The following is a 72,089-nucleotide window of genomic DNA, read 5'->3' on the forward strand; positions in this document are numbered from 1 at the left end:
TTGGAGGTTTTGTTGAGAAAGTTACTGCCTGTGCCAATATGTTGTAGTGTTGAACCTATGCTCTCCTCTACTAACTTCACAGTCTCAGGTCTAATTTCTACGTTTTTGATCCATCTTGAGTTGATTCCTGTGCTTGGTGAGATATAGGGGTTTAGATTCATCTTTTTACAAATTAGTCAGTTCTCCCAGCACCATTTGTTGAAAAGGCTGTCTTTTCTCCAGCATATGGGTTTGGCCCCTTTGTCAAAGATTAATTGACTAAAGATGTGTGGATTTGTTTCTGTATCTTCTATTCTAATCCATTGGTCAGTATATCTGTTATTGTGCCAGTACCATGCTGTTTTTACTACTATTGCTCTATAGTATAGTTTGAAGTCTGGGATTGTAATGCCTCCTGCATGTTTCTTAAGGAGGTTTAGAGCATTGGCTTTAAGCAAAAGCATGGGGGAACATTGTATATAAAGGGCATATTTATAAACACTGAAATGGATGTTCAAAGAATATCTCTTAATCACCTTATTATGGTGCCTCCAAGAGATCTCTGTTGAAGTGCATAGAAGTACCAGAATAAAAACCTGGACTCCTAACATTTAGCATGTTCATGTGAATTTATTTGTAGGATTTCTTTCTCCTAAAAAAGTTATTGGCATTGGAGATAACTTCAGGACAAAGAAACAAATAGGCCCAGAGCCAGTGGTATGTTGATAAAAATGTAGCAACTGGCTCTCTGTGAGGATGTTTTTATTTCTAGTTTAACCAAAACACTTCCACCCTGACTGATTTCAGCTATCAACCTGATGGCACTGAATATGGACATGGGGAGAGATGTTGAGGAACACACTGTGCCATAACATACCCATCATACAGATACGGTGGACCCAAATAATATCAAGAGAATGTATAGCATTAAAATAGTACAATCATAGCTGGATGTGGTGGCACAAATTTGTAATCCTACCGTTTGGAAGGCTGAGACAGGAGGATCTGCGTTCGCAGTCAGACTCAGCTACTTAGTGTGACCCTTTACAACTCAATGAGACCCTGTTTCAAAATAAAGAATAAACAATAGGGCTTGGGTATAGCTTGGAAATAGAATGCTCCTGGGCTCCATCCCCAGTACCGCAAAACAAAACAAAATAAATAAAAAATGTTTTTAAGTTTATTTAAAAATATTTTTAAAAATATATTATAAAGAAGTTTTTATGATTTATTTTAAAAATAATGGCTGTGTTTAAGAACTTACTTGCAAAATTCCCCTCCCTCCCTCCCTCCCTTCCTTCCTTTCTTCCTCCCTCCCTTTCTCCTTCCCTATCTCCCTCTCACCTCACCCTCTCTTCCTCCCTCCCTTTGTGTCTCTCTCTTCTTTATCTTTCTTTTTTTTCATGGTGCTGGGGATTTAACCAAAGGGCATTCTACCTCCAAACTACACTTATAGCCCTTTTTATTTTGAAACAAGTTTCGCTTGCTGGTGTCCAAACTGATCCTCCTGTCTCATCCCCTCAAATACTGAAATTACAGGCATGTGCTGACACATCCAAGTACAAACTTTCTGAAATATTAACAACTGCCTCTCATAAGGCAGTGGGAGCCATCTCTATCACATGGATGCCAGAGCCCTTGTTTGTATTTGATTGATCTAGGTGGGGAGATTCATCTGGGTTATTATCACAAAGCCTCCAGATTGTACCTATTACAACCCTATTCCAGTCATGCCAACTCATTTTTTCCCTTCCTCCTTATCCAGTACCTCCATTTCTGGACAATCCAATCATTCTTCAGAAAGTGTCCACATCCCCAGTACTCTACAAAACTTTCCATACCCCCAGTCCTTGTTTTTCCTCCTCTCGTCCAATCCCTGAGGGTCCAGCAGCTGGAATCAGGCTATGCCAAGAGGACTCCCATGGTGGTTACCCATGACTGAACTAGGGAGTGGGGCTCTCATTCAGAGACTGCACAGACCTCCCTGGAGACAGCTGGTGGTTTTGATCAGAATAAGACAGAAGTATGAGAGACCTGGCCTGCTTCCCTGTCAGGAAGTTTCATGTCTTAAATCCTGTGTTCCTCTAGGCTAGACTGCTTATGACATTCCACATGGTGGTCAGTATTCTTCCTACAGAATTGCAGACTCTCTGTGTGTGGTTCCTTCTGGCAGGATGTTCTTCTACCTCTGTCTAATCTTTTATCTGTAAAACATGTTATTCTTCAGGATTCAGCTCAAGCATCACGTCCTCCTCAAAGCCTTCTCTGATCACCTTCCCAAGCAAGGCTAGGCACTTTTCCTCTAAATTGCCACCATATTCTGTGGGGTAAATTAATGGGTGTTTTCTTCCCTAGGCTTTGACCCTGACTAGGGTAGGGACAATAATGAATTATTTTTCAGTGTCCCAATGTCTAGCCTATGGCATATGTCTTGTAAACACATATTCCATTATTAATTGTGTATGAGCCAGGAGTGGTGGCACACACTTGTAATCCCAGCATTTGAGATGCTGAGACAGGAGGTTTGTGGTTTGAAGATAGCCTCAGCTAGTGAGGTCCTTTGCAAACCAGTGAAAGCCTTTTTCAAAAAATAAAGAATAAAAAATAGGGTCGGGGGTGTAGCTCAGAGGTAGAATGCCCCTGGGTTCTATCCCCAGTACCAAAAAAAAGTGTGTATGGTGGCACATACCTGAAATCCCAGTACCTGGGATGCTGAGACAGGAGGATCTCAGGTTCAAGGCCAGACTCAGTAACTTAGTGAGGCTCTGAGCAACTTAGTGAGACAATAATTAATAATAATAATAATAATAATAATAATAATAATAATAAAATAGGGCTGGGGGTGTAGCTCAGAGGTAAAATGTCCCTGAGTGTAATCCCCAGTACTATTAATTATGAGTAGTACTAAATAATAATAGTAATAATAATAATAATAGAAGAAGAAGAAAAAGAAAAAGGAAGGAGGAGGAGAAGGAGAGGGAGGAAGAGGAGGAGGAGAAGGAGAAGGAGGAGGAGGAGGAGAAAATGCCTTAGGAGTGTTAATGCCTTTGTAGAGCCTGGATTAGGGGTTTACTGTGATTGAGCCCCTAGTTTCTCAGTAGTTCCTGTAAGTGAAAAGAGCTCTGGTGGATATCCTCACATTTGAACCTTGATGTAGGCATGCACATTGGAATTCCCTTTCCCACCTTAAGAATGCCTTTATCTGTGGGTTTATAACCCTGTAGATCTGATGACTTACAAAACCTCTTCTTTTTAAGCATCTGACACCAAGACAGAAGAACTGAGTGAGCAACATTTTCTTTATGATGTTATTCTATTATGGGGCTTGAAATTTTATTTATTTATTTATTTATTTATTTATTTATTTATTTATTTATTTATTTTGGTAGTACTGGAGGTGGAACCCAGAGGCTTTCTACCTCCGGGCTATACTCCCAGACCCATTTTTTTAATATTTTATTTGGAAACAGGGTCTCACTAAGTTGCTGAGAGCATTACTAAGTAGCTGAGGCTGGCTTCAAACCTGTGAGATCCTCCTATCTCAGCCTCCCAAGTGCGGGGATTACAAGCGTGTGCCACCACGCCTGGCTAGGGCTTGAAAAATTTGACAAACATAGAAAGAGACCAGAATCTTGATGGTATCATTGGACCTTTGATCTAGTCTTGAAATCTCATTGCTGTTACTGCTGCTACTTCTTAATTTCTTTTTTCTTTTCTTTTCTTTCTTTCTTTTCTTTTTCTTCTTTTTATTTTTGCTTTTGGTACAGGGAATTAAACCTAAGGCATAATACCTCTGAGCTATACCCCCAGCCCCATTTTATTTTATTTTTGAAACAAGGTCTGCAATAAGTTGCTGAATGTCTCACTAAATTGATGAGGCTGGCTTCAAACCTGAGAGTCTTCTCTCTTAACCTCCCAAGACTATTAAAGGCATGTGCCACCACACCAGGGGCTCTGGCTTCTTTATTTTTATTAAATGAGATATTGCATATCTATCACTATGTTGTATAATTATAATGTACCAATTAAAGTTTACAAAATAGTGCATGTCTACTTAGGGGGATTATAGGTAATATTTTGATGCTGTAACATTTGAAAGGCAAGGCTGAATATGTTTCAATGACCTGCCAGAGAGGGCAACATTTGTTTATTTTTATTTTTATTTTTATTTTTTATTTTTGGTGGTACTGTGGATGGAACCCTTCTACCTCCGGGCTACACTCCCAGATCTATTTTTATATTTTTTTTTATTTGGAAACAGGGTCTCTTAAGTCAGCATGGCTGGCTTTGAACCTGTGCGATCCTCCTGTCTCTGCCTCCCAAGCACGGGGATTATAAGCGTGCGCCACCACGCCTGGCTAGAGGGCCACATTTGGACAAACTAAAGTGAGGAGAGGAAGCTTGGGATCTTCTCTGTGATTATTGAGTATGGCTAGTCTGGCACTGGCTAAGTGCTCCCTGTGAGACAGAGCTTGGTAAGCCCAGTCTCATTTAATCTGTGCAACAACCCTATGAGGTAAGTACTATTTTTTTATTATTTTATAGATGTGAAAACTGAGACAAAGAGATGCTTAATAATTTAAGTCACATAGATGGCAAGGGGGAGAGTATGACCCAAACAATCTGACTGTAGAATCTCTGTCTTATACTGATACACTTTACTGGATGATATTTGATGGATAAATTAATGAATTGGTGTAGCTGAAGCACTGTGGGTTGCTGTGCTGTCCATGCTGAATCACGATCCCAAATCCAATTTTATTCCTTCCTGGGATGCTGAGCCCATCTTCTTTTGTGGTCACCTGAATGAATAGGGGCACAAGGGTATCTGAACTGGCTGAGAGCCCCTTGTCCAGCTAAATCAGACTGCCTCAGGCTTATCAAAACTGAACTTCTACCATATGTGGCAGTATACACCTGTTGTGTTAGTACTTGGGAAGCTGAGACAGGAAGATTGCAGGTTTGAGGCCAGCCTGAGAAACTTAGCAAGACCCTGTTTCAAAATAAACAATAAAAAGGGCTGGAGGTGAAGCTTAGAGGTAGAATGCCCCTGGATTCAATCACTCGTAACCCCCTCCCACACAAACTAGCCACAGAAGTATATAGGAAAAAGAGAAGCTTGAAAAACTGTGTTGACCATTGTGAAGCTGTGAATATGTAGTCATCTGGGAGAAAGGCCCTCATGGAGAAAGTCAGAAGAGGAGATAAATCGTTGGGGAGTGAGAATTAGAAAAACAGGCAAGGGATCAAAATCTGAGAAGTGAGGAGCATGCCAGCCTTCACAAGAGGCAGCCGAACTCGTCGTCAAAACAATGGTTATGGGTTCAGACAGCCTGGATTCCAAGTTAACCTCCCTGCTTCCTATCTACAACCTCTAAAAGTCACTTTATTTTTCTAAAGTACAGTGTCTTTTTTGGGAAAACATGGGTAATAATAACTAGCACCTTTCTTGAGACTAAACAAGATAATACTTAGCACAGTGCACAGCACATAATTAAATGTAATAAATGGTTGCTCTTGTTCTGCTGTTATCATTACTGGAAGTTTTCCATCAGGTATATATGAGCCCAATTGTTTTCCTGGGTCTGTAACACTGCAAGATGGGTAGCTCGTTTGGAGGGGTTACTGGGGGTTAAATCCAGGGGTCTTCTACCTCTGATCTACTATCCTAGGCCGTTTTACTCTTTAAATTTTGAGAGTCTCCCTAAGTTGCCGAGGCTGGCCTCAAACCTGTGATCCTCCTGTCTTAGCCTTGAAGTCAGTTTCAGCAACTTAGCAAGATCATGTTAAAAAATAAAAACCAAAAAGGGCTAGAAGTATAGCTTAGAGGTAGAATGCACCTGTGTTCAATCCCTAGTAAAAACAACAAAATAAGAGTTTGGGCTCTAGAATCTATGTGTAATTTGACCCAGGTTTTTTTTTAAAGCATATTGAAGATGGAGCCCAGGGCCTCAGACATACTAGGAAAGCACTCTACAATAAGCTACATCTCTATCCTGGCCCAAATTTTAATTGGTACAACCATAGGCAAGTAACATAGCCACCCTGTGCCATGGTTCATTCACTTTTAGCATGACAGTAGAGATCAACTTCACAGATTATAGCAAGGGTCTAATGGGAATCTAAAGGCAAAAATATCTAGAAAAAAGCCTTGCATGTAGTGAACATTGGCTTAGCCTTTGCCTGTGTGACCAGTCCAATAAGGGTACTCTGTCCCTTCTTAATTTTTTTGAAACAGGGTCCTGCTAATTTGCCGAGGGTCTAAGTTGCTTAGGTAAGCTTTGAACCTGTGGTCCTTGTATCTCAGCCTTCAAAGTACTGGATTACCGGCATGCACCATTGTACCCAGACACTGTCTGTTTTTTCAGAGATCAGCCTAAGGGTGCAATAACATGATTCATATCCTGATAACATGACTGTAGTTTTGGTTTGGTCACAAGTGGCATGCATCCTCAAGGGGGATGGAAGATCAGTCCACAATCTGAGAAGAAAATATATGAAGTTCTGCCCATTAGATGGAGAGGAACCCACTTTAGTTATCCAAATTAGCCATTTATGTTTCTCCTTTCCTTCCCTCCCTCCATCTGTCTCTCCCTCTGACGGATATCATCACTGTAGACTATCTAGGCAGAACTGTGTAAGTCAGTTTATAGACGTAATGCTCTCCTATTCGTAACCACTGTTCCTTTTCTGAAAATGCTCACTTGGGCTTACAGAAGAACACATGGTCATGTGCTTTGCCTGGTACAAGTGCCAATAAATATCCTCATGGAACAAATGTGCACTGATCTCTCCTGTTCCTGTGACTGTATTTAATATCTCCACAATGTACCTCTACAATCCAGAAAAGCAAGCTATTTATAGCCAAACTGGATTTAGGGCAAGTGGATTATTTTGGGACTTAATTTTGCTGCACTTGTAATATACTGAAATTGTTGATATTGACTTCCTGGAAGGTAGATATCGTTCTGCAAAGATGTATAATTAATTTAGAGTCTGCACATCAATTAAATGGAAAAAATATTTTTCAGGCCTCTCTAATACACCAATGACATTTGATAATGTATGGGTATAAGTGGACAAGAAACAAGGATGGCCAGTCAATATGAGCATAGATTGAAACTGGAACATCAGTTTTAAAATAAAAAAGAGCTGGCAAGGCTGGAAGCAGAGGCTCAGTGATATCCAGGCAGGGCTCCATGACTAGGGCACAGCTCTACACTGAGCTGACCACAGACAAGTCTAGCTGTGAATCTTTTGTATTACTCAGACGAAATCAATAAGGAGAATATCAACCCCAGTCCCTCCCCATCCTACCTCAGCCCCTCCATGGAGTGAAGAAATTATTAAGCATAAGAAGGGAAAGTTTGGGGAGTCTGTAGGCTTAGAGTATTCACTCTCTCCTACATTTGCTCTAATCTCATTTTGAGACTGGGAGTACCTTCTAGAGAGGCATTTTTGGCTTTGGAGAACTCAAAGATGCCAGAATGGATCCCAGAGGAGAGGAAGCAGAAAGCTTAGGCTTTAGTTTTACTCCAGGCGTAGGGAATGAGTACAAATAGGACCTTTTTACATGGTCCAATCCAGTTCTTAAGAAAAGTCATATAGACATTATAGGTAGAAGGACTGTCTTTATTATTATAATTATAATAATAATTATTATTAGTGGTACTGAGGGTGGAACTCAGGGGCTTTTCTACCTCTGCGCTATACTTCCAGACCTATTTTATACTTTATTTGGAAACAGGGTCACACTAAGTTGCTGAGAGCCTCACTAAGTAGCTGAGGCTGGCTTCGAATCTGTGTGATCCTCCTATCTCAGCCTCCCAAGCGCTGGGATTACAAGTGTGTGCCATCATGCCCAGCAGAAGGACTGTCTTTAAAGATAACTGGTGCCTTTGGTTTGAGTGTGTTCCATCTTTTGAGAACCAGAGTGTGACAGCCTGGGCACTGAAGTGCACAGTCCTTAAGATCCAAGCATGCCTCTGGGGCTTAGTTGATCAGAAGCGCTGGTTTTCCTTAATAACCCCTATGACCCTGTTGTACTAAACAAGTTCCTATCCAAATAAATATTTAAAATAATTCTTTATTGTTTTTGAGATAAGATCTGGATAAATTTCTCAGGCTGGCCACGAACTTGAGATCCTCCTGTCTCAGCCTCCCCAGTAGCTGGGATTACAGATGAGGAATGCTATACCTGGGTTATTATTTCATTTTTTATTTGTCTCTTTCTCATGTCTTTGTTCTTCAATGGAAAAAGCAATCGTTGCCATGTGACAAAAATCAGCAGGGTAGAGAAAATGAATGGTGCTGAGGCTTTTTTGCTGGGGTCAGCTTGGTCAATGTTGCTCATTGTCCTAATTTTACCAATTTTGCTGTGAAAAAGTTCATGCTAAGCTGAGTATGGTAGCAGACATCTGTTATCCCAGTATTTGGAAGGCTGAGATACGGGATCATCATTTCAAGGTCAGCTTCAGCAACTTAGGAAGGCCCTTAACAACTTAGTGAGACCCTCTTTCAAAATAAAAAATAACTTTGTCAGCATTCCCTTCCCTAACCCCCCTCAGTCATTTCCCTGAAACAATGCTATGGAAATTACCAGTTTCAATCTCAAACACATGTGGGGTGGGCATGGTGGAGAGAGCACTGAGAGTTATGTGCAAGTATTTTTCTGACACTCTGTATCCCATTATGATAAAAAAAAACTACAATGCAGCAAATAATAATATAAAATAAAATAAAATAGGTCTGGGGGCATAGCTCAGAAGCAGAATGCTCCTGGGTTCCATACCCAACAACACACACAAAAATTCATGCTGTGCTGGGAGTGCAGCTCAGTTGTAGAGCCCCTGCCTACCATGCATGAGGGGCTGAGCCCCATCCTCAGCAAATGGAGGGGGACAACACTTGGTTTTAAGGCTATTGTTTATAAATCCTTTGATTAAAACAAAACCATATAGCTTGCTTTCCAGAGCATTTTATAATGCTAAAGCAAACAGTAGTTGGGTATACTCTGCTTTAAGCATACACAATATTGGAATATTTGGATTTATAAGTTGACTGGGGACAGATTATTGAAAAAATGATAATTCTTTAAATAAGCTTTTCTGGTGTGTTTAAGAATAATTTATTGGCCAATCTGTTCATATATGACTCACTGCCACATATATAAGAGCTTATTCTCTGAGTGCAGGTCTTGTCCTTTGTGTGTATATGCGTGTATTGGGGGGGGTACTGGGACTTGAACCCAGGGGCATTCTACCTCTGAGCTGTACCCTCAGCCTTATTTTTTATTCTGAAACAGGGTCTAACAAAGTTGCAGAGGATCTCATATTGCTAAGGCTGGTCATGAACCTGTGATTCTCTTCTCTCAGCCTCCCAAATACTTGGATTAAAGGTGTGCACCACCATGCCCAGTTTAGGTCTCATCTTTTAAAGAGGTGTGTGTGTGTGTGTGTGTGTGTGTGTGTGTGTACACGTGCACATGCGCGCACGTGCACATGCATGCATACAAGCACTATGCTGGGCCTCATATGTGCTAGGCACTACTTTACCACTGAGCCATACCCTCAGATCCTTAAAGGATCTTTCTGTTGAATGTATTACAACCAATAGTTACAAGAACAAAACAGATGCTCCCATAGCTTTCCTCCCTGTTCAGCTTCCAAACGAACAACACTGAAACCAGTTGGGTAATTGTTTTCTTAAGTTCGGAGCACAGTTGTGTGGGATACAAAGTAAGACAATAGGAAACCTTTTTTTAATGAATAAACAACTTTCACAGAGGCCATCTGCATCACATCGCTATTACAACACAAATGAGCAGAAACTACTGTACAGAGTTTGAAGAAGGGAACTCTTAAAAAGAAGTCAAGCATATAGAGGTAGTTGAATAGCAATATGGGTGGGGAGAGCATTATCTCAGTTTCCCTTCAAAATTCATTACAGTGCAAGAGGAAAATGGCTGCTTAACACAAACACATAGAAAACAAACACATATTCCTCTGGTTAAGCGGCTTGCTTAATTTTAATCCTGGCATTACCGGGAACTGTATACAATGGTAGAACTGGATTATCTAAAATAAACCAATGGTGCCACATTGAATTTTTTGCTCTCCTTTTATTTTGTTGTGGTTTATTGTCATTGCAACAATAGATGAATGTTAATAGACTCTTCAAATGATGCATAAGCTACAGTGTTGCTTTGTAAACTTCTGTTCATCACATTTGCTGCAGAAAATGGCTAGAGTCATGAAGCAAAAGCTTTAAAGTGACACCAGGAATAGGTTACAGGCACTTCTCTCAGTAGGTTAACTTAGCTTGTTTGTAAGAAGCAGGATCTATTGATTCTAAAATCAATTGAATATGTGCATTTCACATAGCTCCTTTCCTAACTCCTCTCTGCATTAAGAAAGGGGCACAGAGGGAAGCCCAGGTAGCCAGATGCTTATCACATTTGTCTTCAATCATGAGTCAGGCCCAAGAAGGGGCTGAGAACCCACCCATTTCCAGGACTTGGGCTGCCTCTGCATCTTTGCCTCATACCTCTGTTAGGATTCTGCCTCAGTGAGTAAAAATGGATGCAAAGTCAAAATCAACAAGTCGGGGACTCGAGGAAGGAGTTCCAGAATAAGATTCTCATCTTGGATATGGGTTTGGGTTGGGGAACATGGTCCCCACTGGGTTGCAGTCCATCAACAGTATGGGTCTGTTGACAGAAAAAGACCTCTGGGTGCTATGAACCAGCCTCAGGAGCCGGCAGCTCTGATGGCCAGTCACAGGGGGTTATCTGAGCCCAGGTCAGCTCCCCAGGCAGAGCTGGAAGTGCTGCATGCAGTGACTCCACTTGGCCCTGCTGTAGAGGCACACAAGCTGAGAAGCAGTCAGCCTCCAGAAAAGGCAAGCCTTTAAAATATTCAGTTCTCTGCCCTTCCAGGTCAGGGGCAAGCACATTTTTCTCCAAGTTCTCTACCAAACATTAGTTCTTCATTTTTCGTTTTTCTATATTTTGCTGGTTATTGACTAGCAGCAGAAGTATGGTTATAAAGCAGAAAGACATGATGTCTGCTTACTACCTAGCTTATACACAGAAAGTCAGACAGACAAAAAATAATCTACTAGGAAAAGACTGGGTCAGTTACAATAGACAGGAAAACTAACCCAACAAGTGGCACTATCTACCAAGGGGGATATCTTGTCCTTCTGGCCTAGGTTTAGTTTTATGTTCTCTATAAACTTTTCATTTTCAACCTGGTCAGCAAAACCAATTTGAAAAGTGATAAAAAATGGTCAAGTGTGCTGATTGTTCTGGTCATGTACATCTCAAAAAAGCTAAGGCTTAGTCCTGCAACCTGTCTCTAGGCATAACTGAAACATAAGCTCACTGTAAAACTCCCCAAACGTGTTTCTAGGCTACCGAGAGGAAAGTGCAAGCCTACCAATCTGAGGCCTGCGTTTGTTGGAGCTGGGTCCTTCCTCTCTTCGAGGTGCAGTCTATAGTATGGAATTTTGTAAAGAAATCAGACTTCTTTTTTGACTCAGATGAAGCAGAGATGTATTGGGTGACTTTATTTTACATCATCTATGACTTTCTATTTCACAATGAGTGTTCATGTGATGTGCCTAACATGTCTGCTAAATAAAACTATATGTAACACAATTATATCAAATGTTAAAAGTCTGCTAAGTATAAGAGTTCAGACTTGAACTTGGCCACTCACTGAATGAAGTTACCTGGGCAAAGAATCGAACATTGCTGAGCTTGCGTTCCCTCATCTATAATATTAAGACAGTAATTCCTCTCTGAGAAATAAGTGATTTGGTGAGTTCTGGTATGTAAGAGCACCTGTCTTAGTACCGTATATGATGGGTTCTCAATGCATGTTTGGTCAATCTGTTATTTGGGGCAGTATTAGGAAATACCATGAACTAAGCAAAAAAGTTATAAACTGTGAAATCTAATCATCCCAGCATGGGTGAGATAATTAGTACATTTATAGAAATAGAGAATGATGTCTTCATTATCCTCTGGAGCTAGAACTTAAGGCTATCATCTCATCAGAAATCCTAGAACTCCAAGGTATTGAAATCATAGAACTACAGTAATATATGCATAGCCATGTTCATAGCAGCACAATTCACAATAGCCAAACTATGGAACCTACCCAGGTGTCGAAAAATAGATGAATGGATTACAAAATTATGGGAAATACACAGTGGAATTCTATGCAGCAATAAAAAACAAATTATGTCATTTGAAAAAAGATGGGAGGACCTGGAGAACATTATGTTAAGTGAGATTAGCCACACACAGAAAGTGAAGGGTCATACATTTTCTCTGGTACGCTTGAGCTAGTGAGTATTTTGGATACCAGAAGGACTCCAGAGAATAGAGAACCTCAGTGAAGCCAGGGAGGAAGGATAGGGGAGGAGAAAGACTGAGGTTCATTAATGGAAATACTACCATCTGTATACATATGAATATAACATTGTCAATCTGGTTAGTTGGTATTGGGAGGGAGGAAAATGGGGAGGTGGGGGCGGCACCAAGTACTGTGTGCATGTATGTCATTGTCAACATGGTTTATATTATGACATGAGACTATAATGCACTAAAAGCAAAAAAAAAAATAAATCTAGAACTCCAAGTGACAATATTTTGGGGTCATTTTTGAATCAGGAAAATGTATTTTCACCTAGTTATTCCTTACCTCTCACCTTCATTTGTTCTCCAGTCTTTTCATTTTCTCAAAGGGACTTAAAACCTTAAAAGGAATTACCTGTAAACCATCAAGTTATGGTCCAAAAATCAATGGAGCAGATACCTCCAACCAATTTGACAAGTTTAAAGGGGTTGTAACAGCATGTAAAGTTACTGTTATATGCAAGTGTAGGCCTTAGATGATATTTTGTAACTGCAACTAATTTAATAATTAGGTATGATTTGTCAAATGTCTTCTATAGACAAGGCATTGTGCTGGCTGACCTGTGGTATATCTCATTTACTGGTCCTAACAACCCTATATGCAGAGTTTATCACTACTAGTTCATAGATGAGAAAATTGGGGCTCAGCAAAAGTTAAATTGCTTGCCAAAGTAACAAGTACAGTAAGTGAAGAACTTTATGCCCTTTCTATGGTGCTAACATTAGAGAATAGAAAATGATTTTGCTGGGACTATGATATGACAACACAGTTGGGTAGGAGGAGGGCATCTCTGTGTCTTACAGTAATCGTTTATGTAAATGCCTTTCCAGCTACTTACTTTTTTGCCAGGTCTACTCCAAACATCCAACCTGATAACATAACGCTCTTGATTACAAAGCATCTATAAGTAAGCGTAGATCATTTGGTCTCTGCTGATATGAGTCTCTTTTCTATTGTGTGGAGTATCTCATTCTTCCTTGCCTGTTTCTGGCCACAGGTGGTGATAGAAGCAATCATGCCGAATGCTTGTAGCATGGGCCTCTCACTTTAAGAGAGAGGGCTGCTAGTGAATAATGCGCTTCAGCTGTCCAAATATCATGTGTGTGGAGGGGAATAATTTGTGGGAAAGTGTGAATGCAACAACAATTCATTTCTTCCCAGCCCTAATCTTTTCACTGTCATTAAAACACTCCCCTATTCATGGTAATTTTTCAGGTTCTTCTGACACCAAAGGAATCAAACTAGTACTGAGCAAAATAAACAATGCTAACTCACACCTCTTCACCCCTTCTTTTCCTCTACAGTGAAACCTTTGGCCTACTGCAAGTAGGAGGAATGGCAGGTTTTGGATAAAATCATGGATTGTCTGGGGTTTTTGTTTTGTTTTGTTTTTTGGTACTGGTAATTGAACCCAGAGGCATTCTACCTGAGATACATCCTAGTCCTATTTTTTAGTTTTTATTTAGAAACAGGATCTCACTAAGTTGCTGAGAGCTTTGCTAAGCTGCTGAGGCTATCTTTAAACCTGCAATCTTCTTGTCTCAGCCTCCCAAATTCTGGGATTACAGGTGTGTGCCACCACACTCAGCTTGTCTGATTCTTTAAAAAAGATTTTTAAAGGGTTGGTTTTACCCTTTCTTGCTTCTTTACATTTTTAATAACAAATAGTCATCAAGTGTTTCAGCACATGCTAGCCAGGTTTTGATCCTCAGAAATCTGAGGAAAGATGGCGTATGTGGGCTAGTTGGGAATGGCTGTGGTGTGGCAAGATAAAAATCGTTCCCTCTGAAGGATTATTTTTATGGTACTGGGGATTGAACTCAGGGGTGTTCAATCTCTAAGCTATACCCCCATCCATATTTAACTATTTTTTGAAACAGGGTTTCACTAAGTCTCGCTAAGTGAGTCTTGTTCACTAAGTTGCTGAGGCTGGCTTTGAACTCGGATTACAGATGTACACCATTACATCCAAAAAGGGTAAAAATAGTATTCTGCCTAAAATTCTGTCCCCATCCGCAGTGGGAAGAATCTAATACACTTCTAATCTGATTTCTGAAATATGTGCCTATAATACATTTTCATAAAAGACACTCTTCTGATTAATCTCTCCATTCTAAAACACTAATTCTCTCAGCCTTGCTCTGTATTTCTCAAAGTAATTGGACTGTTTTACTTTCTTCTGCTGTATACCATAACCTTTGCTAAATGACTTAAGTAGCTCATGTTGCTTAATTCAAACTGAGAAAAGTGGAAGCTATGGAAATTGATGACCTCCTCATCACTCTGAAATTATTTTGAACATCCACTAGGATAGATACAGAAACAGTTCAAGAACTGAAATTAATGTAGTAAAAACAGATTAGAGCAAAAAATGCACATTTCTAGTATTGTTATACCCCAAGGTACATGGTAAACCACATCAATAAATAAAGTGATGAACTTTTCAGTAACATACACTTAAATAGTTACAAACATACATGTAGAAAAAAGGATACAGTAGTGCAAAAATAAATTATTAAAACAGAAAGAACTATGAACATTATTTTACATGATGCTCTATAAAACCTGAACCATTTGGAATGAGACCTAAATTCAGTGAAATAATGCAGCAACGTTATTCATTATTAGTATCTTTGCTTCACATTTCAACTGCATAGCCATTTATCTATGTCAGAAGAATAATTAAAGCAAAATATTAAACTTTCAGATAATTTTATGTTAAAATCAATTTTTCCTGGGTTCTTAAACACTTCTTCTGTTTATAGAGTTGTGCAGCATATCCAGAAGCATCTTAAGACAGAAAGTTTCAAACAGGTCACATTCTTTTGGTCTTTCAACTTGATTTCTCTGTGTAATCAAAAACAGAGTAATGCCTCTGTTTGATACCCACTTCTCTTAAGATGTTATTGCAATTAGACATATTTACAAGAAGACCCTCCTATGGCAGTGGGGAGGGTGGGAGCTCCTCTTCAGCAATCCAATCTCACTAGTTTTGGTTTCGGGATATAAAGGCCAGGACTCGCCGAATACCATTCAATCTATCCTTTAAGGATCTCATTGCTAGGAACGGGAGCTGAGCTCGGCTTTCCAAGGGAAGAACTGCTAACGTCCACCAGCACCAGGCTGGACCATTTGGGTTAATCTGCAACAGAGAAATACAATGGGTTCATCCACTTCTCTGCAAGCCTTGTAGCCTGCAGATTTCCAAATTCCCAATGTAAACATCTCAGGTGGAACTAACTGCTTGTGTGTGTAGTGGAACTTGCTGATTGCCTCCATATTTTCCCCTTTATTTAAACTGGGCATGTAGCCACCCTGGGTATGGTGAGAAAATTGCATTAATCAACCTCTCTTGCAGCTATGTGAGACCATTAGATAAAGTTCTGACTAATGAGATGTAAGGGGAAATGATATGTATAACTTTTGGGACATGCTCTGGGAGAGAAACATGTGCCTTCTGCCTTCTTTCTCTCCTTTTACTCTAGCTAGACTGTGAACTTGGTTATAATTATTGTCTTCTTCAATCAAGAAGACAAAGGCAGCATTCTAAGAATGGTAGAGCTTAGTGGTGAAGGATCCTGGGCCCTTTAATGCTCTCATAGAATTAAGCTGTCCTAACTCTCCAGGACTTGGGCCCTGTATCTCATCTGATCTCCAGTATTTTCATTGTCTCCTAGCCAGTGAACTTTTAGAAGCTGAAATAGTCACTGGTCTCTTCTATTCAAAGGTTCTGATTAGGCCCTTTGGACTGATGCACATGACAGGCAGACCTTTAATCCCCATTATTTATTAGGCTTTGCATGTATAACTCTCTTCATTTTCTTGATCTGGCTGAAGGCAATAGTCCAGCTATACCATTCAAGGCCACAGCTAACTACTGTCCTTAATCCAAGGGCTATGATTTACAGTTTCAAAGAATGGCAACCCCACCTGGCAAAAATTCCAATTGGAAAACACATTTACATTATTAACCTCCAGGTTTCTCTTCAATAAAGACCTTTCTCATCCATATAATCCTTCACCAAAATTTTGTTTTTCTATCAGCTTCTGAAGCATACATTTTAGACACTGAGGATTTATTTCTTATAAAACCTAAAATGAGTTTTCTTCCCATAACTTTCAGAATGTTGGTTTGGGGACTATAAAGAACAACATTCTGGTCAAATTCCCTATACCTAGAATTATTTGGCTCCAAATTGGTTCATCTGATTCTCTCCAAATATCACTGCTTTCTTTAAGGCTTCTAGCTTGATTAGCTTTATCTGGATCCATTTTTTGTCCCTCACTGCAGTGTATAACGTGTCCTTCTTCCTATGATTAGTTCCAGATATTAGATTTACATTCTGAATTGTCTTTCCTAGGACTATCAACAAAGATACTTGAGCTGGTGATAATACATGTGCTGGTTTCTATAAAACTTCTTCCTGAGGCTTAGAATATTCAAGAGTAGTGGGCTGCTAGGGCTGGGTTTTTGTGTTTGGGTTTTGCTGATGCTGCTACCACAAAAGCAAGAGGATAACAAAACTAATAAGAAGGGAAATTAAACTCAAGATTTCAGCTTTCTGTATCATTAAGCCCTTTCTGAATCATGCCGTGGCATCTGTGTTTCTCCTCATGCGAAGATGCAGTTCACACTGCTGATCTCTATCTTTCGCTTGACTAGGGGAATGCTTCCTAGCAGATGAAGGGGAATGTCAAGCTTGTTCAAAAGCTTGCTCAGAGCTCTGCTGTAATCATGAGTCACTGGGGTCCAGAGCCAGGAGCTGGGTCACTGAAAAGCACTTGCCATCCTTTCTCCCTTCAAAACTCATGATGCCTTTGCATGTGGGAAAGGAGCCACCTTTGTGGTCTGGAGAAAGCAAGACATTTCAGCACATCAGGGAACCGACAGGTATTTTGGAGCCTTAGAATGTGGAAGGAAGAGGAGACTTGAATAACCTCCTCAGCTGCCTCTCTTGTTTCAGAGAAAGCTGAGAAAGGGGAAGGAATTTATCCGAGGTCACACAGCTAGAAAGGTAAGCAGGATCATTTTTTGGCAGCCAAGCTGGAAGAGAGATATTCTGATTTTTCTATTGTTACAGAGTAAGGGATGAGTGTAAGAAAAGAATCAAAGAAGCCACAGAAGTGGTGATGCAGGAGAGCTGGAACAGAGGCTGGGGAAAGATGGTGGTAAGGAAATAATTGGTTAGGCTATCTCCAGCTGGGTCCAAGGGTGGAAGTACTTCCAGAAATGGAATTAACCAAAAGTATTCCTTGATTTATACCAGGCAGGCAAAAGTTGGTGAGACTTAACTGTCTTCACTTTCCTGGAGAGCCTGTGATCTGCAGTATGCTTTTGCAGATGGACCTGGCCCCCAAGGAAGAAGCCCAATCCAATAGAACTACTTTCTGAGTTAACTCAACAAATGGTAAATTTAAAAGCAGGGCCAGTCTTCTTAGGACTTGTTCATCCCTGATAGGGTCACTGGCGAGAGTCTAGACTTACAGGCTACCCATGGTAAGGTATAGGCATGAAATGTTCCTATGACCTCATAAGCTGAAATTTTGTAGCAGAGAAGGTTTAGCAGTTGCTAAACCTTCAGCAACTGAGAAGAGAGTTAGTAAGCACCCTGAAAGTAGCAGCCTTTAGTCTGAGCTTCCAGGGCAACTTGCTCTTAATTTCTGGCCTCTTCATATATACTGTCACCCTACCATTACCAAAAGATGAACCTGTACCCCCATGAAGGCTTTTCTGTTGGTGGTCTTTGTCCTTATTCTCTCACCTCACTCATCTCTCAACACCTGTCTTGAATCCATGTTCCTACTCTTTAGTTACCCCAGGTTTAGCTTGGGATCCTCTTGGTCTTACTCATGATGCTTACTCGCCCACCCAAAGAATACCAAACTGGATTCATCTTCCTCTCTGCACTTGATTTGCTGGATGGCAGCCACATCCATATCTAATCAGAGGCCCTAGGCAATCCCATCTGGGGGGGGCAACCCATTGTAAATAGACATTTTTATATACCTGGGGATCAGCATCTTTCTCTGGCATTGGACCAAAGTGGTTGAGTATCCGATTCTTTAGAGATGATTTGAGTGAGTGAAACCATGATGACGCTTGTTCATAGACACAGTTATGTAACCCCATGAGCTCCACACAGTCATCTCCCTGAACCTGAAAGTAGCAAAGTAGAGGTGAAAGATTTTGTACCCCTGAAATTCCTACCAGAGTTGCTTTTGATCTCTCTCTCTCTCTCTCTCTCTCTCTCTCTCTCTCTCTCTCTCTCTCTCCCTGCTCCCTCCAACCCTGGCTCTCTGATACTGGGGATTGAACCCAGGGGCATTCTGTCTCTGAGCTATAACCCCAGCTCTATTTTATGTTTCATTTGGAAATACTAAGTTGAGAAGGGCTAAGTTGCTTAGAACCTGTGATCCTCCTGTCTTAGCCTCCCTACTGGGATTATATGTGTGTAACACCAGGCCCAGTTAACCTTCCATCCTGCCTTCCTATAGGAAGGCATAGGTATCCAGTTTTTTCCCTTGTGACATGAGAAGCACTCCACAGCCTGATGCCGGAATGTGCATAGATATGGATGGTGAGGAAAGGAGAAGCCAGAGGTCAATAATCCCCATGGCCAATTCTATTTACATTCACCTGTAAATAGAATTGGCCATGGGGATTATTGACCTCTTCTGATTATCTCAGAAAACCAATGATTAATGGAACAAAACATGTAATCTTTTTGCTTTAGGAGATGATGGCTGATTTGCTTTGGGATAAGGTCTCTTAGGCAGATTGCACATTACAAAATTATACATGTGTGAATCAACAGTGGTCACAAAAGAGACAAGTTAAAGCTTACAAATAAATAAATTGATAGATAAATACACATGTATAAACCCCACTCTGGATCTCTCCTTTGATATCTCTGAAAGAAACCTAACTCACAGGGCTGAATGGGCTTCAGAGTTGGCCCGGGGTAGCATTTCTTATGCATGATTTTAACTCAGCAGCTGAACTAGAAGAGACAGATAATAAGTTGTTCTCACTGCCGCTCTACAATTGGATAGCAATACATCAGCATTCAAAGTTGCTGCAGACATATGGTGAGAAATCCCAAGACCCCAAGACAGCTCCGAGAAGTTCTTTACAGTCATCTTTGTTTAACAAGGTATAGAAATTCTTGGCACTGACTACCCTTACCTTTTGATCTTCAATGTACTCTATGTCAGCCGTGTTGTAGCCATCTCGCTGGCCCTGATGGAGCACCTTGAAGCGTCTCTTGCCTATGCTGTCGACCACTGAGCGGCCATCGGCAAAGAACTGAACATTTCTGATCTCTAGTATACAGCCGTATTCCGCAAACCTGTTTGTTGAGAGGTAAGTCAAGAAAGTAGAGACTTGATGAGTTATTTTTTCCTGGCCTGGACCCCAGTCATTTCTACATACCTGTGCTGTGCCTCATAGGATGTCTGCCTGTTTACCTGCCACTTAGTTTTCAGCTACAATGGCACAACCTAGTGCTCATGTGAAATAAAATTTAACATAGTAACATAACTACTACCATTTATTATCACATACTATGTGCCAGTGCTAAGGTTTGAATTTCTGTCCCCCCTCAAAACATGTGTTGAAATTAAATTACCATTGTAACAACATTCATAGGTGTTACAATGTTAATGTAAGAGGTATAATGTATTAGGTGATGTTAAGAGTTACAATGGTAATGCAAGAGTTGGTAATGGTAATGGTATCTTTAAAAGGTGGAGGCTCTGTCCTCATGAATGAATTAATGCTGTTATTGCAGTACTCAATTCATTAGGGAAGGATAGCTTTATGCCCCTTTATGTCTCTCTGTCATTCTCTCTTTGTTCTTCTGTCATGTTATGACACAGTAGAAGGCCCATGCCAGATGCTTGCAACTTGATCTTGCAATTGCTACTTTTAGGAATGATAAGAAATTAGAAGAAATAAATAGCATCTCAAGATGGACTCAGAGACCCAGGAACTACACTAGATGCTTCATGTGCATGTGTGTTACTAACTCATCAACCTTCCTCACAAACAAACCCAGTATGGTACATGCTATCATCTAACTCACTTAAGAGAAAAGGAAACTGGATGTAGAAAGGTTAAGTAACTTGCCAAAAGTCAAACTTGCTCCAAGGCTGGAGAAAGAATGTGAACCTACACAGCTCAATTCCAGGCCCCATGCTTTTACAAAACAAGTTTTATAATATATACCATCTTCTTAACAGAAGATTAATAGTAAAGTTCTTTTAAATGGATAGACTCTCACACAGAAAACTAGGCCCAAGAGGGCCCAAGATCCTGACAAAGGCTCTTGTTCTTGAGCTGGTTAAACCTAAGTAACTAGGCCTCCCCAACTCTGGGAACACCTGAAAGTAAAACAAAAACCCCTCTCCACTCAACCTCCCCTTCCTCCTCACTTACCCTTTGACAGGATCTCCAAGACACATGCCAAACTGTCTTGTGCCAGTCTCGATACACCTGCGAATCATCAGGCGGTAGCAAGGCTCAAAGATGTGCAGGGGACAAGGGACGGTGGGATAGGCCATGGTGCACACGAATATAGGCACATTCTTATTTAAGCTGTCAGGAAGAATAAATGAGATGGATTTAAAAGCAATGGGGCAGAACACAGAAAAACTGGCCAAATTTCACAGAGCAGTTCCCAGAATAGGGTGAGTGGGAAGGCAAGAAGCCACCAGATTTTGATGGCTGATAGATTAATACCAAAACACAACTAATGCTGTGGGCTGAATCCCACTGTGTGGCACAGAGGTTAGTCTGAGGTCTAAGAGATTAACATCAGCATTGCACATATTTGAATTTGGTATAAGAAGTTCTTTGGAACCTTAATACTGTGGGTGGTAGCGAGGCTGCATATTTTCCATTTAATCTCTCCACTCAAAACAATCTCTTCAGGGTCTTTGCTGGCAGTATGTGGAAGAGTACTGATGGTAGAAGTACACTCCAGAAAGGCTGATGGAAATTATTCGTAAGGCCCCAGTGGGCATCTCAAATTTGCAAAGCCCCCTGCATGGCAGGCCGAACTAGGCAGAGAAGCAAGCAAAAGACGGGCAAGAATAATCTAACTCAGTGATGCTTAAAGACTCTGGTGCATCAGTCATTGGGGACCCTTAAATCCAGATGCTTGGGATACCATACCCACAGAAATATTGATGTGTGGGCACTAGAACTGGGACCCAGAAGTTTGTGTTTTAACAAGTGCCCCCAAAGATCCACATAGTCCACTGGGGAACCCCAAACTCAGCCAGCTCCTCCAGGATCCCTTTCCTCTTATTTGTCCAGGAAATCTAATGCAGAAACATCTGCATCTAAACCTACCAAGAGACATAAGACCATTTGCCTAAATCCCAAAAGTGTTAGGTTTAGGATTCTCTTAAATAGAATGCTCCCTATTAGATTCTGGTATTTATTAATAAAACTTTAAGTGATATCTGAGAAAAGGAATCAGGTTAACTTAAGGATCAGAATAAATGCTAAAGATGCCCTGAGTTTCAGACAAAAACTATTCAAAGTGAGAGGCACATTCAAATTAACTGGTAAAAGAGTCCCCTTCAGGGTGAACATAAAAACAGAACAATTTTTTTTCTTCTATCAGGATCCTCAATTCCAGAATGCCATGAGGATTCCACTGGGATTGGGTGAGGGGAGGACAGGAATAAAAGGGACAGGGTTAGTGATGGTGCTCTGCTTCTGCTAAGTGAGCCAGTAGAGAGCTTGGAATCTTGCTTATTTCTTGGACCCCTACCTCCATTTCTCATACCTCATGTGACTGGTCGAGAAAACAGATTAAAAGTAATAGTGCTATCACCATTTATAAAGTGCTTTCTATCTGCAATTTAGTGAGACCCTGTTTCAAAATAAAGAAAAAAAACAGTGCTGGAGGTGTAGCTCAGAAATAGGATGTCTCTGGGTTCAATCTTCAGCACCCCCAAATAAATAAATAAATAAATAAATAAATAAAGTGTTTCATATCCATTAGCTCATTTGGTCTTCATAGCAAGTCCATGGGCAAGTGCTACTATTATCATCAACTTACAGGTGGGGAAACTGAGGATCAGAAAAGTTTAATGACCTGCCTGGAGTCATGAAGCATACTCACATTTTGATAGCACTGGGTCTTAGGCCCAGGTCTCATTGACACCTCCTATGTATTTGAAGGCAATCTTATGGACACTTCATACATTCTCCTGATTAAGCTACTTTGATTTATTCCTGCTGGTGACACTATTACTAGTGCCAAGATGCATTCTGGTCAGTGGATTTGGTTTATGCTTCTTCACTGGTGTGCTGGTAAATGTTTGATAATTTTTTGGGGGGATTCCTAAATTGTAGCATTTTCTGATTTTCATTGTATAAAACATTCTCACCATGGCCAATTTCAAGCTACCAATATGACATCAGTGAATGAGGAGCTGGAAAGAAGGGTTCACAATCAGCTCTCATGAGCTGGTATGAATGAAACTAAAAATAGAATATTCATATACGTACTTGGAAAGTTCTTCCATTTCCTCTTCATAAAGCCTCCTTCGCTCCTTGAGTTCTTCTGGAAGAAATTTGGCTATTAGCTCTTCCATGATTACATTTTTGCTGTATTTTCTTGATGCCAAGCACTATATGGGGGAGAAGGTAATTTGATATTATACAGTCATCAGAAAAACACAAAAAAACTTCTGATGTAATCATCACAATAGCAAAACTATCCACATACTTGAGTAATTTGGACCCACAATTTAGCAGCTGATATAATATATGTATTACTAGATATTAGAATTTAGTTTTTTAAAAAAATAGATTATGTTTACGATTAAAATATTTTTGTGGCACCAGGAATTGAACCCAGAGGCATTTTACCTCTGAGCTAAATCCCCAGCCCGATTTTTATTTATTATTTAGAAACAGAGTCTCACTAAGTTGTTGGGGGGCCTTGCTGAGTTGTCAAGGCTGGCTTCGAACCTGAGATCCTTCTGTCTCAGCTTCCCAAATACTGGGATTACAAGCATATGTCACCGTGCCCGGCTCATAAGTAAAATATTTTAACAAAGAGAATAACCTTCGTTCGAGTTTTTAAAAAATCTCATAAGTTTCCTAAAACACCAAAATTGAGATCATGTTCTTAGTTTTAAAAGAAGGGAAATATCTTCCACTTGTCCTTTTCTGATTACTTTGTTTACAAGCTCACAAAAATGGTCTGTATCTGAGATGTGCTGAAAGTCAGTAGTCAAAAGGTTCAGGAATTCAAAAGCAAACCTCGTTGATCCTTCCTTGCCTCGATGCCAACACAATGCTTTGTTTCTGGATATTGCTAAGGCTATACATTTTGTTATAACTGTAGTTATATTATACAACACAGCTAAATATTGGTAATTTGTTTATTTGTTTACTTTCCTTTTTAATATATCATCTAGGTATCACTAAAATTATGTTTTACACTATAATTTCAGAACCAGATTCAGGCTCAGTTGTCACTAGCATTCTCCTTCCAAAACCCTCACTCTGAGCATAGTTAGGGGTCTGAAAGTAGTGGGTATGTAACAGTGTGACCCAAACAACGAATGTTAAAACATCTATGGAGAATTGCTTGCTCTGAAAACTCCCTTATCACCCAGCACAGAGAACTCCTGAGTATAGAACTGCTGGCTTCAGACCATTTCATTTATTTCTCAGTATGAGTGGTCTCTATTCTGCAGTGGACATGATTTGAATACTTATTTTTGTGTGAAATGGTCTAAGTGTGACAGTATGAATACACAGAGAAAGAAATGAGACTATGTTGTAGCCTCTGAGTCCTAGACCGTACAGCACTGCTTCGTGGATGCCTTATCATCCACCACCATTGTCTGAATATGGAAAAACTAACCGACCATGTTGTCCAATCCGAGTATTTGTAGAAAAGCAGAAATTCTGCGGACAGTCAATCCAAGGAGTTGGCTCCTCTGCTGATCTAAAACCAAAACCTGGGAAGGGCACATCCTAAAATGTTAACAGTGGCTTTCTCTAGATGTTGAACAATGGATAGATTTCTCTTCTTTCTGCTTATCTGAACTTTGCAGTGTTATCAACATCAGAGATGCATTAAAAATACAAGAACCATGGGTTTCTCATCTATAACCAGGCCAGCAAATCCCACCCAATTATCTTGGAAAGGTATGACTTTGACACTGTTCAAACCTCAGTACATACTCTCAAGGATACCCTTGATGATTATTTCACTCTGTTGTCTGGTGCAAATGTGGAATTTTTGGAAATGTACAACATGTGAGTTCTCTGGACCTACATTCACCTAGAGATAGATAGTTAGGCATCCAACTTCACCTTGGAAATGGCAGGGTCAATGAACATGAACTGATTGGAAACTATGGCCCACAACAGGGAAAATAAGAGATTCCTGGGTCTTGTTTTGCTGTGGGAAATTTCATCTGGCCCACTTGAAACACTAAGATGGGAATTTGTCTGATTAATTTTAGGTGGGATTAATTTTAAGTTTGTTAATTTTAGGTTTTTATTATGTTAGGTTTGTGTGATTAATTTTATAGAACCTGGAATCCCCACAGCTTTTCAACTAGTCACGTATCTGCTTATAAGTACAGTGGCTCCTAAGGTAACACCACATTGACAGTCTGGGAGGGTTTTCCACTGCCCTGGGGCTGATCTCTTAAAGCATACAATAAACACTGATGATGCCAGGATATCAGATATATCTGGTCCAAGCCCAGAGAGGATGAATGATTCACTCAAGATTATAGGTGCCATAATGGAATCAGGACAAGAATCCATGTTTATCATCTATTTAATGCTTTTGTTTCCAATACAAATTAATTCAATTACTGACAGTTCAAGAAAAGCTAGATGTTACCTCGATTTCCTGAAGGACTTTGTGGAAAGAAAAGGGGGACTAGAATGCAGGAGAGATAGTTGATCTAAGAAGGCATTTTCCTTTAGCACAGCGCAGTTGCTTGGGATCCAAATTAATACCAAGTACCCATTTATAAGTTAACTAGCCCAACCAAGAAAGAAATATTGGCTTACCTGTGAAAGACCATCTTTGCACAATGGACACTTTGCATTGTGATCTAGGCATCGTTCAAGGCATTTTAAGCAAAAGGTGTGCCCACAAGGTGTTGTGACTGGCTCATAGAATAATCTGAAATTTAGGAGTCAAAATAGAAGAAAACTGTAATATAACCAAAATTAAAAGACAGAGGCACTCGTGGTTAAGGTTATAGAACTATTTGGAAAAATCTGTGTGTTTGGAGGATTACTCTTTGTTTCTAATAACTGCTGTTGTTGCATTTTGAGAAGGCATGGTGGCACATGCCTGTAATTCCTGTACTTGGGAGGCTTTCAGGTTCAAGGCCAGCCTCACCAACTAGAAGGATCCTATTTAAAAATTAAAAATAAAATATGGTTGGGGTGTAGCTTGGAAGTAGAATTTCCCTGGGATCAATCCCAGTTTCAAAAAATGGCATTTGTTTCTGATCTCTGACCCAGATTTAATCTAATACATTTGTTAAAGTTTAGAGTGGAGCATGATCATTTTGTCACATAAGTTTTTAGTGTTTTTATTCAGGACCACCCAGATTTTCCTGTTTGGCCAAAAACAAAAAATAGAGATTAATGTCGAGTGTCTGAATAGATTCTATTCTAAAAATAGTTCTACAAAAACATGTATATCAATCCCCAGGTGTGTGTGTGTGTATTTGCAGTACTAGGGATTGAACTCATGGGCATTCTTCCTACAAGCTATATTCCTATCCCTTCTTTTATTATTTTTTTTTTGAAACAGGGTCTCACTAGGTTGCTGAGGTTGGCCTTGAACCTGGAATCCTACTCTCTCAGCCTCCCAAGTACTGGGATTACAGGTGTGCTCCACCACATCCAACTCACTCTAAAAGTATTTAGCCAACTTGATCATTTGAGTATACATAAGCATATAGATAGATGCATGTACAACAAACACACATTTAAGCATTATATCATATTACCATGGGAAAAAACTTGATTTTTTTTTGTAGTACAGAGAATGGAACCCAAGTGCATCTACCTCTGTGTCACATCCCCAGCCCTATATTTTTATTCTTTATTTTGAAACAGAGTCTCACTGAGTTGCAAAGGGCTTCACTTAAGTAGTAGCTGAGGCTGTCTACAAACCATGATCCTTCTATCCCAGCCTCCCATATTCTGGGTTTACAGGCATGCGCCACTATGCCCGGCTTAAAAACTTGATTTTGCTGGGCGTGGTGGCTCATGCTTATAATCCCAGAGCTTGGGAGGCTGAGACAGAAGGACTGCACAGGTTCAAAGCCAGCCTCAGCTACTTAGTGAGGCTCTCAGCAACTTAGTGAGACCCTGTTTCCAAATAAAATATAAAATAGGTCTGGGAGTATAGTCCAGAGGTAGAAAAGCCCCTGGGTTCCACCCCCAGTAGTACACGCACAAAAAAATTGATTTTTGCTCACCTTAATTCTCTTTTTCACCTAAGCAACATTAATTGCCTGAAGGATACTGAAATTGTATCACTAAGAAATACACAACTAGCTGGGCATGGTGGCGCACACTTGTAATCCCCACGCTTGGGAGGTGAAGACAGGAGGATCGTGCTGGTTCGAAGTCAGCCTCGCTGGTTTATGAGACTGTGTTTCCAAATAAAAAATATAAAATAGGTCTGGGAGTGTAACCCGGAGGTAGGAGGGTTTCCAGGAACCCCCATACCACACACACACACACACACACACACACACACACACACACAAATAAAAAAAAGAGATACACAACTGATTTTTATATGGGTGGATAGTTAGCTGAGCATGGTGGCACACGTTTTTAACGTTTGTAATTCCAGCATTTGGGAGGCTGAGATGGGAGGATCGCTGTTTCCAGACAGCCTCAGCTACTTAAGCCCTTAGCAACACAGTGAAACTCTGTTTAAAAATAAAGAATATAAAATAGGGCTGGAGGGGTAGGTCAGAGGTAGAATGCCCTGCATTACATCCCTAGTACCGCAAAAAAATAAATAAATAAATAAATAAATAAATAAATAAATAAATAAAAACATAGCCGGGCCTGGTGGTGCACGCTTGTAATCCCAGCATTCGGGAGGCTGAGACCAGAGAATCGGGGTTTGTGGACAGCCTCAGCTACTTATTGAGTCCCTCCGCAACTTAGTCATACCCTGTTTCAAAATAAAGAATAAAAATTAGGTCAGGGGGTGTAGCTTGGAGGTCAAATACCCCAGGGTTCCATCCTCAGACTTGCCAAAAAAAAGGTGGATATTTTTTCTAGGAGAAATGGAGTAATATTTAATATTGTTAATATGCTTACTGATTATAGATATAGATATATACACATATGAGTGTATATATCACTCATATATATATGTAGATATAGATTAATATACACATATATATATATACTACACTTCAGTCAGATCCTATATTTTTTACTATTGAAATCTGGTTATTTGTTTTATTTATTTTTTTAAGTGGAACATATTGAAAATGGCATATATTCACACTGTGCTTGGTGCCCTCTCCCACCTCCACTTACCCTTCCCCCACACCCAACAATGAGCATCCAGGTTAACCATGCTACATTCACACTTATACACATATTCGAATGTAGCTCCTCCATTAATCAACCTCAGCCTTCTTCCTCTTCTATCCTTCCATTCTAGTTTTGCTACGGTTTTAACTGGTTTGGGAGAGCAGGATATTTTCAAAATCATCTGGGGGTTCTTTTTATATCTGTTCTAAACCTTCAGAGATGTATGGACTTTGCTTAAAGAAAGGCCCACCTGCAGCAGGACCAGTGAATGGGAGAAGCTGACAGTGGTGATTAAAAAGTTGGACAGGCACTCACCAAGAAGATGAGCACAGAATTTTTACCTATTAAGAGTATTCAGTTGAGAAGAGACTGGCAGCTGCGTAGCTCCCTCATGTGGCCCGGAGGTGCACCAGCAGCCTGGCTGCACTGCCAGGCTAAGCACAAGAATCAAAATGTCAGAGCTTGAAAGTACTTGAGAAGAAATGAAACCCACCAACTAGAATGAAACTTGGGTCCAGAAGGGATAGAACGACTTGTCTGAGTGTACACAGCCAACCACTGATAAATAAAAATCTCACTAGCTTTCACTTCCTGCCATGTGCCTTTTCTATTAGATAATCATATTCAACCATTGCTGTCCGTCAGAATTACCTGGGGAGCTTTGTTGATGCATAATTGACATACAATAAACGGAAAAGACTGAAAGAATATTATATGCTAAGTTTGACATATACACTTACTTATGAAACTATAACCACAATCAAGACAGTAAACATATTAATCACTCCTAATGTTGCCTCCTGCTCCTTTCCATACCACCCTCATCATCTAGACAGCTTTTAAAAATAAAACTTCAGATGTCCAGTGTTACGGTTTTGAGAGAAGATGTAAAGGTTTGGGAAACTGTCCCCAGGGACCTTTGTTAGACCCCTGGGAATAATTCCCCAAAGAAAACACACACACACACACACACACACACACACACACACACACACACAAAAGAGCTAAGGATAGATATGCAATAGCCTGGACTCTTGCTGAAGATTTAAAGAAGTTTATTAAAAAGATAGCAAGCAGAGAGACTCATCAACTTAGCAAGACGCTGTTTCAAAAAATAAAAAATAGGGATGAGAGTGTAGGTTATAGGTAGAATGCCTTTGGGTTACTTCCCTAGTAACACACACACACACACACACACACACACACACACACACACACTATTTACACTGCTTTAAAAATCAATTTCCAGGAATAAATCTAGCAACAAACTATAAACTCCCCATTGAAAGAAAGTATAGAAAGCCTAACAAGTCCTAATAAAATCCCAATTGGTTACTTCATTTGTTTATTTTTGCGGAACTTTACAAGTTGATTTCTAAACTTAATAAGGAAATGCAAAAGGCCAAGAGCCAAGACACATCTAAGGAACAACAATGTGGGAGGACTTGTTCTACCAGACATCAGAACTTATTATAAGGCTGTGGTGATTAAAACAGTGTATGACTTGCACAAGGGTAAACAGACCCATGGAATAGAACAGGAAGCCCAGGAATAGACCCAGATTTGGGTTCTTGACTTATGACAAATGTGACACTTCAAAGGAGGGAGTGGGGGGTAAGAGTGGGGATAGGATTGTTAATACAATAAATGCCATATTGGCAACAAACACAGGAAAATGAAATTGGACTGTCTCTCACATATGCAAGAATCAACTCCATGTGAGTTGTAAAAATAAATGTGAAAAACAATACAGCTTTCAGAACAGAAAATAAGAGAATGTGATCTTAAGGTTAAGAAGTCTTAAGAAACAGAACATGCTAACTGTAAAGGGAAAGGTTGATCATTTTGACTGGATTAAAATGAACAACTTTCAAGTTCATCAAGACATGACACCAAGAGAGCAAATAAGCCACCTGCACAGTAGGTGAAAGTATTTGTAGCTAACAAAAGACTGGTATCTAGAGCATACCTAGAGCTCCTGTAAGTTATTAAAAAACACAGAGAACCCAACAAAATTGTCTATAATATCTCCAAACTAGAATCAACCCAAGCAGCCATCTATAACAATTAATTAAGAAGTTGTGGAAGAGTCATACAAGGAGATGCTATATTATCATGGAAACTAATGCTTCATCTATATGCAATAACATGAATAAATCTTAATACTGAGTACAGAAAGCCAGACTGAAAAAAACATACTCTGGATAATTCAATTTATATAAGTGTTTAAAATTAGGCAAACTAGATTATACCATTTAGAGATGCATACATGGGTGGTAAAACTATAAAGAGAACCAAGATGAAAGTCAAAATACTGGTCTCACTCAGAGTGGGGACTGAGTATAATCCTGATTAGGAAGGAGCATGTAGAAAGCTTCTGGGTTCCCTGCGATATCTTATTTCTTCAACTGTGGAGTTCCACGAGCATCCTCTTTACAATATTTTTTAAGAGAATACATTTTTATTTTATGTACTCTGTATATTTCACAATCCAAAATGTGTTTCAAAAGTGTGATTTGCAGGCTTAATCGGGAACTACTGCTGTGATCAAACTACCAGAGCAGCCAAATTAGAATAGACCTTTTATCCCAGTAAACTGAGTCCTGTGCAGCTGAGTGCTTTTATACATTATATGATACACCGGGCGTGGTGGCACACGCTTATAATCCCCGCACTTGGGAGGCTGAGACAGGAGTATCACACAGGTTCGAAGCCAGCCTCAGCTACTTAGTGAGGCTCTCAGCAACTTAGTGAGACCCTGTTTCCAAGTAAAATTAAAAAAAGGTCTGGGAGTATAGCCCGGAGGTAGAGAGCCTCTGGGTTCCATCCCCGTTACCACTAAAGAATAAATAAATAAATAAATAAATAAATAAATAAACAAACATTATATGATGATGCTGATGATGATTACTGATGAATCTGTATGTATGACTGAAACACATTTTGGAATGTGAAAACTATTTTTCCTAAGAATTCCACAGTCAGACCTACTAATCACTAAAGAATGTACTGTATATAAATTTTTGTGGGATTGGGTATTGAATTCAGAGGCATTCTACCTCCAAGCTACACCTCAATCCCCTTTTATTTTTATTGTGAAACAGAGTTTTACTAAATTTCTGAGGGTCTCACTACATTTCTGAGACTTGCTGAGGCTGGTCACGATCCTGAGAACCTTCTGTCTGAACTTCCCAAGCACTTGGATTACAGATGTGTGCCACCATGCCCAGCTACAATCTATAAAAATTAACAAAGATATAGTTTCCTAATTCATTGTAGTACGCATAGACATTTAGTGAGCAGATGAATGAAATATATACAAAGGGACAAAGCAAATGAATGCTGCAAAATTGTGTTTAGAAACAAGTCAATGTTTAGATGCTTAGAATACATCATTTTCCAATACACAATCCACCTCCGTATTCGGGGCTTTTTTGCCCATGCTAAATGACTGGGAACAAAATGAAAATATGTCTCTTGCTATAATTTGGCATATGTGCAATACTGTTTTCTTATAACTTTATATTAATATGTGGGAACTATGGTCAGCTCTACTTTACTATTGAAGAACTTAAAACTCAATTTAAAAAAACTTGCCGCCGGGAGTGGTGGCGCACGCTTGTAATCCCCGCACTTGGGAGGCAGAGACAGGAGGATAGAGCAGGTTTGAAGCCAGCTGCGCGCTGGCTTAGGAGACCCTGTTTCCAAATAAAAAAAAATGTAAAAATAGGTCTGGGAGCGTAGCCCGGAGGTAGAAGGGCTTCCAGGAACCACAGTACCACCAAAAAAAAAAAAAAAAAAAAAAAAAAAAAAAAAACTTGCCAAGGTCATATAGCTAGCTGGTAGGCAAAAAGCTTGGGATGTGAACTCAAATCTGACACCCCAGGCCATCTTTCTTCTCTACTTTGACACAATGATGAATCTATATATTTCTCTATCTCAGATGGAGATCATCTACACAAAGATGCACATACTCAGACACACACTTTTCTCCCTCCTTCCTCATCTCCCTCCTTAGAAAGAGAAAGAAAGAAAGCGATTTTTATCTATATATGGAGAGATTGAGATGGCTATTAGGATTGCTCTCCTATTTGTTTACCACTTCAGGCAAGGATTTCAGAAAACACTTCCGGGAGGAATTTATAAATCATAACAGGGCCAAATTTTCTCCAAAGAAAGCTTTTTACATTGTCACAGTGATGGAGTAAGCAAAAGTAATAATAAATGCTTTCACTTAGATGTCAGCCTTGGATACAATGTCTGGCTTAGTTGAAAACAGCTATCTTTTCCCACCAGTTACATCCTTGTATTGTGTTCTTTTTCTATCAGATGAGAGCAAAGAGGGGATAAGAAATAGGATGAGGGAGGGAAATAGAGAGGGAGAAGAAGAATAAACTGTCTCCTTAACACCCTGATGACTTGAGTACATAAAAATAGGTTAAATAAAATATTCTTCTTGCAACTGACAGAGGTCACTGGGCCATTAGGTAACTGATACAAACATCAAATGTTTTCACTTCATATCATAAAATATCCTTATCACCCCAAAGGTGCTGCTTTGCAGTAGTCATAGAGGTGATCCCCCATGGCTAGGAAATCCACCCAGGTAAGGAAAAAGGAGGTTTTTCAGTCACTCAAGATTCTGGATGGTGTGTCTATAGTCTCAGTACTTGGGAAGATCACAAGGTTTAAGGCTAGCTCAACACAACCTAGTGAGACCCTCAGCAACTTAGCAAGACCCCGTTCCAAAATTTAAAAATAAAAAGGAGTGGAGATATAGTTCAGAAGCAGATTTTCCCTGGGTTCAATTGTGACTACCCCCTAAAAAATTGTGGGGCAGTGTTCTGAGGTGTTAAAAGTTCAGGGGAAACTACCCTCAGCAGTCAGCAAGAAAGACATGGAAAATAGAAATATCTTCATTAACATACCCTCCGATTACTGTTCTATTCACTCCTCCTCTCCTCTTCCTGTGAAACAATACCTGCTTCTAATTTGCTCTCTAGAAATATATATATTCATGGTGTAACTTCTCTTACTACCAATAGAATACCACAAAACTGGATTTCGGGGAAGATGGTGATGGAGGAAAGCGGCACTTACAAGTCCCGCTAACAATCCAACTCTACTACCACAAAACCAGCGCCTTTCAGAGCCAGAAAACACCACCAGCAAAGAAATAAAAACGGTAAATACAAGGGACAGAGAAAAAGGGCTGGAAAAACAAGACACCGGAAAAAAACCAGCCCGAAGTGCCGCGCCTGCGCGGCACGGAGAGGCCAGAGCAGCCGGAGCGGCCAGAGCCGCAGCGCGGATTGGGAGGAGCCGCGGAGCGGAGAGGCCAGAACAGCCGGAGCAGCCAGAGCCGAATCGCGGATTGGCCAGAGCAGCGGCGAGGAGTGGCCGGAGCCGCGGAGCGGAGTGGCTGGAGCAGCCGGAGCGGAGCGGCCAGAACAGCCGAGCGGAGCGGCCAGAGCAGCCGAGCAGAGTGGCCAGAGCAGCCTGAATGGAGTGGCCAGAACAGCTAGAGCAGCAAGAGCCGCGTCGCGGAACAGCCTGAGCGGCTGGAGTGGACAGACCCGTGGTGCAGAGCAGCCAGAGCCGCGGTGCAGAGTGGCCGGAGCAGCCAGAGCGGCCAGAGCCGTGGTGCGGAGCAGCCAGAGCCGCGGTGCAGAGCGGCCGGAGCGGCGCGGCCTACATCTCCCATAACAGCACCAGGCTCCAGAGAGGAGGGAGACTCAAAACAGAGCTCAAATCCAGAGAGGAGATACTCTGGCCTCACGGCCTAGGATGCAGAAGTAGCGTCTTATTGCTGGTGGCAGCGGCGAGTTCACTGGACGGCCCTAGACCAACCCACTCAACCAGCCACCAGGCACCTGAGAGGAGGGGTGGACAGCGAGCCGAGGTGAGCAGGTGCTGAACAGCCGGGCGGCAGTCAGCAGTTTTGTTGGTGCAGGGAACATCTAAAGCTCCCAAGGGCCGGGCAGAGCACAACTGGCAAGGACTCAGAGCGGAGTTCAAAACCAGAGAAGAAATACGCCGCATCACGGCCGAGGGCATGGCAGTGGTGCCATATTGCCAGTGGCAGCAGCAGTGAATCCACCGAGTTCACTACAGCTCCATCAGCGCACTCAACAACCGTGAGTCAAATTGCGGCCCCTAGGGGAGAAATCCCAGTACTGCACTCCCAGGGACTTGCGCAGATAGTCTCCCTGGGTCGGAGATTTTAGCAGTGCAGCCCAGTGGGGGAGTGGCAGTGGCAGAGATATCATACCATAGTCACAACTCCCCGCTGGAGAACGCCCAACTTGGCACCCCCCACGGTCTAAGCAGCTTTGATTGACTCCCTGGGTCTGAGACTTTGTGATACAACCCAGTAAAGGAGTAGTGGTGACTGAGATACCACAGACTCGAGATCCAGAGCATCTTAAGTGAACTCGTAGTGACTCAGGGAAGAACCCAGAGAAGGCACAAACTTCCAAAATCATGGGAAAGAGAAATAACAATGGAGCAGTGAATGTCAACAACCCCACAACATCAGAATCTGATAACACAGAAATCCAAAGATCTCTAGAAGATCAAATTAGGAAAATAACTTTAGAAATAATAGAGGACTTTCAAAAAGAATATAGAGAGAGTCAAAAAAAAGATAAAGGATGCAATTAATGAAGTAAAGGCCTCAATTCAAAGTATAAACAACAGATTACACCACATGGAGAATAGAATCTCGCTTCTTGAAGATGATCATTCTAAAAATGAACACATAGTTTCTAATTTAGAAAAAAAACCCGACAGCAGGAATCTGACATTGAAGAAATATGGACCCATTTCAAGAGAGCTAACCTAAGAATAATTGGAATAGAGGAGGGAAAAGAAGGTGAAACCAAAGGGATCAGCAATCTCTTCAAGGAAGTAATAGCAGAAAATTTTCCAAACATAGAGCAAGAGGTCGATACACAGGTCCAGGAAACTTATAGAACTCCCTTTAGACAGGATCAGAGAAGAGGATCCCCACGCCACATAATTGTCAAAATGACTAATGTGGAAGCCAAGGAGAGAATCTTAAAGGCAACAAAAACAAAAGGCCATGTGACATACAGAGGCAAACCAATTAGAATCACTCCAGACTTCCCAAACCAAGTTATGAAAGCCAGAAGGGCTTGGAGTAACATATTCCAAACTCTGAAAGAAAACAACTTCCAGCCAAAAATTTCCTACCCAGCAAAACTATCCATCAAATTAGATGGGGAAATAAGAAGCTTCCATGACAAACAGAAACTGAAGGAATTTATGTCTTCTAAACCAACGCTAGAGAAAATACTCAAGGAGATTAACTGCAAAGAGGAAATGGGTAATACACGCCAGAACAAAAGAAACAAGAATTCCCATCCAGCAGACAACTGAGCAAAGAAGAATAAACAGTATCTCAAACAGAAATAAGATCTTAACATGTTGGGAATTAAAAATCATCTCTCTATAATTACGCTGAATGTAAACGGCCTCAACTCCCCAATAAAAAGACATAAAGTGGAAAAATGGATTAAAAGCCAGAATCCATCCATCTGCAGCTTACAAGAAACACACCTTACAAGTAAAGATAGGAACAAACTCAAGGTAAAGGGCTGGAGCAAGGTAATCCATGCTAATGGTACTCGAAGACAAGCAGGAGTAGCAACTATGATATCAGACAAGTTAGACTTCAAACCCAAACTTATTAGAAGAGACAAAGAAGGTCACATTTTACTGGTAAAAGGAATAGTCCAGCAAGAGGAAATAACAATAATCAACATCTATGCCCCAAACATAGGGGCAGCTACTTTCATAAATCAAACTCTTTGTGACATGAAGTCACACATAAATCCCAACACAATAATACTGGGAGACTTCAATACACCTCTCACAATACTAGACTGATCTTCCAGACAAAGGGTCAGTAAAGATGTCTCAGAACTAAAGAACACAATTAACCAAATGGACCTGTTGGACACATATAGAATATTTCACCCAACTACAGCAGAGTTTACATTTTTCTCAGCTGCTCATGGAACCTTGTCCAAAATAGATCACATCCTGGGACACACAATGAGCACTAGCAAATTTAAAAAATGTTACATACTTCCCTGTGTCATTTCAGACCATAATGGAATGAAACTAGAAATCAACTATAAGAAGACCCAGAGAAACAACATAAAAATGTGGAGACTGAACACCACACTTCTGAATGAAGAATGGGTCATAGAAGATGTAAGAGGTGAAATCAAGAAATTTCTAGAAACAAATGAAAATAAAGAAACAACATATCAAAACCTCTGGGACACTTTGAAGGCAGTATTAAGAGGAAAATTTATAGCACTGAGTGCTCACATAAGAAAAACAGAAAATCTTCAAATAAATAGCCTTATGACACACCTCAAAGCCCTTGAAAAGCAGGAACAATTGAACCCCAAAGCCAGCAGAAGACGGGAAATTATTAAAATTAGAGCAGAAATTAACGAAATAGAGAATAAAAAAACAATACAGAAAATCAACAAAACCAAAAGCTGGTTTCTTGAAAAAATTAACAAGATTGATAAACCAGTAGCCAACCTAACTAAAAAAAAGAGAGAATCAACCCAAATTATGAAGATAAGGGATGAAAAAGGAGACATTACTACTGACAGCGTAGAAATCCAGAGGATTATCAGAAACTACTTTGAAAAACTATACTCCAACAAAATGGAAAATCTGGAGGAAATCGACAACTTCCTAGATAAATACAACCTTCCTAAACTGAGTCAAGAAGATATAGAACACTTAAACCAACCAATAACAATCAAAGAGATTGAAATAGCAATAAAGAGCTTGCCATCAAAGAAAAGCCCAGGGCCAGATGGTTTCCCAAGTGAATTCTATAAAACCTTTATAGGAGAACTAATCCCAATTCTACTCAAACTATTTTGGGAAATAGAAAAAACCGGGACTCTCCCAAATACATTCTATGAAGCCAACATCACACTAATACCCAAACCGAATAAAGACAGTTCAAGGAAGGAAAACTACAGGCCTATATCTCTGATGAACTTGGATGCAAAACTATTAAACAAAATACTAGCAACACGCATTTAAAACCACATCAAGAAAATCATTCACCATGACCAGGTAGGGTTCATCCCAGGGATGCAAGGCTGGTTCAATATACGAAAATCAATCCATGTAATTCATCATATAAACAGAATCAAAGACAAAAACCACATGATCATATCAACAGATGCTGAAAAAGCACTTGATAAAATTCAACATCCATTTATGATAAAAACACTGCAGAGAATTGGAATAGAAGGAACATATCTCAACATTATTAAGACAATCTACAATAAACCCACTGCCAACATCATATTAAATGGGGAAAAACTTCAAGAATTCCCCCTAAAAACTGGAACGAGACAAGTATGTCCACTGTCACCACTTCTCTTCAATATAGTACTAGAGACTCTAGCCAGAGCAATAAGGCAAGAAAAGGAAATCAAAGGAGTACAAATAGGAAAAGAAGAACTTAAGCTTTCACTGTTTGCAGATGACATGATACTATATTTAGAAAACCCAACAAACTCAACCAAAAGGCTTATAGAACTGATCAACAAATTCAGCAAGGTATCTGGATACAAAATCAATCTTAAAAAGTCAGAAGCTTTCCTGTACACCAACCATAAATCCACTGAAAAAGAAATTCAGAAAACATTTCCACTCAGGATCTCCCACAAGAAAATAAAATACCTAGGAATAAACTTGACCAAGGAGGTAAAAGATCTCTACAAAGAAAATTATAAAACACTTAAAAAAGAAATTAAAGAAGATCTTAGAAGATGGAAAGATCTTCAGTGTTCATGGATTGGCAGAATAAATATCATTAAAATGGCCATCCTCCCAAAAGTGATCTACAGATTTAATGCAATGCCCATTAAACTACCAAGATCATTCCTCACAAACATAGAAAAATCGGTCCTTAAATTTATCTGGAATAACAAAAAGCCCAGAATAGCCAAGGTAGTTCTCAGCAACAAAAACCACGCAGGAGGAATCACAATACCTGACTTTAAACTATACTACAAAGCCATTGTAATAAAAACAGCATGGTACTGGCAAAAGAACAGATATATAGACCAATGGAGCAGAATAGAAGACCCAGAAACAAGTCCACACACTTTCAGCCAATTGATTTTTGACAAAGAGGCCAAAAACATACACTGGAAAAAAGATAGCCTCTTCAACAAATGGTGTTGGCAAAACTGGTTAACCATATGCAGAAAATTGGATGTTAATCCCACTTTTTCACCCTGTACAAAAGTCAACTCACGATGGATCAAAGACTTGGAAATTAAACCAGAGACCTTGAAGCTCCTTGAAGAGGGCATAGGTCCAACACTACAACACATAGGCACAGACAAACATTTCCTCAACAAGACCCCAAAGGCACAACAAATTAAAAGGAGAATCAATACATGGGATTGCATGAAAATGAAGAGCAAAGTTTCAGCAAAGGAAACTATCAAGAATCTCAATCGAGAGCCAACAGAATGGCAGAAGATTTTTGCCACCTACACCACTGATAGAGGACTAATATCTAGAATATACAGAGAACTCAAGAAACTCAACACTAAGAAAACAAAGCATCCAATAACAAAATGGGCAAATGAACTAAATGGACACTTCACAAAAGAAGAAATTCAAATGGCCAATAAATGCATGAAAAAATGCTCAACATCACTGGCAATCAGAGAGATGCAAATCAAAACTACCCTGAGATTTCACCTAACTCCAACTAGAATGGCAATCATTCAAAACACAAACAACAACAGATGCTGGCGAGGATGTGGAGAAGTGGGAACTCTAAGACATTGTTGGTGGGATTGCAAATTAGTGCAACCACTTTGGAAAACAGTATGGAGAATCCTCAGAAGAATGGGAACAAATCTTCCATTTGATCCAGCAATACCACTGTTGGGTATCTACCCAAAAGAAAAGAAACCAAACTACCAAACTAATGCATGTGTATCTATGTTCATAGCTGCACAATTCACCATAGCCAAACTATGGAACCAGCCAAGATGTCCATCAACAGATGAATGGATTACAAAACTGTGGGATATGTACACAATGGAATTTTACTCAGCTATCAAAAAAAACTCCATTACATCGTTTTCAGGGAAATGGATGGAACTGGAGGACATTATGCTAAGTGAGATTAGTCAGGCACAAAAAATAAGAAATCAGATGCTTTCCCTAATATGTGAGAGTTAGGGAGAAAAGAGGAGCAAACAAGACAACCTAAAGGAGGAGAAATGAGGGGGGAAGAGGAAAATCTCTAAAGCTCACAATGTACTTAAACATATCGAAGTCAATCACTAAGCCAAGCAAGGGAGGGAGGGACGGGGAGGGAATGGGGTGGGATTTGGGTAGGGGTTAAATCAGCGATGAGTACATGTTTGTACACACAAGTTTTTTACCCCAATAAGTTGTATGAATATAATGCACCCATAAAAAAATTAAAAAAACAACTGGATTTCATTCTAGCACAGGTGGTACAAATGTTTAGCTTCATGACCTAGTATATTAAGGCTATGTCTAGTCATTTACCTTTTCCCACAGAAACATAAAGCTAGTAACTTGGAACAGCAACAGAAAGAAGAAAATCCCTAAAGGAGGTGGAAACTGGAATGCTTTTAAGACTGGAAGAATATGAGCTAAATCATGCCTATCAAACAATAGCCTCTGTCAACATCTGAGGTCTAACTTGAAGACAAATTCTGTTGGAAGAGAAACTATATGCTTCTGACTGAGGGATGCAGTTTTAAGAGCCACAAGATAAAAAAAATGCTCTCTATTTGGGCTGGGTGGCACACACGTGTAATCCTAGTACTTGGGAGAGGAGGACCACATGTTCAAGGTCATCCTTAATAACTTTGCAAGACCCTCAACAACTTAGTGAGACCCTCTTTTAAGATAATTTATTTAAAGAGAAGGGGCATAGTTCAGCATTAGAACTATCCTGGGTACAATATCAGGGATATATGCTCTCTAGATTTATCAGGTAACTTATCAGCATAAAGCAGTGGCAGTCTGGCTATAACATAACAGCCTACACAACAGCTACTCCAGGCAAAGATGTTTTTCATTGAAGTTACCATTAGAGCAGGGGAGCAACTAAGGGAAATAATTACTTTTTTGCTAGCTTTCTCACTGAGCTATACCCCAGCCCTTTATATGTGATATATATATATATATATATATATATATATATATATATATATATATATTTGAAACAGGGTCTCACTAAATCATTGAGCACTGACCTCAAATTTACAATCTGATCCTCCTATCTTATTCTCCCAAGGATTACCAGAATGCAACACCCAGCTGGAAATAATGACTTTTAAATCAGAGTGTGCAAACTAGACGGGACTCTTACCCTTTTGTTGTTTATTTCTTGAACAAAATTTCTTAACTCTCCTCCAAAGCCCTCCTGTGGAGATCAGGGACAAACAAGATGAAAGGGAGAAAGCAGGAACAAAAGAATTTCAACCTCAGGATTCCTAGTCCACAGTGAAAACCCAAACAGGATGGGTCTGTATATTTGACTTCATGTCGCCTGGATTTTGGAGGGAGTGTGAAGGAGGGTAAGTACAACAAAGCCCTGTTCTCTCCAAGCAAGCTAAATCAAGCCTTCTCCAAAGCTCAATTGTGGGCTTAGGAACTCTGTGGTTATTGCCACAGAGTGGGGGCATCCCTGTTTGGAAGCAGGACTTCTCTATCTTATATTGACGCTTTGGCATGACCCACCTACCACTTATTGTGAAGGGGTAAGGGAATGATGAGAAGGAATTGACAATATAGCCCACCCCATCGTAGTGTACTCCACCTAGAGAAAGTCCTGACAGTGCACAATGCCTGACTTGACTGCTCCTACATTCCATCTGCTAACCTATTAGTTATCAGATCTGCCAGGATTATGAGCAAATCTCCCCACTACAGTTTAGTTTATTTATTCTTATTTTTGTATGTGTTATTGGGGATGGAACCAACCCAGGGTCTCACTCATGCTAGGCAAGTGCTCTACCACTGAGCTATACCCCAAGCCTCAACTAAAATATCCTAAGTAGAAGAAAAAGTCCATGTTTCAGGTAATGGTTGCCTTATTGTTATTCAGATAACAAAAACTTGTTCAGAATACAAATGCATGTGATTGACAAGTGAAGCATATGTGTTTGTAAAGGCCAAGAAAGCATGGGGAGTGTCTCTGCTGGCTTCATCACCCTGTATGGTGGATTCTTCTTGACATCACTTCTCTTGGCTCAACCATCTTTAAAAAGGTTTTGTACATATATCTCCTTTTAATTCTCTGTTAGGAAATAGACACATTTTTGAAAATCTACTAAAAGCCTGAACCTTTTTTTTTTCTGGAAACACACATACATATGTACAAGCACACACTCTTATATAAAATTTAAACTCATTCATAGATCTGTCAGAATCCATAGATATGTCAGACCTAATCATGTTAAGAACCTCTGGTTTAGGGGGGAAATAGTTAACATTTAATCAGCACTTACTCTCTGCCAGACATGATTCTAAGCATTAAATAAATTTTCACAATCATAATAGCCCCATGGTGTTGGTACTGCAGTTGGTTAGTTCTCTATTTTACTGATGAGAAAACAGTGACAGAGAATGTCACTTGCTTCAGGACAAACAATGTGCAAGTGGAAACAGCCAGGGATCAAATTCTGGCTTTGGAGCCCATTCTCTTATCCACTAATTCACAGATTTCACAAATGAAAGTAATTTTTAAAAATTGTATATGACAAGCCAGACATGGTGGCACACACCTATAATCCCAGTATTTGGGAGACTGAGACAGGAGGATCACATATAGGCCATCTTTAGCCCTTAGCAAGTCCCTTGGTAACTTAGAAAGACCTTATTTCAAAATAAAAATTAAAATGCCTCTGGGTTCAATCCCCAGTATCACCAAAAAAAAGGGTGTGTGAGATTATACTGATCATCATCATTATAGCAGCTTTCTTTGTTTTCCCTTTGGGAAGGAATGCAGATAATTTGCATCTCCAGAGATGTGGGAAAAATGGAGATGATATAGCACTAGTTGGATAGGAAGTGTTTGACCACTGCCATCTTAGATCTTCTCCTAACTACTATTTATGAGACAGCATAAAACACAACTGAGTTAGACTCTCTACTTGGTTTTAAAGAATAAACCTGTGGTATTGAAATCAGGCCTGGAGCTTTGAGTTCTTATTCCAATAGTTAATTTTATATCCAGGGTCACATACTTAAATATGTACAGGGGCCAGGAAAACAATGTAAATAAGGCAGAGGGTGGGTGGTGAGGACCATGACCAACTGAAAGTTGGATGTTCTGTTTTAACACATTGACATTGAACAATTAACCCCATAAGTACCAAACAAAAGATATATTCAACTGTGGGTCATCATTCTGTGACCTTTGAGTAGGCCATTGCCTTTCCACTTTCCAAGTAGTCCCAAGTCAGGTGTCAAGGATGGAGGGGAAGTAATTGTAAGCAGGGGACACATCTGGCATATGTGACAACACTTTTATTTCCATTTTATTAGAACCATGCTAACCCAGCAAGCAGCAGCTTCCAGCAGAAAGGTCCAGGCAGTTAGCAACAGCACAAACCACCTACCTCATACATAGGGAGCATTCAAGGTCGGATGCATCAAAAGATGAAGGTGGAATACTGAAAACAGGTTTGGGCCCCTGATCAGCGGGAGAATCTGTGATTCAGAAAGCAGTAAGTCAGAACTGGACCCACCTTGGTTTTAGAGACAGTACTTCTGAGACACCCCCATATGTTTTTACACTTGTGGCTTTTCCCACCTTTCCAAGAGTTGATTTAGTGGCTGCCTGAGTCATTAAAAATGGAATACCCTGAAGTAGGCACTCAGAGGTTTGTAGAAGCCCCCACAGAAAAAGAAGTGCCAGTCAGTGACCAGCTAGGAGCCTTGGGGACTTAACTCAAATGCAGTAAGCACCTAATTCAACAGAAGCATCAGTGGCAAGTTTGTGGACCAAACCAGACTTTCAGAACTGGGTTTAAACCCAGGCACTGCCAACCCCTCTTGGAAAGATGCCCAAATGCAGTTGAAGCTTCTCAGACGCTACCTAGGGGACCCCACCTGGGTTAGGACTGGCCACACTTCCTCTGTTCTATGTTCCTGGTACAAGGGAGGGATAGGGAGAGTCTAGCCTGGAAGGAAGTCACCATAAGGAGCATGGGCTATCACTGCTTAATACCATTGCTTGACCAAGATAATTATCATCAAATGGTTACAGTGTACTAGGCACCTTGTGTGACTTCACAACAACCTCATTACAACCACTTTAGGTTGTACAGATGTTAAGAGCCAGAGCTGAGCCATGTACCTAGAGGCAGAGGGGTCCCCAGATGAAGGTTCACATGCATATATCAGTGAACCCATGGAATATAGCCATAGCTACTTTCGCCCTGGCTAGAGTCAATACCTTGCTTGGAGGATTTATTAGGCACCTCTATGTCTTCTTGGGATTCAGTTTGGCAATGTTTCCTTTTCTTTTCCTGGCATTTGCCAGTCTTGATAGGGACAGCATCTGGTGAGACTGTGTCCCACTTTTCCTCATCTTTGTTTGCTGTGTGCATCATCAGACTGCTGCCATCTCTCCTGGCTACTGCTTCCTCCTGACTAGAACAATGTGGGAGCTCTGGGTTTTCCTATGGAGAAAGAGCCAAACATTAGAATCTGCTTAGGACTAATATTGCCCTCTGATATTCTCCTCCGATATTCTTACACATAGGGAATAAACATAAAACTAAATAACCCTGACCTTAGCTCCTGATCACTTAGTGGATACAGCTCAACCGAGGGACAGCCATAAGGCTTATTTTCATTTTCAGTCTGCACAGCATCTATGACAATGTTCTGCCAGCGGGGTGGAGTTAGAGAACTGGTGTAGACAGGGATAAAAGGACCATAGGAAAGGCTTTATAGGCAGTGATTAAGGGGGGAATGCAAGGGAAGCCCCATTCATCACTCCTATACAAATAATTTTTCAGTGACCACTTTAGGGAAACCAAGGCAGAAAGTAAGGGCTTATCCTGTCACTTACTGTTTCCTCCCACCGTCACAGCTATTCACACCCATCTGCAATCCCTACACTCAAGCTTTAAGAGGACTTTTGTTAAGTCTTTGGCCCAGATCTATTCATAGCCTCATGCTCCTGCTTTCTATGTTATACAGAGGAAACGATCAAGGGACAACCTATTCCTTTTGCTAGGTGAAAAGTCTGAAGAAGAGACAAAATCACTTAGCAAAACAATAAGAACTCTCTAATCTTTTTTATTTCTCTCCTTTTTTGTGGTACTGGTGATTGATACCAGAGAATTCTACCTCTGAACTACACCCCAGCTCTTTTATTTTTCAGTTTGGAACAGGTTCTCACTGAATTTCAGTCTCACTGCAATTACTGAGACTAGCCACAAACCTGCAACTCTTCTGTCTCAGCCTCCCAAGTACTGGGATTATAGGTGTGTATTACCATACCTTGCTCTTTTTCTAGTGCTTTAAGAAAATTTCTGGCCAGAAGAATATTTGAAAATGGATCTAGAAATAAGTCATATGCAATGTTTTTGTTCAGATCTACCTGGAGAACCTTCCTATAATCTATATCCATAGTCTACAAGTTAACATATGCATCTTGTTTTCCCTCCAAACCCTACAAAAATAGGTAGACACATGAGAAAGGGGAGCAGACAGTTATGAGAGAATGAAGCGAGGAGTAAAGAGACATAGGTTTACTTAGTCTCTAAGCTGGGAAGTTCCAGTTTTCTCCAGTACCAAAGTTTGTTTTGTTTTTTGTGGTACTGGGGATGGAGGGGGGGCTTCTACCTCTGAGCTACACTCACAGCCCTATTTTATTTTTGCTATTTGGAAATAAAGTCTAAGTTGTTGACAGCCTCACTAAGTAGCTGAGGTTGGCCATGAACCTGTAATCCTCCTGTCTCAGCCTCCCAGGTACTGGGATGACAACTAGGCGCCACTACTCCCAGCTTCTTCAGCACTGTAATAATACTACAACCTTGACTTTTCAAGAGCACAAAACAAGGTCAACACCAGAGGTTTGGGCGGAAATCTAATCCCTGTTTTTCATTCAGCTCACATTGGAAAGCCAGGGCTGCTACTTTTATCCATTTCCAATTGAGCTACAAGTAGAAGCAACTCTTGGCTTCAGTGTTAGCATTCTCAATCATGTAAAAATGAATGCTTGGAGCTCAATTATTTTAGGATATACTTTAGAGCTTATACCTTTTTTGTGGTACTGGGGTTCCTGGAAGCCCTTCTACTTCTGGGCTACACTCCCAGACCTATTTTTTATATTTTTATTTGGAAACAGGGTCTCTTAAGCCAGTGTGGCTGACTTCGAACCTGTGCGATCCTCCTGTCTCCACCTCCCAAGCGCGGGAATTACAAGTGTGCGGCACCACACCCGGCTTGAGGTTATACCTTTTTTTAAAAATAATAAATAAGTACACTCACATTTTATTCCTTCTCCAGAGCCAAAAAAAAAAACTGGGAATATGTCAGTGCTCAAGGCTTATATACAGGTAAAGAACATTGGAAACAAATAGTAGGGGAAGCTACTCCTCAAAGACGTCGAGATACTCAGTGCTAAACTCTGCCTTCAAGTCTGGATGTCTGGACCTCAGCTTCTGTTCCTTGGCCTCTTCTCCAAGTCAGCACCTAGAACCTGTCTCTCTGTTCCCTGACTTCAGAGAAAGGTCTTCCAAGAACTTCAACTCGATGGTCTCCTCAAGTCTCTTTCCTTTTCTCTTCTATAAGTACACATTAAGAGTCTACTTACATGTGTGTTTACAGTGTAGGAATATAAAATTACCTCTACTTGTGGATCAAATGGAATTGTCCTTGCACAGGGTTCTCTCAGCTGGTGCTCAAAGGCCAGTGGCTTAAACAAACAATGACAACAAAAAAGCAGGAAAGGAGGGGGCATTTAAGCCCACTTCCAAGGCTCTGCCCCAAAGCTAATGCCAACAGCCCACCCCAGTTGTAAAGCTCCAGGGGAAATGGGCCAGTCCCTTTGTACTTATATCAAATCTTTCTCTTGGCCAAATCTGACCAAGAACTAAAAAAATCAATGTAAGAAATAAATAAACATTGGGACATGCCTGAAACTCACAGCTGTATCTTTAAAGAGGCATCCACCTGAACAAAGAACACAGCCACTAATGACTTCATTTTTTCTTTCTCAGGAACCAAAGTAGGAGAGGTAGGGCTCACTCCCCATGTTTGCCCACAAAACAGCCAAATGAAGCGTCACTAGCGAGCTGGGCAAGTTGAGTTTTACCTGTGACAACTCTGGTAGATTATGGCTGGTGCCTTCAGTAGCCATTGACTCTACGTGTTCCTTTAATCTAGGGTGAGGTGCCAAGAGCTTCAGGATATCGGGAGAATGTTCCTGAGAATCCCCCGGGACTGATGGTGTAAAGAAACTAAGGAGAAGCTGTGACATAAAACAGAAGACTTCACTACTTAATTTTCTACAGATGTTCAGGTGAAGGGGGGAGGGACTGGGGACACAGGGCACAGATTGCAGGGAAGAAGCCTTGGACCAGGGTCCCTGGACATGCCAGGGCATGGGTCCTTGCTTCAGCGTGCATCAGAAATCATCTGAGGAGCTTGCAAAAAAGCCAGCCTCCTACTTCCCACTTCTATCTCTTCCATGTCTGAAGCATGGCCCAGTAATCTGAATTTTGATAAGGCACTAGAGATGCCTCAGTTTTGTAGCTGACACTAAGAGCCACCCCTCTGGTGCTAACATTCCACAGAATATCTACAGTGGGACTTTAAACTCCACTTGGAAGGAAAGAGACAAACAGGCGAGGTCGAGCGAGAAACCTCTGTTGGAGAACTTGGAATTATGTCCATAATTCCCCTGTGCGTAGAAGTATGCTAATGTTTGCTAGGTTCCTCACTGTCTCTTTCCTCTGCCTGCTCATCTTGCTTCCTCCTCCCCCCACCATCACTCCTGGATCTATAACCTCCTCCAAGTTGATGGACCAAGCGGTGAATTTAGGAAAGCAGAACTCAAATCCCCTCCCTCTTCTTCCTGCCACTCCCTCATTCTGGTCTTCACTTTCCAGAAAATTGGAGTAAGTTCAAATACACAGGGCAGGTAGGTTCCAGTCCGTTGCAATTGGACACACTGGGAGGGTAGAGTGAGAAGAACCAGAAGCAAACATGTGCATTTCAGTACAGGCTGCACCACTGACTGATCACATTCTTGCTTCAATTCTCCCCTCTGCCAGCAGGTATTAGAGATTATGAATATACATATATATGCATACATATATGTGTATATATGTATATATATGAATGAATATATATATATGTGTGTGCATGTATACATATATATACATACATGTATGTACACGTAGTATGTAATATGTAAGACAAGTAGAGTAGGCCACTAAGCTTGTAAAACATATTCGAATGTTTGCCACCTCATGGCTTCCACAGTGTTTGAAGACCCATTAGAAGATGCTCCATACCCTTGTTCAGGCTATACAGGGTATTAATTGATCAAGGGAATTTTCAAGAACACCAAACTTCAATTTGATTTATTGTCTTTCTGGCCCTTAGCAGCTTCTTCCTGGTGTTCCTTTAGATGCCAGAAGTCACCATGAAGCCAAACCCTGATCAACCTTAGAGCTCAGCTCAACAACCACCTGTCCTCATTACTCCCATCTCTCCTGTCCTTTCATGGTCTTTGCTGTGCCATGATATATCATCTCAAACCACACTATCTTATGCTGTCCTGAAATTGTGTCACAGAAATAAGACACTTATCCATCCCAGGTTCCAAGGAGAAGCCTAGCCTTCAGGCCCAAAGTCCTGAGACATCTCTATATTTCCTTCCAGTTCTAGAGAACCCTCTACCCAGGTATAAGTGGCAAGGAAGCAAGATGGTGAGGTACACACAGCTTCCTGAGGCTCCCCTTAAACAGGAGCTGAAGTTGCCCCTGAAAAGTCCTCAAAAGCTGAGTGGCCCAAAAAGACCAACCTCCTTCTGAGGCAGTCTTCCTGGAATTTTTTCCAAAAGGGCATGATGTTCTTTAGTGACAGCCACAAGAGCACCCTGAAGTACAAGGTGTTTTTTTTTTCTTTTCTTTTTTGGTGGTACTGGGGATGGAACTCTTCTACCTCTGGGCTACACTCCCAGAATTATTTTTATATTTTTTTATTTGGAAACAGGGTCTCTTAAGCCACCAAGGCTGGCTTCGAACCTGCAGGATCCTCCTGTCTCTGCCTCCCAAGCACGGGGATTACAAGCGTGCGCCACCACGCCCGGCAGTACAAGGGTTTTGAAAGGGCAGAGGCTGAAGGGAGAAATCAACGGAAATAAAGAAGAAACAATAGTAGCATTTCCCTTCTTCGCTTTCTACCTCAGATCTCTCTCAGGACATTTTATGGCTTTGGAAAACAAAAGTTGGGGTCAATTCTTAGTGTGAAGAACAATTCCCCAGGAACAAAAGTCAATTTGACTTCAATTTCAGCATCAGAAAGAGGGTCAAGAAAGAAAAAAGAATCTGAGGTAAATTACAGATACTAAAAAGAAATGCAGGGTTGTGAGTTTTAAGCCCACTTACTAATACCAAATGAATTGTTACAGTTGTGTCAAATTTGTAACCTTAAAACTGGATCAGTCAGGAAATGAGCATGGCTGAGGCCCCTTGGTGTTCTTAAATGGTGGCCACAACCTCATCATGCTCAGGGGCCATTCAGCTCTTAATTCTCCCTCTAGCTTCCAAACTCCATGACACTCATCATAGGAATGTGCTCACTTGTACTGTGGGACATTCCTATCAACAAACACAAGACTGTGAGTTCCTTAAAGACCAAGGCTGTGACTTATGCCTCTCTGAGTCTCCAGAGCTTCACACAATGCCTCGCCTTTTAGCCTCTTAAGCAGGTGTGGATATGACAACAGCTGGTTCAGAAAAGCACACTGGAGAGAGAAGTTAGTCAAACTGATGATACTAGAACCTCTCAGGCCAGCTCCTCAGCTGAACAACAGGAAATAAAAAAATTCATTCTTCTTGAGCCCAAGACCTACCACTTTCAGCCTTGGCATACTCTATTCCCAAGTCGAGGGTCTCCTACCTGCATTGGTCCCACCCAGACCTGGATAGTTGCACTGCTACTCTGGTTCCAGCCCCACCAGTCAGACTCAGAACTCAAACTTTGGTCATGTCCTTCTGGGATAGCAAGAAGTTAGAGTAGCTAAGTGGGCAGGTTTGGGAAGCCGACTAAGTTGCATCTGAATGTTTTTTCAACAATAACTAGCTGTATGATCTCAGAAAAGTCACTATGTCTCAGCTTCCTCATCCATCCCATCTGTAACATGGGGATAAATGATAGTACCTACCCTCATAAGGAAGTTGTGAAAATTACATTTTATCTTCCACATGAAGCATCTACATCTAGTACAGTGCCTGATGCATAAAAAATCTTCAAGAAATATTAGTACTTGCACCACGAACTGCATTTAATATTTAAAGAAATTTCCAGTTTGGAGCAATTCTTCCTGACCCACACTCTTCTCAATAAAACCTTCATATACCCAGATCAGGTCGAAGGAACATTCCAGACAGGAAATTCTCCTTGAGAAGCAAAAATCCAGAGCCCAGCTTTAGCCAGCTTTACTAATTTTGCTAAAGATTCCTTTCTGAAGCCTTCAGACACCATTCCTATATTTTGCACACTTCTTCATCCACTGCCCTGCCAAACCACAGAGGGACAGAAGTGCCAGTGGCCTGGTGGCGAGTAGGGAGTAAAACACAGGAGAGCAGAGATGATCACTGACTGTCAGTATCCAACTTCCAACCCAATTAGCCACAGGTCAGGAGAGTAACTTGCTAAACAACAAATGGCAAAGTCCCTTAATTGAGGATGTTTGACACTTCAACCATGCTCTAAGTATTTTATACAGTTTTTTTTTAAAATAATGATCACATTCTCCAGAGACCCAAGGATTGGAATGACTATTTGGATCATATTATAATGGTATTTGAATTGCATTTGTAAGACTGTGATTAATTTCCAGCAAAGGAGCTGAAGTTTGTGGTTATGGGTATGGCAGGGAAGGTGGGGACCACTGACGTTCCTTCCCAGGATCTGGCTACCCTGTGTGGCTGGTGAAATTCTCACTCAGCCAAGGAAATGTTACCCAGCTGCCGGCAGCCCCATACCCATGTCTCATGTAAATGGGCAGAATCTTCTCAGAAAGTCTCAATCCCCCGGTTAACGTATTTGGCTTAGTTTGGCTTTATATCCCACTGACAATCCAGACTCTGAGTCAAAGAAACATTCCTCACAGGCTTCTATGAAAAGGCAGGAACTACCCAATCTGATGGCACACACCAGGAAGATGGTGTGTCTGGGCATTCAGTTGGCACTCATGTCTTTCTCTTGTCTCTGGATCCCAGAGAACCATGTCCTCAGTACCCCCAAATGCTAGGGCAGGCAACACCCTCATCCCCCTTCCTAGAAAAAATGGAGTGGAGGGGGTCCACAAGGCAGCTGGACCTGATGTCATTCCAACTCACCCTTTGGGCTTCGGATCGTGCTCTTTTATTCTTGCCATCAAGAGATACACAGTAGAGGAACTCTCTCAGGGCTTCCTCCACCTTGCCTAGGGTGGCTAAGGCCTGCGCTTTTCTGAAGTGTGCCTGGAAGAAAACATTGCCATTCAATCCTACCTTATTCACCGTATAATGCTGCCACTATTCATAACCCTTGCCGAGTACTGAACTGGGCAGTCATTATTGCATGAAGTATTTTAAAAAGACATTTTTAGCCAGGCACAGTGGCACACACCTGTAATCTCAGTACCTGTAAGGAGGATACAGGAGGATCATGGGTTGGAGGCTGGCCTCAGCAACTTACAGAGACCCCCCCCAGTAACTTAGTGAGAGTGTGTTTCAAAATAAAAAATAAAAAGGGCTGGGGTGTAACTCAGAGATAGGATATCCCTAGGTTCCATTCCCAGTATAACACTCACACAAAAAATAAATACAAGGCCTTTTTATCTTCATCTATATAATGTTGGCAACTGTTCTGAATCCCACTTTACAGAAGACAAAACCGAGTCCCAGAAAAGTAACCTGCCTGAAGGAACACATAAGTTGTGGAATCAGGTTTAGAACCTGGAAATGACTATACCAAAGCCCATATTCTTTCCTTTTCTTTTCTTTCTTTCTTTCTTTCTTTCTTTCTTTCTTTCTTTCTTTCTTTCTTTCTTTCTTTCTTTTGTTCTTTCTTTCTTCTTTCTTCTTTCTTTCTGTGGCAGTACTGGGGATAGAACCCAGAGGCATTCTACCTCCGGGCTACACCCCTAGCCCCTATTTTATATGTTATCTGGAAACAGGGTCTCACTAAGTTGCTGAGAGCCTCACTCAGTAGCTGAGGCTGGCTTCGAACCTGTGACATCATCCTGTCTCAGCCCCCCAAGGGCTGGGATTACAAGCGTGCGCCACCACGCCAGGCTCAAAGCCCGTATTCTTAACCAGTGCACTATGCTACCTCCTTCCTATCTCGCATTGTATAAGGTGCCGCAGGACACAGCCAGAACCCCATCTGGCCACATACTGGCCCGACTTTCAGTGCCTATCCAGATATGCCATCCTTTAAATACGTCAGTCAAGCAGAGACATAGTCAACAGTAGCGGCTTGAGTAAGCATCTAGACTTGCTGATCCTTTGTCAGAAGAGGACAAAGATATGGGCTGTGACTTTCCCAAGAAATCAAAGGTCCCTAGTGACAAGGCTGAAACTAGAACTGTGGTCTCTGTACTCCCAGAACACTCTTCCCTACAAACTACCCTTCCGAAGGCTAACTGATGGCTGAGCCCATGCTTTAGCTCCTGCGGCTCTGCTCACTTCTGCTTCCCCATCACATCTTTTAAAAATGTAAAGAAGCCAGATACTGTATTGGCACATGCCTGTAATAAAATTACTTGAGAGGCTGAGATAGGAGGCTCACACGTTTGAGGCCATCCTCAACAACTCAGCAAGACCCTTAGCAACTTAGCGAGACCTGTTTGGTTTTTTTTTTTGGGGGGGGGGGTCTGGGGATGGAACCCAGAGGCATTTGACCTCCGAGCTACATTCCCCTGCCCAATTTTTTTATTTTTATTTTTTTAAAACAGGGTCTCACTGAGTTGCAAGTGCCTCCTAAGTAGCTGAGGCTGTCTATGAACCACGATCCTCCACTCAGCCTCCCGAATGCTGGGATTACAAGCGTGCACCACCACATCCAGCTCAAGACTTAGTTATAAAATGAAAAAATACAAAATAAAAAGGGCTGGGAGTGTAGCTCAGAGTTAGAATTCCTTTGGGTTCAATCCCTAGTACAAAATATCTAAGTGCCCTGGGAGAGACTCTAGAGAAATTAGAGCAGTAACCTGGGGAAGGAGGAAAAAGAAAAAAAAGAAAAAAAGGTCTCGTTTTCTTTTAGCCTTGGAGACAGTGGATCAAATGAACTCCCATCTCCTACCATGTTTCTTCCTGGCTAAAGGGGCTTGTTGAATGGCAGGAATAGGGCTGCCAGGTAAGCACACACCCAGGGATATTTCACATAGAAATGGTGGGGAATATGAAAATGGAGATGTAAGGTGGTTTTTAATTATATGCATCAGTTCTTTCAACCCATAAGACGATGGAGGTCTCTCATCCTGTCCCATTTTTTACTCTACAACTATGGGAAAACAGAACTCCTCCTTAATACTTGCACCTCTTCTTCATTGTGGAAATCACTTTTCCATCTCATCCAAAGTGTCATTCTCAGGCCTGTTTCCGACCATAATGTCATGATCCTCAACCACTGGCCCTAGGTAGGAGTGGGAAAAGTTGCAAGAGAAGCCATTGTACCCCCAGGCAGCTCCCTGACTTCCACGCGTGGAAGCTCCTCCGAGTTAGGACATTGGTGACCTATATTAAGCTATGAGTATGTTTCTTGGGAAAGAGAACATACTGACCCATCATCATTGGAAAAAATGTTTCTCATGAAAGAACAGGAGATTATTTCTGACATTAGTGGCAGAGTATACAGGCCCATGATATTCTATTTCTAAAACCTTCTGATAGTCCAAGAATCTCATAAGCTTGACATCAAAATCCATTAGATGACAAAAATGACTTAAACCAGTGCACGGTGCTTATGTGTCCTTAATGGCAATTTTCGTGTAATTTGCTATAGAGATAGTGGGGCTAATTCATGTGACTGGGATGCTGTTCAGATCTCACTGAGGGTATCTAATAATACATAGGTTTTTTTTTGTTTTTTTTGTTTTTTTTTTTTGGTGGTACTGGGGATGGAACCCAGGGACCTTCTACCTCTGGGCTACACTCCCAGACCCATTTTATATTTTATTTGGAAACAGGGTCTCTTAAGCCAGCTGAGGCTGGCTTTGAACCTGTGTGATCTTCCTTTCTCAGCCTCCCAAGTGCAGGGATTACAAGTGTGCACCACCATGCCTGGCATATATAGTTTTTTTTAAATATATAATTGGAAACATTCTGAGTTCCAAACACATCTTGTCCCATGAGGTTCAGATAAGGCATTCTGGCCTCCACCTCAGATAAGACATTTTCCCAGTCCTGGGGTTGTACAGAGAGAGCATTACACCAAGACCCAGTGAGATTTCTAGCTTACAGAATGTCTTATTGGCCAGGTTTACCTTTGACCCTTAGGCATTCCTGAGAGGCAAACGGGGCAGATAGCAATAGCTTTGTTTTATGAATAAAGATATTTGGATGCCAGGCACGGTGGCAAATGCCTGCAATCCCAGTACTTGGGGAGGCTGAGACAGGAGGATCACAGGTTTGAAACCATTCTCAGCAATTTCGTAAGGCTCTTGGTAACTTAGTGAGACCTTATTTCCAAATAAAAAATAAAATAGGACTGCAGGTGTAGCTCAGAGGTAGAATGTCCCTGCACCATACACAAACACAAAAAGACACTTGGATTTCAGAGAGTGAAGCCAATTGCCTGTGGTTACTTAGCTTGCAAGTAGAAGAGCCCAAGTTCAAATCTAATCTTCTAAACAAAATATTGGCATGTGGTAGGAGTCAGTCCCAAAGGAGGCAGAGATTTGCAAAGTGATACTTTGTACCTTTCCACCCTGAAAGAAGTCTAGCCTGACTTTCTTCCCACACTTTATGGTAAGTATACGGATTCTGGCAGTTTGGATGACCATATTAAAGACTTAAAATGTCACAACCATTGTGAGAGCATGGGGATCAGCTGGCTGAGCTCCCAAGAAGTCTGACTATCAGTAGAAATTCAGGAGGGTAAGGCCAGCAATTCTCTCTCCCTTCTACTGTCCCTAGGATATGATGAAGGTAACAGTAATGATGATGGTGATAGAAAACTCTTACAGAAGGCTACATGCCAGCCAGTGTTCTTAGTATCTTCCCTATATGAGCTCAAATGACTCTCATTATATCTCTATTTAGTAGGTGCTTTGAATAGCTACATTTTACAGATGGGGAGACAAGGTACAAATAAGTAATTTGCCTGCAGCCACACAGATATAAAAACTAGCAAAGCTGGGGCATAAACCTATGTAGTCTGGCTCCCAATTCCATATTGTGGAGAATCACGAAGTCCAGATTGCTCTGCAGGTCACCAGTTAAAGACAGAATTAGGGAAGAATCCAATTCCCTTGAAATCTTGAATTCTCCCTTGGCAAAGAAGACTTCCAGCTTCTTTGGAGAGCTTTCTCCCTGATGTTTGAGCTCTAGTGCCTCTACTCCCAGGGAGGCAGCTCTTCCTGCCAGTTACTGCCTGCAATGGGACCCCTTTACATCCCCCTTGTTCCATACTCACCTTGAAACCCATTGGGCGGAGCTTACATGCTATTTCTGCATCATGGAGTGCATCCTCATGAGACTCCAGGGTGAAATAAATTTGAGAACGATTGCTATAAAGCAAGTGGTCATTTGGAGCTGCCAAAATGAGAAAAGAAAAATCCTTATTAATGGCCCTTGGCACAAGACAAGAACACAATAATTCTTGTCTGAGGATGGGTACAGAGCAAATGACAAGTTATCTAGGAGTTTTCTAATGGGGATTCAAAGAATTACACTTCATAGTAAGTCACAACATTGTCCTGCTTGCCACACTCTCCCACTTACTCCATATAAGGGTGTCCCCAACTCCAAAGACTAAGCTTTACCCCCCCTTAAGAAGTCTTGTAGAGGCCTTGTGGTGTCCATGTTGCATTAGGAACTTTGATCTATAGGAAATCCTGCTTCATGGCTTACACACAGTGAGTGCCTGTCACCCCGGCTTCTGAGTAAGGTATTATAATCAAAGGAGAAAAGACAGAGAGGTGGCCAGACATGCCCTCTGTCCTGATCATGTTAGTCTAGGTGGGATGATTGGTGACATTAACAACATCTCTGTCTATAAAGTTCAGCAAACATAAAGCTCCCTTGAAGGAAATGGAAATGCATTTATGTTTCCATCCTGCATTCCAAATGGACAGATGACAATCCACCTGGACAAGGCTTTGGGGAATAAGATGAAGCTGACTCGCCAGTACTCTGAATCACTGGATTCCAGGGCTGGGCCAAGGCTTTTAGAGATCATCTGACTTGATCAACCCATTCTTCAGATTGGAGAAATCAAAGCAAAAGAAGGGAAGGCATCTGTTCAAGGTCACACAGTTGGTCAGAGTTGCTAGCCAATTAGATTTTAGAACTTTGAAGCTGGGGTGGGAGCAGGCTCCTTTTTCTAAAGGTGGGCTCAGTATATAGAATAAGGACACGCTAGCCAACTTCAGAACAAAGATACGCTGACTGGGGGTGGGGGGGAGTCACCTTAAAAGGGTGAAGCTGGTCTTGGTATTTTTACACCAACTGGTCTGAGAGGACGAGCAAGGTACAAGAAAACCTTCCTAGGAAGAGTAGTAGCAGCAATAGTAGAGAAAGAGGGTGGGAAGGGGCTTCCCTCGCTAATCCCCAGGGGTGGCCCAAAGGAACTGAAACTTCTCATGTAGCCAGATTTGTAATTAAGTCACCTCCACCCTGCTTGATTCACATTGTGGGGTTCTTCTGTGCTCTGGCATCTGCTGCCAGCAACAGGCTTTATGGTTGTTGTTTTTTCCCCAGAGGTGTGCTGAAGGCTTGCTTGGGTGCCCATTACTTGCTCTTAAGACATTACCAAAGAGTTTATAGTCTTTTCTGTCCCTTGTCTTCCACCAGCCCAGTGACAGAGCACAGTTTGCCTTGCCTGAGCATAGACAGACTGTGTATGTGTTGGGGGGGGATCTCTCTCCTTCAGTCACCAGTCCTTGTCCCCTCCCATTACCTGTTAACAATCTTAAGTGGAGAAGCAATATGTGAAGCTCCTAGCCCACCTTCTCCTCCACGTATTGGAGTCTGGCCCAGGAGCAACCTGGGACCCCTGAGCCATGTCTACCTTGTCTCATTCCTGGCATGCTTCTCCAGGCCCTGTGGTCTGCCAGCACAACTGCCTGCAGCTTGCCAGAGCTGGGTAATGCCCGCCAGGGGCTGGGCGGCCACTTCCTGGGACAGCTGCGTGAGACTAGAGGAACAAAGCTCGCCCCCTAGGGCACCCAGGCTCCCTAATGCAGCCAGAGGTGTGGGACTGCTGCCAAGTTGCCCTCGAAGCTGCAAAGCCCACCTTACGGGCAGCACGAGAAAGCTAGACAGAGGAGTGCTTCTTATTCAGTCTGGGTTTCTCTGGGGATCCCGAAGCAGTCGCCTGGTCCCATTACTTCTGGGCTGGTGGGGTTAAAGGGTTCGATGCGAGGGCACAGGCTGCTGGCTGTTGGCGACGGCAGCGGGGGTGGGGGGTGCGTCTATTTCAGCCAAGGATCGTGTGATAGGAAGCGGTGACAATGAGTCACAGGGCAGCGGGGCGCGAGGGTTCCCCTCCCCCCGCACACGCTCGCGGGATGGTTTCTGAGGCGAGCATGGCCCACTTTGGTTACCTCAGCCGTTACACAATCCCGCCCGCCCGCCCGCCCGCCCGCCTGCCGGCCTGCCTGCGCGGAGGAGGGGCTGCCCGGCCCAGGCCGCTTGCCGCCTTACGCAACCAGTGCTCTCCTGACCTAATTCCAGGCCGGACCCATCCCACAGGGAGCTGCGGCCCCGGAAGGGACAACTCCCTGAGGTTGGAGCCTCAGACGCAGGCGCCGACCCGACTTTCAGGGCTGGCAGGGGACCTGAGGGTCCGGGCTAGAGTTTGGGAAGGGTGCTAAGTTCTTCTGGAAGGGAAGGTGCTGGGCAGGTGTAAGAGGGACCTGGGAGTGCAGAGGGAATAGGAGGAGCAGTGAAACAGAGCCAGCGATACCGGGCAAGGGAGAAACAAAGTGACAAAGATTCCAAGAGATGGCCAAAAAGAGACCGGGTGACAGAAAGCGAGACTGGGAGACTTAGACACCAGAAAGCTAATGGGAGACTCAGAAAGGATTAAAAACGCTACTGAGAGAGAGAGCAGCACAGCGAAAGAAAGCTCCAAGTGAGGAAAGCAAAGTCCCAGCAGCCCCCCTGCTCCACCTGAGCCACTGGCCATGCCCGTCGACCGCCCCCTCGCCCCGCGGGCTCGCTCTCCCGCCCCCTCACGTCGTGACCAAGCCCTCGCCCTGGCCGCTCGCGGCGGGCTCACCCAGCCTAACCGCCTCGTTGTACTTCAGCAGTGCCGCCTCCACCTGGCGCTCGCGGTACAGCCGGTTGCCCTCGTGCCGGAGTTGCGACGCCCGCGCCGGGCCCGGGAACAACTTGCCCAGGAGGCCGCTGAGCACCACGTTGACCCGCAGCGGCGGCGGAGACTGCTGCCCAGTCCGCCGGGCTCCGCGCGTCCGCCCGGTGGCCACCATCAGCGCCGAGAGCTTGACCCCGCACAGCGCACAGCGCCGGTCGGCTGCCCGCCCACGTTCCAGGCACAGTTTGCAAAAGGTGTGGCCGCACGATAAGGACACCGGGTCCGAAAGAAATCCGTGACACTTCCGGCACTTAAAGCCATCCCACACCTCGGTGGCCGCAGCCGCCCCTGCCTCTTCCGCCGCCACCGCGCAGCTAGTCGCGCTGCTAGCGTCCGAGGGCGCCAGAGCCAGTGCTTCGTCTTGCGGGACGTTCTCGGCCAGGCAGCGCACCAGCTGCTCCAGCTGTTCAGCCACCAGCTGCTGGCGCTCCGAGAGCTGTCGATACACCTCGAGGGCTTCCCGGAGGCGCCCGCCGGACGCCAAGGCGTCGGCCTGTGTGAGCAGGACTTTGCACTCCGGAGGCGTCGAGGTCCTCGGAGGCTGCTCCTGCCCGGGCTCCCGCGTCGGTGGAGGTTCTGGGCTCTCCGCAGCCGCCGCCGGGCAGAGAGCCGTGTCTACTCCGGCCGCAGATGCTGCCCGCTCCACCGGCTCCGCCAGCTCTAAGTTGCTGCCGAGCTCGGCGGGCAAGCTCAACATCTGTTCTGTCTGAAATGAATCCATACGGAGAGGGACCCACGCCGAGTAGAGGCGTCTAGTGACCGGGAACACGGAGCAAGGAGCAAACGCTGAAAAGAATTAGGGCTGTCAGCGCCGCGGTGCTGCCGCGCACCCGGCCCTTCCGAGCCTCCAACAGCACCATGCCGGCCGCCCCGCGCCGCCTAATAACTGTCTTGTCTCAGCAAAGTGTTATATAAAACGGCACCACGTGACTCGCCACCATGCTGCTCATTGGCCGGCGGCGGAGAAATTGTTACAAAACCAGACAGTTTTGTAACAGTGTTGCGCTTGCTTCTTTTGGCTTCGCTTTTCTTGGCTTCTTTTTGAGGTTGTTTGTATTTACAGGCTGCCTAATTTCCCACTCGCAACTTGGTTCCTGTTTGGAAAGGGGAGAGAAACTCAAGCTTTTCTCTCTAGCTTCTCGGTCCCAAAACCCCACCCCATCCCACCTCCAAACTGGCCAGCAAACAGGTTCTCTCTGCCAGCCGCTCGCTATGGTTCCCCAGTCCCTCTCCAAGTACCTCAAAGCGCGCTCCTCAGGGTCCAGCTCCTGGGATGCTGAAGGCGCTCTCTCCTAGAAGAGACAGCCGGCCGCTGTCTGCCAAAGGAAGTGGGTTGGGAAACCTCATCCCAAGCCACCCCATCCCACCCCACCCCACCGGGGACCCCTCTGGAGACCCCTGTGAAATCCCCCGCAGCTCCTTTCCTTTCTCTCGGAGCTCTTCCAAGGTGGTGAGTGTGGCTTCCCGAGAGTTCTAGGTCTTCCGCTCCGGGAGCGACTTTCAGCAGAGCGTCGGGCGGGAACAGAAGTTGGGCAGCGCTTGCTGGGCAGAGAGGAACGCCTGTGGGGTGGACTCGCCGGCTTGGACCTAGGGCAGGCCCCCACTTGTCTGCCTCCTCATCCCTTTCTCTCCAAATGCCGGAACCGGCGCTGGGGATAGGCAGCGGGCTGTCCAGATGGAGACTCACCCGGTTCAGGGAGCCACCGGCCAGATGGGCGCGGTCACAAGAACTGGGCCTGCTGGGTTCAGTGGGTATTCCGGGGGCGTGGGAGAATGGCAGGCGGAAGTCGCCAGCCGAGCGCTACTGTGAAGAAAAGTCCTTGGATCCTGCTGACATAGCTCAGCGATCAAGGGGCCTCGAGGTTCGCAGCTCATGGGTGCTGGGTCTAAAAGTGGCGCATCAGTTTGGGGCTGTATCTGAGAGACACGACTGGGCACAAGCCACGGGACCTAGCTCCCAGTGGCTAGGGGGACATGAGGGTACCCCACACACTTCCAGGACAGAGCAATGGCCAGCCACTTGCGCTGTTTTATTCCCTGCTACACCCCACCTTTCAGAGGGGAACTGCACATACAGATGAGTAGGCAGGCTTAGAGACCTCAAGGAATAAGGCATTCCAGAAGTCAGTCGCATAGCTGCATGCAGGGAGGGAGGGTCCCGGTTTGCCTCTGGCTCAGTCAGCCTCAGGAGCCTGCCTGTCCTGAGTGGAGTGCACCCCCAGGGACCTAAAAACATAGAATTGGCTAGTGCAGTGGCCACTTCTTAGCTGGGTGACCTTGGAAGTACAACCTAAATTCTGAAAGCCGTCATTTTCAGTTCTGAACAAATGTCAGGGATGGTCTTCGTTGAGATTAAAAAGTGTTTTCAGAGCTTGGACAGTTGAATGCATCTTGGTCATGCACCTCTTTTGGCAGCTAATTCCACCTCCAGTCAACACCAAGCTCCCGAAGAATAGATACTATACAGAGAGCCCCAGAACATCTCTCTGGTCACATAAAACAAAGAGAGAAGGACAGAGGAGAGAAAGGAAGCATCACATAGACAAAAGAAGAGACCAAAAACAGAAACGGAGAACTAAGGATATAACCAGGACGACAAGAGGATCACAAGGGAAATTTTGGCTTGAAGCTCTGACTTTGTCGTGACTGTGAGACCTCTAAGTCTTAGTTTTTCTTCATCTCCAAGGTTCCCCACAGCCCTAACCTTGAATGAGTTTGATCCTAAAATGAGATTTCAGGATGCTAACTCATCTACTTGAAGTTCCAACACTATGCCAGTTGCTGTGGGTGGTGGCTGGGTGTGGGTATTGTGGTGGACAGCAGTAGTGGAAGGGCAGGGGTGGCCAGAAGGCTGTACTTTTAGGCCAGGCCTGAGCTGAATTTTGAGGATAGGAAAATCATTTCAGGGTACTGGCCAAAAGGAGGAAGAAATGGCCATGCCAGGTGGTCGCAGAGAAGCTGGAGCTACTGATGCCTTGCTCACTTTCCCCTGCTCCCAAATGGAAACTACCCCTTGAGGAAGGACACTCTGTGCAAGGCAGGTAAAGAGATTTCTATTAAACAGGCATGGAATAGAGTGATAAAACCCTCTTAATTCAAGATCTTTATTCTTTTGACATGTCTAATAAATGTTTGTTCTTCTTTGAGACTGTTTTGGGTATCTAGAGTCCATATTCCATATCAGGATAGATTTTTTCTGAAAAATAAATAAATAAATGTATGATAGTTTCACCTAAAAAAAAAAGAAAAAAATATTCTCTGGTAAGAAAGGAAGCAAAAAGAAATATTGAAATGTTATCTTTAAGTCATCAAAAGTTTGGTACCAGACAAATGAAACTGTTATGTAAGATTATCAATGTTAATATTTTATAAATTGCTATAATACTAGATGTCAACCAGTAAGCCAAGCGTGGGAAGGAGGGATGGGGAGGGAATGGGGTGGGGATCGTGGTAGGGGCTAACTGTGCGAGATGTGCATGTATGTCTACAAAAGTATTTTCTTTATACCACTATGATGTATGAATACATTGCACCAATAAAAAATAAATTAAAAAATAAATAAATAAAATAAATAAATAAACTCCTTAATTGGAAGCACCTAGGATTCCCTGTTAAAATGCAGATGTATAAAAATTTTACAATGCTAGTAAATAAAATATTCTATGCTAATAAAAAAAAATGTTGCCCCAAATTGTTTTCCAGATGCAGATCTGGGACATGCCTTGATCCCTGGACCACTTTGACAGGGGAGTGACTCCTGTATTGATCACCTGATCTTTCACCCTGTTGGTTAATGAAAGCAAGAAAGGTAGGAGAGAGGGTGGCAATCCTGCAGACAAGGAGAAGAGGTGTGCTCTCCAGGCAGCCCCTGTTGGCAGCTACATGAAGCTGACCAGAAAATTGGTTGGGAAGGTGAATAGCTGCCAGGGCAATGCAGGGTGTGCATAAGCACATTAGTGCAAAAGGCAGTGTCACCTACTTACTGACCAGATTCCACAGGGAATTTTATGTTGTAGGTGAGCAGGACTATCTGCAAGATAGCATTTTACTGAATGCTGGAAAACTGTACCACAATGACCTTCTTTCTTTAAGTTAAATAAACATTATCCTAGCCAGGCGTGGTAGCACACGCTTGTAATTCCAGTGCTTGGGAGACGGAGACAGGAGGCTCAGGTTCGAAGCCAGCCTCAGCTACTTAGTGAGGCTCTCAGAAACTTAGTGAGACCTTGTTTCCAAAAAGTATTTTAAAAAATTGTTCAGGGAGTATAGCCAGGAGGCAGAAAAGCCTGTGGGTTCCACCCCAGTACCACCAAAAACAAAAACAAAAACAAAAAAAATACTATCTCGATATACATTTGTGGACCATTGCAGAAGTCTCCTACACAAAATTTCTCTATTCCCTAGAAGGAAGAGTGAGTGACATCTTTTTTTTTTCTGATGTAAATATTTCCTTTGGAGAACCAGGTTCTTTAACCTTTTATGAAAGATTGAACCCAGAAGCTTTCTACCCTCTCAGCACTTCTAATTTTGAAACAAGGTCTTACTAAGCTGAGACTGGCTGCAACCTGTGATCCTCTTGTTTTAGTCTCCCAAACACTGAGATTACAGGCGTGCACCACCATGCCTAGCTTAAAATACCTTTATTGTTCTAGGATCACAGGTGGCTACAGTGAACTGGAAACAGGGAGCAAGAAATTTTCTACCCCTCCTTTCCACACTGATTATAATAGTTTTCCACCTGGGTGCTGAAAATCCTCTTTGAAGCCCAAAAAGAGAGCAGGCAGGACTCAATCCTCACTCAGTTCAACCAGGACAGCATTGCATCCATTTTATATAGTGAGCTTCCAGGTACAAATTCATTTAAAAAGAACTTCCTTTAAAATAAAGGTGTGTAAACCAGGCATGGTGGCATACGCTTGTAATCCCCGCACTTGGGAGGCGGAGACAGGAGGATCGCACAGATTCCAAGCCAGCCGCGCTGGCTTAAGAGACCCTGTTTCCAAATAAAAAGTATAAAATAGGTCTGGGAGTGTAGCCCGGAGGTCAAAGGGCTTCCAGGAACCCCAGTACCACCAAAAAATAAAAAATAAAAATAAAGGTGTGTAAATGGGTGTGTGCACCTACTTGTATGTGTATGTGTATGTATGAAGGTATGCGTGTGTGTGTGTGTGTGTGTGTGTGTGTGTGTGTGTGTGTGTGTGTGTGGTACTGGGGATTGGAACCGGGGACATACTCTCAGCTTACACCTCCAGTCCTTTTTTATTTTTAATTTTGAACCAGAGTCTCACTAAGTTGCAGATGCTGATCTCCTAACTTGACATAATCCTCCTATGTCAGCCTCCTAAGTACATGGATTACAGGTGTGTGCCACAGTGCCTGGCTAAAAATAAAAAGTTTGAAAGCCATGATATTGTTCAGCTATTTTCATATATTTATTGAACATCTGTGGAGCAGATACTATTCTTGGTACTGGAGATAATCCAAGCAGCACTTATCTCCCAGGTCCTCCCTCATATATGGTAGTGCATCTTTTTTCTCACAGGTCCTTTGTCTAGCTTCCAGTGTAGAAGGCATGGCCCAGAGGATGGTGCTTGAACAAATTTTGTCAAGCATGGCAATGGACATTCTGGCCCTGGCTGGTAGTGCGTAGAAAGATGAGAGGAAATCCAGCTGGAATAGGCCCTTTCCCTAGAGCATTCATAATGCAAGGGGGAGTGGGCAGAAGGATAATGAATGGTTGACAGTGCTATACTTGGAAATGACCACTAAACAGTTCTGGGATAAGAGAGTTCAGGTAAAGTCAGGAGTGAGCACACACACACACACACACACACACACACACACACACACACGCATACTCTATGCATGGAAACTTGGCCAAAGCATACACTTGTTCCCTATTTAAGTTTCTACAGGTAGACGTGGTAGCACACGCTTGTAAACCCAGCATTTGGGAGGCTGAGTCAGCTCCTTAGTGAAGCCCTCTGCAACTCAGTGAGACCCTGTTTCAAAATAAAGAATAACAAATAGGGATGGAGGTGTAGCTCAGAGGAAGCATGCCCCTGGGTTCCATCCCCAGTACCACAAAAAATCTATTTGAGTTTTAGTTTTATAAGCTGGAATCAATTTGTTGTTGTCCATACCAAAGAAAAGGCACCATGTCATCAAAGGCATTTGCATGGGATAAAATACTAACCCTTCCTATGTAGAGTAGCTCAAACCCAGCACTAAAAGAAAGTTTATTCAGTAGCCAGGGCTTCCCAAATGAGGAAACTGAGTGCCAAAGAAGGCCAGTGAATTTTAGCATGTCACAATGGGAGTCTGTGACACAGCCAGGATTGGAAGCTAGGGCTCATCTCTTAATTATTTTATGTGATCAGAAAACTTCCAAAGCACATAGAACATCTCACCAAATAAGTAACAAGTTATTTCAGATTTTTCCATCTGCAAGATTTCCATGAATTCAACACACGTTCATTGAAAATATGCTATGTACTAATGGAGCTGGCATTTGTGGAACAATAATAGAAAGATATGGCATGGTCCTTATTCTCCAGTAATTCTCTGAGGAAAATAGAGACAAATATTTCAGACAGTTAAATAAAAATAACAGGCAGCATATAAGAAGGGCCCAAACTGGGGAAATAGTGTATCCAAGAAAGTACTCAAAGAGGACAGGCTATAATGTCTCCCATCTGACAGTGAAGGTATCTTTAAGCCAGTGGGAGAGGATTTATTACTTTTTATTTTTTAATTTTTTATTGGTGCATTGTAGTCATATATCTTAGTGGAGTACAAGATGGGAAGGCATACATGCATCCAACATCCAATTAGCCCTTACACAATACCCACCCCATTCCCTTCCCCTCCCTCCTTCTCATGTTTGGCATGGTGATTGACATTGATATGTTTGTTAAAGTACATCATGTGCATTAGAGAATTTCCCTTTTACCCCCTTCCATCTCCACAGTTAGGTCGCCTTCTTTGCTCATCAATAGGATCTCCTTTGTCTAGAGTTGCTCCTATGACCCATTTTCTCCAAAGCTTCCACTTATTAGGGAGATCATCCGATTTCTTATTTTTTGTGACTGACTAATCTCACTCAGCATATCTTCCACTACCATCTATTTCTCTGTAAATGATTTAATTGTTCTTTAATAGCTGCTGCTAGAAGGGGGTCTAGAGAAGGATGATGGCGGGGGAAAGGGAGAATTAATGAAGAAAACACTTCTATTTACGCCAGGTACATATATGAAATTATCAATGTTAATCTCAGTACTTCATACAGGGAAGGGGAGGGAGTAGGGGGAGGGCTGGGGAGAAACCTACCAAGTGATGTGTGCAAGTATGTCCCTATCACTCTGAACTTCATTATGATGTGAGACTACAATACACCAATAAAAAGTATATAAAACCGGGTATAGCGGTGCAAGCTATACCTCCCAGTATTTGGGAGGCAGAGACAGAAGTATTTCAGGTTCACAGCCAGCCTCAGTAGTTTAGCAAGATCCTCCACAATTTAGTAAGACCTTGTTTCAAACTAAAAAATAAATTAGGGCTGGAGGTGTAGCCCAGAGGTAAACTGCCTCTGGGTTCATTTCCTAGTATCAAAAAAGTATATTAAAAATAAATAGATAGCTGTTGCTAGTTGAGTGTGCTGGTGCATACCTATTATCTCAGCACTTGGGTCAGAGGCCAGCCTCAGCAATATAGAAGGGCCCTCTGCTATTTAGTGAGACCCTGTTTAAAAATAAAAATAGAGCTGGGTGTGTAACTTGGAAGTAGAATGCCCCTCAATTGAACCCTCAATATTACCAAAACCAAAAAATAAAGTAAAAATAAACAAAAAATAAAAAAGGCTGGAAGAGTGTAGCTCAGAGATATAACACCCCCAGATTCAATGTCCAGAATAAATCAATAAGTAAGTAAATAAATAACTGCTGCTTAACTCAAGGGGACTCTCTTTTCTCATTGATAACTAGGTGGCCTAGGAATGGAAGAGAATCCCAAGTACCTGGACTGCTCAGAGACCGGGAAGTTTTTCTTTTCTCTTGCTATGTTGGGGGGTGTCAAACCTAATATTTTGCACATGCTAGGCAAGTGCTCCAACCATCGAGCTACATTCTCAGCCCTGACATGTTGGTGTATGCCTATAGTCACAGTATTTGGGAGACTGACAGAGGAGGATTGCAGATTCGTGGACAACCTCTGAAGTGTAGCAAGACTCTGTTTCAAAATAAAACATAAATGGGGCTGGCAGTGTAACTCAGTAGTAGAACGGTCCTGGGTTCAATCCTTGATACCACAAAACAAATAAAAAATACTCACACGATTGAGATGCTCAGTTAGGCTTGGTGTTTACCTATGTAAAGGATGATGCAGAGTAGACTGGAGCAATATACCCAAATTCATCTATCCCTTCCTATCCTGTTTCTCTTGAAGGGGCATCAATAATTCTTCTCTATGTTTCACTGAAAGGCAAACTTAGAGTCTAGATATTTTTCAACCATGTGTTCAAAATCACTCACTCGTCAAGCAGTGAGCATACTGGCCTCTTGCCAACCAGTAGATACAGAAAGATCATAAAACACCATCCTAAGCAATATCCGCTTCATTTCTATGCAAGATAAGTCAGACTTGCTTGGTTAGCCAGGGAATCTGTTGCTCAAGGTACAAAAAACAAGTCCGTGGACTTATCAGGTGTGTGGGACAGAGCCCAAAGTGAGATTAGTTGCTGGGAGCTTGGAATTCTAACTTTGCTGTGTGATTCAGCCCAAGCCACTTCCCCTCTCTCTTTATGTCTGTTCTTCACCTATTAATAACAATGTCCAATGCCATTGTAAGCATTAGTTACCAGTGATGGAAAATGCACAGTGCAGTTAGTCCTGATGCCATTCATGGGAACAGAAGGATTCCACGGCCATCTGCCAATTGTTATAAGTAAAATATGTGCTGGCTGCCTTGAGAATAAGCACTTTCTTCCCAGGAAGAGAGTGCCCTGGAGGCCAGAGGCTGGTCCCTGTCCTCTTCAGGGACCCTGACCTGCATGGATGCTCTGAAGACCTGCATGGATGCTCTGAAGACCCCTGGCAGAGAACAGTCTTGTCTTAGGAGGAAAAATAAATAAAATGTAAGTTTAAACATTCATCGGGAGTGAATTTCCTCAAGACTTAGGCAGTGCCGGGAAATAGAATCAAGGCCCGGATTTTAAAAATTGTGTTAAAATGTCCATAAAATTTTCCATTTTAGCCACTTTTTTTGTGGTACTAGGGATGGAACCCAGGGGCATTCTACCTCCAAGCTATACCCCCAGCCCTATTTTTTTTTGAAACAGGGTCTCACTGAGTTACTAATTAGCTGAGTCTGTTCGCAAACTGCAATCCTCCTGTCTAAGCCTCCCAAACGCTGGGATTGCAAGCATGCATCACAACGCCGGCCATTTTAGCCACTTTTTTTTTTCGGTACTGAAAATGGAACCCAGGGGCTTTTCTGCCTCTGGGCTATACTCCCAGACCTATTTTCTATTTTATTTGAAAACAGGGTCTCACTAAGTTGCTGAGAGCCTCACTAAGTAGCTGAGGCTGGATTCGAACCTGTGTATTCCTCCTGTCTCACTCAGCCTCCCAAGGGGTTTTAGCCAGATTTGAGTGCATGATTTTATGGTATTCATTACACTCACGTTTTTGTGCAACAATTGCCACCATCCATCTTCAAGACTTTTTCATTTTGCAAAATGAAAATACCACATGCACTCATTCAACATGAACTTCCTATTTGCACTTCCCCAATCACCACTCTACTTGCTGTCTCTGTCAACTGTTCTAGGTAGCAGATTCATATAATATTTGTCTTTTTATGACTGGCTTATTTCACCTAACATAATGGCCTCAAGGCATATCATGTTATAATATGTGTCAAGATTTCCATTCTTTTAAAGGTGGGAAGAATCCCATTTCATGTATATACAACCTTTGCTTATCTATTCATCCATTAATAGATATGTAGGTTGCTTCACCCTTGGGTGATTGTGGATAGTACTTCTATAAACATGAGTTTATAAATTTCTCTCTGAAACCCTTCTTTTCAAATTTTGGGTATACCCAGAAGTAAAGTTGTTACTCATGAGCCACCAAGCCTGGCTTCTGTGCCCATTTTTTTTTTTTGGTGGTACTGGGGTTCCTGGAAGCCCTTCTTTTTATGGGCTACATTCCCAGACCTATTTTGTACTTTTTATTTGGAAATAGGGTCTCTTAAGCCAGTGTGGCTAGCTTTGAACCTGTGTGATCCTCCTGTCTCCGCCTCCCAAGTGCGGGGATTACAAGCGTGCGCCACCACGGACAGGTTCTGTGCCCATTTTTATGTCATGCTGTTTTAGCAGGTCATGGAGGTACATACATACCTGTAATCCCAGTACTTGGGAGTTTCAAAATAAAAAATAGGGCTGGAGGTGTAGGTTAGAGGTAGAGTGCCCTGGGGTTCAATCCCAAGTACCACACACAATCAAAATAAATCATGATTTTTTTAAAGAAAACTGATGTTGGATTTTAGTAGTTCTTTCTATATTTTTATAATAATACCTTATCAGATATGTAATGGGCAAATATTTTCTCCCATTCTGTGGGTTGCCTTTTATCTCTGTTGATAGTTTCCTTACCTGAAGACTTCAGTGGGATTTGTGTCTTGAACTAAAAATATTTGGATTCAGAATCTGACTATGTGACAGTGGGCATGCCAATTAACCTCTTTTGATTCTGCCTTAGTTTTTTCAGCTAAAAAATAGGGATGTTTCTTTTAAAATGACTAGCCTATAAGATAATTATGAGGATAAGTAATGAGATCATCATGTATGATTTTACCTCAGAGCCTAGCCGAGGTTAAGTGTTCCATAAATGATAGCCTTTATTTAGTATCAGCTTATAAAGGAACCTGAATAACGTCACTGAAATGGGATATTAGTTATTATCAAATGCGTGAGTAGGCCAACCCATATCTGAACACAGTCTGAACATAATCACATTACATAACACTTGTGTAGCAAGTTGCTGTTGACAAAGCATTTAAATGTTCGTCATTCATTCAACAGGCTTCTCTGGGGATAGAACGATGAGTAAGACACAGTCCTGCAGAACTGAGTGGGAGAAATTAACAGGAAAAAGGCAGTTTTAATCAGGCTGCTAAGTGCTAGGAGGACTGGAAGCCCAGGGTGCTTGGCAGGGGATGGCACCAAGGAAGAACAGTTCAGTTCAGGAGAAGACTGCCTGGTGGGAAATAAGAACAAAAATTTCAATCAGATTTCAGTACTGAGGGGAGAAAAGGGGCGGCTGGAGTCTTGTAGGTAGAGCAAGAGGCTAGCACAAGGTTGTATGTGAAAGAGACTGGCTTGATTGGGAGCAGCTGTTAGATTACTATGGCTGGAGCCTAAAACATTCAGGATAAAATGGAGCATATTGAGAAACTGAATGGATGATCTGAGTTGACTCTGAGAGTAAGTAACTCATGTATTATCAACATTTCATTCAAGCTGAGTAACTGAGGTTAAGGAAGGTTAAGCAAACTCTTACAGCTGGAAAGGATTCAATCAGGATTCTGGTTTTCCACTTTGACATTCCTTAATCACTGCATGAAAAGATGCTACTAAACAAGTTTCTAGATCTCTGTGTGTAAATCCCCTTTAAAGAACTCAAGTCATGTTTCTCCATTGACAGATAAGTAGCAAATACATCATTCCTCATTGCAGAGGCACTTTACCTGGGTTTTCAACTGGTCATCCATATATATTGCTCCTAACCTTGAGATTCAGGTCATTTTATTTTGTACTGGGGATTAAAACCCAGGGTATCCTACTGAACTACACTCCCTTTTAATTTATTTTATTTTGATATGATTTCACTAAATTACCACATATTGGCCTTGAACCTACAATCCTCCTGTCTCAGCCTCCCAAATACTGGAATTACAGATGTATGCCTTCATGTCTGGCTCAAGTCATTCTTTTACTTTCTAATCTAATTTGTGTTTAATGAGTAACCTATAAGCAAACTATCCTATCCCAACCAAATAAACAGCTTGAGGCTCAAAAAGAGTCCTAGTCTTAGCTACAAAGTAGATGTGGAATACAACCAGTCACTTATAAATTCTTGTCTGAAAACCTAGGGGAATAGAACAAACACATACTCAAATTCAATAATTTTTTAATATCTTCTAAAATAAGTGTACCTTCACACTGACTAACCACTCTCTAGTAAATTAGACTTCTGGTTTTATAATACTCTTGTAGGGATTTTCACTGAGACTACTATTTGCTCACCAGGGAATATGGCTGCACCCTATAATTGCTGAACAAAGTGTTATCAAACTGTCAACCAAGCTACATATATATGGTTTTACCTGAGAGACATTTGTACTGCTAAGATTTTTTTATTCTGGGATTGAACCCAGAAGTGTTCTACCACTGAGATATATTTTGAGCCCTTTTTTATTTTTATTTTTAAAACAGTTTCTCACTAAGTTGACCAGGCTGGCCTCAAACCTGAAATCCTCCTTCTTGGCCTCCCAATTACTGGGACTTGCTAAGATGAGGATGATGATGACTAGTGAAGAGGAAAATTTCACTGTTATAAAAACCAGCAGAAAGCCGGACACGGTAGCGCACGCTTGTAATCCCCGCACTTGGGAGGCAGAGACAGGAGGATCAGCCAGGTTCGAAGCCAGCCTCACTGGATTAAGAGACCCTGTTTCCAAATAAAAATATAAAATAGGTCTGGGAGTGTAGCCTGGAAGTAGAAGGGATTCCAGGAACCCCAGTACCACCAAAAACAAACAAACAAATAAATAAATAAATAAATAAATAAACAAATAAGACCAGCAGAAAGATGGAAAACGAACAAGGAGATGAAATTGCAATTCAAAACACTCATATATCTATCCTGAGACCTCAATGAAATGAGGGAGCACTGCTCATGGGGATGGTAAGGCTATGCATGTACACAGGGTGATAATGACAGTTGTTTCCCTTTTGCCCCCAGTGGAGCCTGGTAGTTATAAGGAACCCCTGGTGGTGCAGATTTCCCAGGATGAGGGCCTGGTGGCACTGCAATTCCTACTTGACAGGAAGGATTGAGCTCTGACATGCAAATACACTCCAAGGGGGCAGGTTTCTAGGTCATAGAGCTAGTGCAGTAATGTCCTTGGGATCTGGGAGTCAAGGTTAAGTCCCAAGAGAGTGCACTGCCCCTCCCATGGCTTCCAAGAGTAGCAGGAGATGCTGGGCTTGAGGATCCTGTTGACCGCACCACTCCTGCAGGGAGACAGCACTGCTCTATGGGTGCTTCTCTTTAGTGGACACCCACCCCACTGCTGAGTCTGGTTCTGGTACAATGACCAGGAGGCCAGCAAGGGGTCACATTACTCTGAGCATATGTGGACATGCACTCTCATCATCTGTCTCCTGCATCATGGTAGAATCACAGGGGGCCATTTGGGCAGAAACCCCACGGGTGGTCACTGAGAGGACTCAAGAGAAGAAATATAAGGTAAGAAGAAGGCTGTTTCTGGCTGAGCCTCAAGCAGGTGATGCCAAAGCCCTTTGATTCATTCAGTTAACACTTTTCAAACACCCTCCTTGCTCAGAGCCATGAAAGTTACAAACTTGAGGAAGGCTCGAACATTCTTCTCAAAGGGGCTGTGCTTTCCTAGAGAAGGTCAGCCAGGGAAAGGGAGGCAGATGCAGAAAAGAAGGTGCTAGAGCTTCCAGGGGTATCCCCTCCATCTTCAACATTAAATGAACATCTCCTCAGGTTATATGGCCTTCAGTCCCTCCCCTGTCTCACTCTGACCCCGACACTGGGTTTGCAAATGAAAAGAACCTGACTACTTGAATTGGCTGGAAGAGGAAGTGGGGTGACAAGACAGCACCTTTTCCTAAGAAAATCTGTCATCACCACCCAAGGGACTGCCTTTTCACTGACATCGTGAATCAGGAAATCGTAGGCACCTGTGAGTCCTCATCCCCTAGCAAGACTCCAGGAACATAGTAGGTGCTTAATAAATGCTCACTGAATGACTAATGCCTGAAGTATTTGTCCTGCAACTTTAAGTGAACTGCCACGCTCTTTGTGACCTGTGAAGAAGCTTGTTTTCCTATGAGAACTGTCTACCTGGGCAGGTTTGGTTGTGTAGCAATAAAGGAGGTACCTTATTAGTCATCATCTCCACCACAGGACTTCCTTCACATCCTCCAGCTCTGGCTTCCG

General features: G+C 42.2%; 1 protein-coding gene across 3 annotated transcripts; it reads right to left on the reverse strand.

Moving 5' to 3' along the window:
- Positions 1–15,390: 15,390 nt before the first annotated feature.
- Positions 15,391–58,558, reverse strand: LONRF3 (LON peptidase N-terminal domain and ring finger 3; the record flags this gene model as incomplete). 3 transcript variants are annotated; one of them, XM_080718499.1, is made up of 12 exons in its annotated part: positions 15,391–15,546; positions 18,412–18,561; positions 19,591–19,753; positions 20,842–21,000; positions 22,930–23,051; positions 25,468–25,582; positions 42,678–42,768; positions 43,517–43,742; positions 46,391–46,546; positions 50,652–50,774; positions 54,934–55,052; positions 57,742–58,558. In XM_080718499.1, the coding sequence occupies 12 exons, from the start codon at positions 58,556–58,558 to the stop codon at positions 15,391–15,393; spliced, it is 2,397 nt and encodes a 798-aa protein (XP_080574625.1). The 3 variants fall into 3 exon arrangements, with proteins under 3 accessions (XP_080574625.1, XP_080574627.1, XP_080574626.1); XM_080718501.1 differs by lacking the exon at positions 46,391–46,546; XM_080718500.1 differs by lacking the exon at positions 46,391–46,546 and having other exon boundaries at positions 50,619–50,774.
- Positions 58,559–72,089: the final 13,531 nt, after the last annotated feature.

Source organism: Muscardinus avellanarius (assembly GCF_963383645.1).
Source record: "Muscardinus avellanarius genome assembly, chromosome: X".
In the NCBI taxonomy this organism is placed as follows: domain Eukaryota; kingdom Metazoa; phylum Chordata; class Mammalia; order Rodentia; family Gliridae; genus Muscardinus; species Muscardinus avellanarius.